Below are 72089 nucleotides of genomic sequence, written 5' to 3'. Positions count from 1 at the left end.
GGCTGCTGCAGAAGAGCTTTACCAGTCTCAGTATAAGGCCAATGTCTGGAGTAGTTTGGCTGCTACCTGTGCTTGTGAGATCCCACATACAGGAGTCCAGTGCCATCATAGGATCATAGGAGGTTATGAAGCTACTGACATAATTTCAAGCCTAGCCATTTCATCCCAATGTAATACCACAGATACACTAGTTAATACCCGGGATTGTATTTAGTAATGACTGCCCATGTCCAGGAAGGTTGTGGGCACTATGCCCAGTAAGAATTAATGTGCCCCATCCACTCAGCCAGGTTTCTTTTGAACAGTGACATAGAGGTCTTCTACTTCACATGAATTGGCAGCCTATTTCAAAGGCACAGCAGTCACTGAAAGACAAATCTGTTCCCCAGTATGTCCTATTCAAGTTGCAGGCCATATTTAGTTCCCTGGAATGGCTAGCTCTAGAACCGTTTGATTTATGGATGTGCAACAAATTCATTACCTTTGGGTCAGAAATCGCTCTTTAAGGCAGGCATAAGTCTCCCCTAAGAAGTCTATATGATACTGAATATAGTGACAGGGACTTTAGTCAGTCTGTGGAAGGCACATGCTGGAGTCCTTGATCTTCTTGCTTAGAAACCTCTAAGGCTTCTCCAATTGCTTGCAGGTGCTTTGTACGGTACATGCAGAAAGGGATGTTATACCCAATTATGGGCCTGTTTAATTAAAAGTATAGAGGGGTTATAACCTCCTTTGCTTTAGAGGGATTCCTTTGCTAAACAAGTGTGCAACATAGAAAGCCTTCCTTACTACAGTAGTCACATGGTGGTCATTAAGGTCGCAGTGTACTTGTGATCCCAGATCTCTTACTTTGTAGATACATAGGATGTTGTTGTTAATTTGATAGTGCGAAGGGACATTGTTTTTACTGAAGGGTATAATGATGCATTTCTTTGCATTCAGTTTGAGACTGTGACTAAAACACCAGCTGTAGGTCTGCATAAGACCGTCCTGAAATATACAGACATCATTTGGGGATTCAGTAATTGTACCCAGTTTGCAGTCATCCGCAGACTTGGTCAGCCACAGCTTCTTAGTTTTGGCCTGAACTTCTGAGAAATATATAACAATCAGTAGGGCTCCCAACACTGACCCTTGTGGCACCCTGCTGGTGACAGGTGTGCTGGTTGCTGTAGAGTCACCCACTTTATGTGTGACTGTTTTTTGAGTCAGTTGGCAACCCATCTTACAACAAAAGAGTTTACATTTAGTTTGTTAATGTTATAGGTAATGCCTGAGTGTAGGATTGCAGGAAAGGGCTTTGCCAAGTTCAGGTATGGTGTGCGCACAGATTTGCCCTCATCAGTGGCCCTGGTCACATTTCCAGAGAAATGCACCAGGATTAACAGGCAGGATCTGCACTTGACAAAGCTGAATTGGGTCGGATCCAGGGTATGGAGGTCACCTATCTCTTTATTTATGAGGTCCATGATGACATGTTCCATGGCCTTACAGATGAGGCTGGTCAGACTTATGGGTCTATAATTCCCTGGGTCTGCTGCTAAGGCACCTTTGTGGAGGGGAATAACTACTTTTATTCTCCATTCCATAGGAACAAAACCTGTGATTAGGCTGTGATTGAACAGGTACTTAATGGTGATGTTAGTTCATATTTTATTTTGTTTAGAAGACAGCCTGTGATGCTGACTGGTCTCATAGAGGCTGTGTTTTTTGCCTTAGACAGGGCTTTAATGACCTGCTCTTTGGATATGTAGAGTGGAGGGGATGTTGGGGGCAAAGTTTGTGATAAGTTTGTAGGGGATAAGGGAGTGAAATGTTCACCAAATCTGTCTGCTAGCAGGTTTGCTATCTCTGTGGGATCAGTGTGTGTGATACCGTTAGTCACTAGTTCAGCACATGCTTGTGTCATGCCTTTTGGCTATGTACATAGCTGTAAAAGGCCTTATGGTTATCCTTGGCTGTGATTGATAAGTTTCTTTCAAAGCTACCCTTAGAGGATTTGACATGCTGTCTTATTTGCCTATTCAGGCTAAGAAGGGTGCTTTTCCATTGTTGGGGCCTCACCTTAGTTTTCGTAGATAGCAGCTTTTTTGCTTTTGTTGTAAAGATTGTTGACGCTGGATGTCCACCAGAGTGGCTTATTTTTACTTGGGGCTCTGGCTTTGATTTTCTTTGTAACACCAGAGTTTATACCCTTATACAAGTGATTGTACAAGGCTTTAGTGTAAGCTTTGGTGTAGTTTCCACATCCAGCTGGGAGTGGGGCTTGGAATGCATTTATACCTTCCCATGGGAAGATATAGTGTGCTTTGGTGAAGTTTTTTACTCTGACTTCACACTTTGTGAATTCTGGATTTAATGCCAATTTAAAGGTGACTGATTTGTGGTCAGATTTAACTAATGAGGGTCTGACAGTTGTGGTGGTGCATCTGTTTGGCATGTTAGTGAGGACCAGATCTATTATGTTTGTTCCTCTTGTTGGGGGTTGAACAATTTCTTCCAGGGTATTTGCATTAATAAAGTCAAGGAACTTTGCACTAGTGAGTTAGGGCTAGAGTAGGTTTCCCAGTCGATGGTGGGATAATTGAAATCCCCCATGACCAGAGTGTTTGGCAATATTTGGATAGACTCCAGTTTAGTCAAGTAGGCTTAACACACATCATGATTCATGGAGGGGGATCTATATCTAGCTATGACTTGAATTGGGGTCTTACCCACAGTAATCTGAACTTGGAGTAACTCCATGGAGATGTTCAGACTAACTAGTCAGGAGGTGAATTTATCTCTACTATAGATTGATACACCACCTCCTTTGGTTCTCACACATTTGTTTTGCAGTCTGAAGGTGTGGAAGACATTGTAGCCTTGCAAGACTGGAGTATACTTTCTCAGGCATTCTCAGTGATAGATGTGCTTCCAGGATGTGCAGTTTTTGGTTTAAGCTTCTAGTGTTTATCAGCATAACCCTTATTTTGTTAAGGTTGGAAATTTTTACATTGGCAATTTTATTTTTGACACCTTGCATAAAAAAGGCACTATGGAGGAGGGAAGAGCCTTTGCCAGCAGCTGAAAGCCTTATGGTACCAGCTGCAAATCACCTCTGGCAAAGCAGTAAGGTTTGTCAACCATGTCATCCCAGGCTGACAGAAACTGGATCCCCTTTGAATGTCACTAGCCACTAAGCCAATTATTGAAACTGATCATTTTTTGTTTATATTGTGGCACCATTCTAGGTGAGGGTAATATGCTGCTCAAGGTTAGAGGCATACCTGCCTGGGACACATACGCAGAGAACTCAGTCATGTTTCTCTTCATAAAAGTCCAGGGAGGTATGTCTCAGGTCATTCACTTCAACATGAGCTATGACAGAGTCATAATAGTACTTGTTGCTGAAAGACCTGAGTGCATGCATGATGTGATGACTCCTGGCACCGGACAAGCAGCTGACCATGACTTTCTCCTTTCTCCTTATCTAACCTGGTGAATGGGACATCCACATGTCTCCAATGAAAAGAGAATTTGGGTTTTGAGTGTTATGCCTTAAGGGCTTAGTAGGTCACACACTGGTGTTGCTATGTGTCTTGGGTGCTGTGGGAACTGTGTTAGTTGTAGCAGTCTTGTGTTTTGGAAGTCTCTGTTTTTCTGGTAAGTTTTTTTTTTTTTGCGAGAACCTCCATGTATGTTGATTTATGTGTTGGATGTGTGCTGTGTGTATGAGTATCAGTACTATATGCATGAGTAGTGGTGGGTGGGTTGGCAATCTCTTCAGTGTTACTGTTTCAAGTGTGAGAGAGCATGGATTCAAAATTCTTGGTGAAGATAGATCTCTCACACTCTATACTATAGTGAGTTATTAGTAGAGGGTTGTCAGTGTTCATGAGGCAGTTGCTACACTGCCACATGAGATCCAAGTCAACAAGGCCGTCCAGCTATGGTGCGCAACTGAATGGCAGTGAGCAGTGCTACATGATGCTCAAACAAGCAGAAACTCTCTCAAGCGTGCACTTAAATACCAGAACCTAAAAATTTAAAACAACTATAAAAAAACTCAAAAGAACCAATGAGGGTGCTTACTCCAAGCCCTAGACTAATCACCCTTCATCAGACAGGTTCCAATCAGCATACTTCTCTCACAAGGGTGCAGAAGGGCCCCTTCCAATCAAAGATGGCTTGGAAAATGTGCTCAGAATACAACAGCCACTACAAACAGACACAGATGCAGCAAACCTGTATCTAAACCATGCTACAGCTACTAGCTACACTAATTTAGACAGGAAACATTACAAAAGGTTTTAAACAGCAGACAAACAGCAAGGAGACACTAAATAATGTTTTAAACAGTAAACAAATTAGTTATTTAAAAAAACTGCTTAGAGGGAAAACAAAACAAACAGAACAGATGCTTTGAAAACAGTGAAAAGTAGCAACAATTACTTTGCAAAGTGTGAGAGCAGCAAAAAAAAAAACTTTTTCAACAGTGAACTGCAACAAAATATGATTTTACAGGCACAGTAAGGTGCAATACAAACAGTGTAGTTTAGTTTGCAGTATTACAATGCAGTATTAAATAAGCAGAACACTAAAAGAATTTAAGTAAATAATATAATCAAGCAAAAAACAAGCAACTTATGGTTTATGGGAAGCTCAGAAGCCTCTAGTTGTCTGGTATCTCAGCAAAGAGCTCTGGCTGGTAGCCCAACTCAGTTTAGCTCAGTTCAAACAAGCAGAAACCCACTCAAACATGGAGCTTAAATACCGGAAGCTAAAAAGTAAAAAAAAAAACTTTAAAAAACTCAAAAGAACCAATGAGGGTGCTTAGTCCAAGCCCTAGACCAATCACCCTTCATCAGACACAGCACACTTCTCTCACAAGGATACAGAAGGGCCCCTTTCAATCAAAGATGGCTTGGAAAATGTCCTCAGCATTCCAAGCCACTACAAACAGACCCAGATGCAACAAACCTGTATGTCAACTGCTACATCTACTAGCTACACTAATTTAGGTGGAAAACACTAAAAAATGTTTTAAAACAGCAAAAGAATGGCAGTGAGACACTTAAATTGTTTCAAACAGCAGAAAAACAGCAATGAGACACTAAATATTGTTTTGAACAGCAAACAAATCAGTTATTTAAAATACTACTTGGGCAGAAACAGAGCAAACAAAACAGATGCTTTGCACCACTACAATGACTTCAGTTCATGCAAGCTTGACCTCCTTGGTGTATTGGAGGCTGAGGTTAGGTTGGAGTTACCACCTTCATACTGTAATTTATACCACCACTACATGCCACCATCCATTGTCTCTTTATGCCTAGTTTATGTCTGCAGCCACTGTAGAGGTTTAAAGGAACATGAAAATGCAGAGGAGCAGACCAGTAAGAGAGTGCCAGGGTTAAGGATGCACGCTGTCATGAAAAAGTATCTCTTTGTATAGTAACTCTTGTAGCCATTAACAATAATTCTGTATAACTTTATAGACAGTACCATATCTGTCAGTACTGGAATAGCTTAAGGATTATAACTTTGCAATGTTAGAAGTTCATTTCTGCATGTTTCTTCCTCTCTAGGCAGACATGTGGCTTATCATGTTGAGTGTATGTGCACTGAGATTGTTAAGATGGCTGTAAACTTAATTCCACCCCCCCGAAAAAAAAAAAAAAAAATATATATATATATATATATATATATATATATATATATATATATATATATATATATGGTTCCCCTTTATAATCTCAAAATACTGAAGTCTCGAATTTCAGTATCTCGAGACCATAAAGGCAATTGTTCAAAATCCCAAAACCCCAAAACTGCCAAATACAAAATATTGAACATAAACACACCATACACCACACAACACATGCACTATCCTACCCAGACTACAACAAATCAAACAGCAAAACATTCACAAAAACAATATCGCAAGCACACCTACACTACAAATAAGCAGGGGGGCAAGCCCCCCTGAACCCCCCATGTGGGGAACTGCACCCCACCCCCCCTACTTATATATACTAACTCTGAGATTGCACAAACAGGAAAAGACAGCAAACTCACACCCAGACATTCTACAGTCCCTCACACACACACACACACACACACACACACACACACACACACACACACACACACACACACACACACATCACACATATACAAACACCAACGCATCCAACAGTTACACACTCATACATTCACCTGCCTACCCTAACCCACACATACAGCTTACAAACACACTCACATACATTCAAATTCCCACCCAAAATCCTTACAAAACACTCACTTGTCCCTAGCAAGTTCACACCAAAATGTGATTACTTACCCAGCTACACTTGTCTAAACCCCTTAAGCCCCTCCTCACCCTTAGCTCATTTCCTCCCAATCATCCCTCCCTCCATTTAACCCTTTCACTCCCCCAACCCACTTAACTCCCACTATTATATCCGTCTAACCCCTCTTGAAAATGTCCCAGAACAACTTGGTTTGTTGCCAAACCTCATTTACCTTAAATTGCACATAAATCCACACACGACACCATACACCATCCACACAAACACCGCATGTAAAGAACCGTAAAGCCATAACTGCAAATTTGAGATATTCGAATTTGCGATTATGCACTTTCACTATTCTAAAAATTCACCTTTATGGTCTCGGGATACTGAAATTTGAGATTTCAATATTTCGAGATTATAAAGGGGAGCCATATCTAAAAGCATAGTAATTAATGCATCAAAATTGCATGTTGCTTCTAATAAATGTTAAGTATTGCACCATAAAAAAGCAAATGCCTCATTAAGACTCACATACAAACCTAATTCAATAAACATAACCAAGGTGCCTACCACAAATTAATATATCCATATTCCCATCAGGGGCTTCTATACTAATATCAACTCACTCCAAGCACAAATTGACAAGATGTGCAAAAATAAACAAATATAAAACCATATGGTGCTTTGAGTAGAAACACATTCCTCATGCTACCATTAAAATAAAGGGCACATTCCTTGCTTTTGCCAACCAACAAAAAGCATCACTATGGCAAATTAACAATTAGATCTACAATCTAAAAATACTGCAAAAATAAACAAATGTTAAGTCAAGCGGTGCACTGAATAGAAACATATTCCTTATCCTCCCATTAAAATAAAGGGCACATTTCTTGCATTTACCAATCAACAGAAGGCATAATTACAAAAAAAATCCAATCACATATCCATTGGTGAATATATTAAAGTTCATCCAATGGTCAACTGAAACTTTGTGACGCCTCCTTGTGAGCATAATAACACCTGAAAAACTGGATACAATGAAAAAGAGCAAAGGTTAACATAACAGTTCATCAAGTATATGAATCGCATACAACATATTCCACTAATCAAAAATGAGGTTAAAGTCAAAGGCTACAACAAAGTCTAAACTCATGGAGTTCACTCAGAAAATCAGAGGATATTTGATACTTCAGTATAAACTTGGCCATGTTGAAAAAGTCATAATGCCCCAATCAATAATACAATAAGGTTGAATGCACTGGCCTAAATTCCTTCTGTCAAATAAGGTAGGAACACATGTCCAAGAGGTAATTCAAAATTTCCAAAGTACTAAAGATTGTCTGCATTTCTTCAGGGCTGGCTTAAGTGGAAGACAGGCATTTAAACTTGGAAAAACTTCGGCTCATAAATCACCTAGCCAATGCATTTCAGCTAACTCAGTTTATGTCACAATTATCTCCACCTCAAGAATTTTCATATATTATCTGCATAACCAAGAACAAGAAACTGTGGGAGTGGGAGTCATTTTCTGAAAAGTGCTTTATTAAAGGGCTGTTTATATCTTTCAAGTGAATATCACAGATGTGTTTGGATATTCTCTCTTTTAATTGCCTGTTGATTTTACCAACATAAAAATTATGGCATTGCTGACACTGAGCAAGATAAACTACGTTCTTTGTATTACAGTCAGCATATAACATCAGAAAATGCCTTCTGTTAGTAAAAGGATGTATAAAACCTTGAGACTTGGAGCTATATCTGCAGGATGCACAATTCCTACAGGAAAAAGGTCCAATCCTATTTGAGTGGACATAATTGTGTGAAACTGACCCTTTGCATAACATTTTCTTTAAATTGTTATTATTCCTGAATGAAAAGGCTGGAACATCACCCACTACTGTTCTTATCTTTTCATCACTTAACATAATTTTCTAGTTGTCCCTATAGTGCTGCATACATATTGAATGTCATTAGAGTAGGTAATAATGACTCTAGTATGTGATATTCATTATTGTTTTCATGTTGGAAGGCATTATCATCCCTACAGGAAAAAATAGTTTTCCATGTTTCTTCCTTTTTTTTCTGATCTCATCCATCTGGCATAGAGCCTCTTTCTTTCTATACCCCTTGATATAAACTGCTGTCCAAGTAATAAATTCACCTCCTCAAATTCCTTCTCCCTGTAGTGTATTTTATTTAGTTATTTATTTTATTTATTTTACATTTGTTTACCAGTAATGCCTGACTGGACACAGGTCCATTTTCAGTGGAGGCCCGGGGAGAAAAGCTCCAGAAATAAGAATTACAGTCATTGTAAAAGTTACAATAATATATAGTTACAGTAGTTTGAGGTTACAATATTATGAGGAGATTGCAGAGACAGTTCACAGTCAGCAATAGTGGTCTTTAGAATTTACAAAATATAATATGATATACAAATCTACATACATTAAATAATAAGGAGAAGCAAGTAACAGCAGTAAAGGGAGCACAGTTTTGAGTAAAATAGTGCCCATGAATTAGATATGGAAACATATACTAGAGTTGAAGTTAGCCATGGGCATTGCATGAACAGAGCCAGGTATCTGCTAAATGAATAGCAAGAAGCTTTATAAATTGTCCTGTGGGACAGTTAGAGGCAAAGAAGTGGGTAGTTTATTCCATATTTTAGGAATGACATTTGAAAATAGGGACTCCCCAGCTGAGTTGTTAGTTCTGGTGGTTTCTAACAGGAGTTTATTACTAGAATGGAGGGCTCTAGAAGTAGTGTATAGTTTTATAAGATTTTGAAAAGAAGGGATTTTATCTGGTTGATGCAGGATTTTGGTTGCAAAGGTTAGTTGTTTATAGTGTAGCAGTTGGGGGAGTTCTAGCCATTTTAGTTGTTTCAGAGCTGCGCAGTGATGTGACCGATGTGTGGCATTAGTTGCAAATTTGGCAATTTTTTTGTACCAAGATTCTACTTTGGCATATTGTAACAAGATTCTAGTTTGGCAAGATCAGTTTTATGGATGTTGATGAAAATAAGGGAGGCATATAGGAGAGTTAACAGGAGGTGAGTACAGACAATGGTAGCTTTAGTGGTACTAGGTAAGAATTGTTTGTTTCTGTAAAGAAGACCTAGTTTCTTGTAGACCTTCTTAATGGTTTGAGCAATATGAATGTTGAAATTCAGGTTATTATCAATTTCAATGCCTAGTAGCTTAGTGTGTTTTGTTGGGATGATATTAGTTTTGTTTTTTGACTCTATATAGAATGTTAGTTGAGGAGATGGAGGTCTTGGGGAGAGAAGAGAAGGAGCTTCGTTTTATTGGGGTTAAGAATGAGTTGGGAGTTGGTGAGCCATGTTTCTACAGATAGAAAGGACTCTTGTGTTATGGTGTGGAGGTCATGTAGGGAGGAGGCTGTGCATATTACAGTTGAGTCATCTGCATATTATATAACAGATGCATGAGGAGTGGAGGTGTGTAGTTGATTGGTAAATAGGTAGAAGAGTAGGGGCCCAAGGATGGAGCCTTGTGGTACCCCTAGTGCAAGAAGGAGAAGAATGGAGAGATGGTGTTGCCACTGTACTGACAATCTGATAGGTAGCTTTGGAACCAGGTGATCAAGGAGCTGCTATGATTTAGGGAGGAAAGCACACTGATGAGTTTGTTGTGGTTTACCATATCAAAGGCTTTGGACAAGTCTAAAAATATGGTGGATACAAGCTGACCTTGATTTCTATAGTTGTTAACTTTGTCAGTGAAGGACATTAGAGCTGCAGTGGTGCTGCGATATGGGCAAAAACCATGTTGTGTGTTTGCTAGTAGTTTGTGTGTGTGAGGATAGCCCATGAGCTGAGTATGGATGACTCTCTCTAAGAATGTAGATAATGGTGATAAGATGGCAATTTGGATGGTGATTTGTAAGTTCAGAGGAGTTGCCTCCTTTGTGTAAAGGTATAATGTGGGTGATCTTCCGAACTGCAGGTACTATGCCCTCAGGTATTGATCTGTTAATGAGTATCGCTACCGGGGTATGCTATTCCTTCTGCTACTATGGAGTCTACAGACAACGGCTGTAAAGTAAACTGGTTGGGGGTATTTTGTATGGAGTTGCAGTGATGAGGCTCTGTAGGGGGACAGTTGTTAGAGAAGTTGTGAGTTGACAAGGTCTTGGATAGTTTCTCTAAAGTATTTATTAAATTGGGTGGCTATATTATCAGAATTACTGTTTAATGTTGGAGTAGGGGAAGTAGCTTTACCAGGTAGGAGTATATTATTAACTGCAGCCCACAACTTTAGAGGGTTATTTTGGTGTTTTTTCTGAACATTCTGGTAGTAGTTGATTTTGTCCTGTTTCACAATTTCTTTAGCTTTGTTTTGTAGTTCTAAGAATGTTTGTTTTGCAATTTAGGATTTATTTTTGTGATATTGTTCCCAGGCCTTGTCTCTAGCTTTGAGTAAGGATCTAAATTCTTTACTCAACCAGGGTGCATAGTTAGGTTTTACTCTAATGGTTCTCGGTGGTGCATGACAGTTTACTACTAAGTCTTGCTCATGATTGGAGCATGACAGCTTAATATATCTAAAAATGTGGTGTTAAAGGAGTTCATAGCATTCTAGTTATTGGTTTCATGGGTGCATTTTGATTTTGAGATATGGGTGGGGTTAGTGATGCATAAATGTAATTGATGTGGGGGTAGATGGAAATGGGGTAGGGTAGGGGAGTGGAGTGAGCCCAAGCAGAGCGAGAGTGAACAGAGTGGGTACCACCTAGATTCAGTTGACTTTAAGAAAGAAAACAAAAACAATCAGCAGCACAATTTGCAAAGGCACAGTAAGGTCAGGTACTGGAAATAAAGGATTAGAAAATAAACTAATATGATTTTAAAAAAGAAATGATGTAGCTAGAGAGCAAACTATGCCGGTTGCAGGAGAAAGGTACCAACTAATGTTAATGTTAAAGGGAAACAACTGAGAATAAAGGTGGAGGGGAATACCAGAGGCTTACCAATAATATGATGTTGCCAGGTATGGAAACAAACAATTGCAGTGAAATGTGGAGGTTAATTCAAGTAGAGGAATGTACATTAACTCAGAAAATGCTGCAAATTATGTGCCAATGTGATGCTCGGTAGATCTGGAGGTGTGGTTGAGCTGTCTTCCCAGGAGAAATGGCTGAAATGTGTTTCTTTCTTTCCTCAGGCAGGGGTTAGAGTTGAATTCAAAATCAATGCAGCTGTGCTATAGTAACTCAGAAAATGCTGCAGATTATGTGTCGAGTTGATGTTCGGTAGATCTGGAGGTGGAGATTGAGATATCTTCCCAAGCAAAATGACTATAATGTGTTTCTTTCTTTCCTCAAGCAGGGGTTAGAGTTGAATTCAAAATCAATGCAGCTCTGCTATATTAACTCAGAAAATGCTGCAAATTATGTGCTGAGGTGATGCTCGGTAGATCTGGAGGCAGGGATTGAGATGTCTTCCCAAGTGAATCGGCTGTAATGTGTTTCTTGTTTTCCTTAGGCAGGGGTTACAGCTGAAATCAAAATCAATGATGGTAGGTATAGTAGGATACGAACCTTAAAAAATTTGTAAGTATTCTGGCTTATTCTATTGCATCTCAAAAGCTCATGTAGAGCATCGTTTATATCTTTATCTGATTCACTTCCTGATGATCAGTGAGTTTATATGTTGTCTGATCACTGTGCATATTTAAAATATTGTTATTGTAAAAGGGTCTGTCTAAAACAACAGCAGCACCTCCTTTATCAGCAAGGCATATGGTTATATTTTTTTTCTTCTTCTTCTTCTTCTTCTTCTTCTTCTTCTTCTTCTTCTTCTTCTTCTTCTTCTTCTTCTTCTTCTTCTTCTTCTTCTTCTTCTTATTATTATTATTATTATTATTATTATTATTATTATTATTATGGTGTAAGTCCCTTAATGCTTTCTTTTCATCTCAGTTGAGATTGTGGAAATGATGCCTGTGTGCATTTAACTTTATAGTGGTGTCATTCTCACATACTTTTAAGAAAGTATTGACAACAGCATTATTCTGGGGTATAAATACACTTGGTTTTCTCAAACCTTTGCACATATAAATATCATTGTTCCCAAGGGTACTCTGTAGCATAACATTTCTACAAAACAACTTTAAATTAATCAGGACATCACTTAATTGTGGTGGAATTGCAGGTATAAATGAAAGACCTTTATTCAATACAGAGATCTGTGCTTCAGTAAGTTCTTCACAACTGAGATTTATAAGCAAGTCATGTTTCTCCTTTTCCTGCCTTGGCTTAATGATCAATCTCTCCTTGCTGTATGTATCCATAAAAGCCAGGGACAAACTTGCAAGAAGGGGATATCAAAAGGATGTTTTGGCTGCAGTGGAAAACAGAGTTAAAAAGAAGTTGGGGCTGACACATAATCCATTTATTGAAGAAGATAGGGCCAATAGAGGGATGATACATCTTAGGAAGAAGGAAAAAGCACAGGAATCTCTGTTTTTTATTAACAAATACTCCCCATTTTCAGACATTTTGAGAGGTTTGGTAAACAGGTATTGGCACATTGTTCTCAGTGATGAAAAATATGGGAGGATTTTTCCAGACAGGGTAACCTTTTCCTATAGCAGGTCAAAAAATTTGAAAGAATAGTTATCAATAGGCCAATTGCAAAACAAACATGGTAGGAAGAGGAGTTTTCCCTGTGGGAAATGTACCATATGTAGGAAAATTAAAACCTTGGATGGAGCCAATATCAATGGTAAAATTTACAGAGTCAGGGACATGTACAATTGTGAATAGGGGGGAGTTGTTTACATTATAGGATGTGATTGTACCACAGTCTAATGGTACATAGGTCAGACAAAAAGAGCTGTGAAGAAAAGAATTATGAGCACAAGGGAGACATTAGAAGAGGTAGGATGGAAAGTCCGGTGGCAGAACATTTTATTCAGTCCCATGGGGGCTGAGACAAATCCTTCTTCTTCAGTGTGTTGGCCAAACCAAAATTACAGAAAGGGGATGCGCTGGTTGGTAAATTAATCCAGTTGGAGACTAAATGTATTATTAACTTTAATAAGACTTTACATCCCAGGGGTTAAATATAGAATTGGATTTAAATGTCCACAATTATTGAAATTATGTATACATAGCTGTTCAGATATCTTTCACACATAATTGTTTAGACATAATCTGTAGAGTAGATAAGGGCATTTCATGTCACAGAATGCTTTTTTAGTAAAGCAGTACTAAGCATTACAGTTCACTTTGGGCCAGCCTATAGTGTATTGAAGTATTGTGTATATATATTTGTTTAAAGTTAGATATTTATAGGTCATACATTTATAGTTATTTACATGTAGAGTGTGAATTAATGAAATGTGTATATTATGATCATTTTTACATATCATATTTATTTTTATATACATGGGATTCATTCAGGGTATTTGTTAAAAATTAATTTATATCAATATGTTAAAAATGAATTTATATCAAATGTAAAGTATGAATTTTGTAGGAAAATGCATATGTATCAGGTAACATATTACGGGCACTTTAATGGAAATGATGAAGTGATTTTGTAATTGATTCTAAAGGTTGATTGAAATCAATGAATGAATTAATTAATGATGTCACAATATAAAAACATGGCTGCTTGAGGTAAACATTATTCCTTGAAGGCGTAAGCCGAGGTACCGGATACATCAGTAAAGCTATTATACTTTATCCTGGCGTGGTGTGTGTGCTTCAGTAAGTTCTTCACAACTGAGATTTATAATCAAGTCATGTTGAACATTCAATGAATGTACTAATGTCCCAGGGAGAGGTTTCTCCTTTTCCTGTCTTGGCTCTCTTCTTGCTGTATGTATCTTTAAAAGTAATGAGAGTGTTGGCAAATCCGACGACAGGATACATGTGTCTTTCCATCTTGTTCCTAGGATACTGTCCCACTCAGGGTCAAAATGTCTAGTTAATTTCTTATTCCTGGTCTGTACAGACATTTTGTTGTGGGATATACTTGCCTCAGTAATGGACAGATATTTACCAACTGTTGTCACTAGTTCCTTATTTAGTTTAGCATTATCAGCACTCTCTATGTAATTCACCCTATCCCTATTAAGAGGTCTGTTTTTCGACCATGAAAAAATCTTTCCATGTTTAATAGCAAGAAAATCTCTTTTTAACTTCATCTTGGTTAATTCTAGCCTTGCTTTAAATGCTGCAATATTAGAATAAAGATCATCCAGTTTGCTCATAAGCACATCAGTTACACATCTATTCTCTATTTCTTTCTGTTGCAGCTCCACTTCTGACAGCAAACTATTTTCTATTGTCTTGAAGTAATCTATTAATAGTCTGACATAATTCAAACATGCTTCAAGATTAATCAGTTGCCACTTCATTAATAAGTCTGGATGTGTATTCCCATAGGTAGGGATGACTGAAACTATGCCTTGGGATTACCTTATGGTAGAGGCAAACTTCCAGGTGAAGTCACTGCCACTGTAATTTTTTTCAATTTATAAAGGAAAATTTCCAAGCCTCTATATGCTGTAAGAAACATTTCATGATCATCCGTTTCCCTCTTTGTAGGCTCAGATGTATCAAACAGAGTCCAACGTAGTAAGGGATTCCTTAATACTCTAGTTACATTCTGCATCAAATGCTCTGTTCCAGAAGTGCGATTCACATTGGGATGGTAATCCAGTTCCACTTTGTTGTTAGCCATGCCCACTGCCAGGTGTGGTCAATCTCTGAAGATATATAAGACAAAAATAAAACAAAGATCCCAGGAGCTGGAATCTCTGTTTTATTTTTGTCTTTTCATATATATATATATATATATATATATATATATATATATATATATATATATACACACACACACACACACACACACACACACACACACACACACACACACACACACACGCGCATATGAGTTCTGTTGTCATGCAGAATATATTATCATCTGAGTAATTTCAACACAGCATTACAAGGTCCATATATGTAATATCAGGTCTATATTATGACATCGAAACGCCATAATAGCGAACACCTAAATATTGACAAGTATTCAGCAAAATTCACTTTTGCGATTCACTTAACACTTACAAGGCACAGATGTAGTTGGCCAACTACACAATTTTGCCCTTTTCTCTACTGTAGTGCGATCTTGGAGTTGGTATATTTAATTAGGGAGGATGTGGGGACTGCATCCCCGCCCCACATGGGTGGGTTTGTTTTAGGTAAATTTAATTCCGGGGCACGTATTTGTTTGCCCTTTAAGTATTCAGTGAATCGCGGAAATGCATTTCGCTGAATACTTGTCAATGTTTAGGTGTATGCTGTTATGGCGTTTCGACATCGTAATATAGACCCTTAATATCCATAAGTAGTAGTTGGTTAGGCAATTCACAATATATAATAGGAAATATCTATACATTATGTATCATCGGCTTCATGAATATTTATTGTGTGATCAGCATGTTTCTTATGTATATATACAATTTTGTTAATGTCCAAAGTGAAATAGCATCATTGGCTACAAATACCGATGTGCTGCCTTGATAAATAACTAATGTAGTTATTCCCTTATCTTAGACTGCATGTGAGGATAGCTTTTGGCTTAGCCCCCCCCCCATATGGTACAATAAGACAGTTGAGTCAATGACATACCTGTGTAGGTCTTACTATTAAAATGTTATTATGCATTATTACATTAGAATCACCATAGTTAAGAATGTAATAATCATTTTTTATTTCTCTTCTTCCTAGCTCTCTGTTGCTTTATTGTCACTTTCATGTATTTATTTCATTATTAATTTTGTCCATTTCTGTTACTGTTTCATGGCACAGTTCAGCAACCTGCACTTAACCCACCAGCACATCATGTTGTCCCCTATACAAGTGGCTTCAGTAGTGTCACTACCACTATCAGAGGCACCCAGAACATCTGGTTCCCAGTCTGCCACAGTTCATTCACACCTCCTGTCGTACCTGCACCTCCTGACTCATGTAGCTGTGCACTGGAGGATGGTGCCAGCATGTAGCAGTGCAAGTGGAAGTGACACATTTATCACTCATCAGGATTTGGCAGAAATTGAGTGATAGATAATAGACAGGAGGTTGAATGCTGCAATGGCCCAATGGAGACCATGCTCTGGGTGACTCACTCAGTTGTGTCCCTGCACAGCCCTGACTACACCTTCTGAGCTAGGTCTCAGTTTTGATAGTTCTGTTGGTGCTAACTAATCTTCCACTGGGTCAAAGCTGACAGAGATTGCATCTGTGAACACCCAGTCTTATTCCTCAATCAAGTTTTCTCCTCCCCTTTGTGCTTATACCCACGCCTGTATGTTGTTCATTGTCTTTCTTCTTTCTGTTGTCTTCACCACCACTGTGTTTCCATTCCCCATCTTGTTACTTCAAGGCCTGTCAATTATGTGTCTCTTACCCTGATACCTAACCTCCCCATTTTACCCACCTCTTACTTCACTGACTTCCTTCCCAAACTTTTCCTTCTTAAATAAATGAATAAATAAATACATAAATAAATAAAAGGGCGCCTGTCTGACAAAAAAAATTTCCACCCATACCTTTCAACTTCCCAGATATCTGACTAATGTACATGATTGGCTCCAATATTTTATCATAAAAGTGTATCTCTCTGGCAAATAATTGAAGATTTTAGTCATTAAATAATTACAACTATTGATGGAATTCACCAGGATTATCAAGTTAAGAAATTAAGAGGTGTGCTCCTATACCACTTACATCTTGCTCGTTCCTTATTTGTTCATCGTGTTCCACCCTCTGCTTGTTTCTCCTTATAACCTTTGTCCTATATCCCAATTTCCAACCTATAATCTCATTAAAAATAGATAAAAATAACAAATACAACAAATACCTTATAAAAAAGTCATCTTTCTGTGGTTATACATTGCATGATAGTTGTCAGAGAATGACATGAATGCCAAAATATAACCACAGAGAAAAGACATTTATCATCATATGGCAAAAATGTAGAAAATTGCTTGGCATACGCTCACAATATTGCCATTAGTCATGCAAATGAGCAGAGCATTGATGTGCATCACCAAGCAGTTATGAAATTTGGTAAATTTAATAGTTTCACCATTGTGGCTTCCCTAGGTCATCGTAGTCATGAAGAGATGTGTGTATATATACCCAGTGCATAGGGTGCAGGCCTCTAATTTCCAGAAGGTAGTGTGATTTTTTTTCAACATTTGGTTTTCAGTCTGCAACTCATTTCGTTTTTCCTGCAATTTGTTTTCTCTAACACCTTTTCACATGCATGCATCTGTGATATACCCAGGTAATGCACTGGTTCAGGGAATATGTGTTACAAAGGCAAGGGTTCAAAGGCATTCAGTTATATTTCTATTTTCTTGCTATCATGTGTTACATTATCCTAGAATAAAAATGAAACATTCCAATCATCAGTTTCTAAATTCTGCCATAGAGTTTGGCATTTTCTAATCAAATTTTTGCATAGGTTTGTTTAGCATTTTGATATAAGAAGCTGAAAGATATTCTCCTACCCAATCTACTCATTCCTTATTGCGTCACTTTGTATTCTACCCTCTGCATGCTACCCTTTTTCATCTCTGTCTTGTAGCAGTTTTAAATATACAATCTAGTCAAAAGTACATAAAAATAGCACATGCCCAAAAAGACCTTATAGTCTAAAATCATCTTTGTGTGGTCATACATTTCATGACAGCTGGTAGACAGCAATGTCAGTGTTAATATATCATCACAGAGAAATGATATTCCACATCCTATGGCAAAAATGAAGTGCAATCCTTATTATGCACTGCAGATTGTATGCAAATGATCTGTGTCACTCCGCATCATCATTCCTATCTGAAACTCCACTCGGGCATAACAGATAAACTCTCCCAGCTAGGCATCAACCCGTATGTTACCAGATTGGTAGCTAACTGGCTCACTGATAGTACCCACTTAGTCAAAGTAGGGGAAGCCACCTCTAGTAGTAGACCCGTAACGAGCGGTGTACCCCAAGGATCAGTCTTGGGGCCTCTACTGTTTGGGATATACTTTTCTGAGGTGCAAGCCAAAACCAATGGTCTGTGGCTGACCAAGTCTGCAGATGATTGCAAGCTGTACATTGTCTTAAATTCCCCAGTGATGTGAACATACTCCAAAAAGGCCTTACCCAAACTAATGACTGGTGCCAGAAGCATGGCCTCAAACTGAATGCCAAGAAATGCATCATTATTCCCTTTGGGGAAAATGTCATCACCACTAATTATCACATTAATAACAATGTACTAAGCATGCAATCAGTTGTGAGGGACTTGGGCCCCCAGGTTGATAGCAACCTGACTTTTCACCACCATGTTCCAGGCATTGTACAGAAGGCTTTCCACATGGCCCACCTCATAAATATGTGTATTTGATCCAGGAGCAAGGAGGTCTTAATATCCCTATACTCCTCCCTTGTTAGAGCCCTTATTGAGTACATTGCCATCTTGGGCATGTACCTTGCCAAGCACATGCAGCAGTTGGAGAGACCATGTTTGGTTTGCAGTCTGCAAATGTGCTACATTTCCCTGATGGGTGTGTGTGTTTCATGACACTTTTTAATCCGAGTGCTTCAGTGGTTCCCTTTGCTAATGCACTGGTATGGAAAATACATTACATTACACTAAGAAAGGCATGGGTTCAGCTCCCATGAAGCTTATTCTTTCATTTCTTGCTATCAGTATACACATGTACTACATTTCCCTGATGGGTGTGTGTGTTTCATGACACTTTTTAATCCGAGTGCTTCAGTGGTTCCCTTTGCTAATGCACTGGTATGGAAAATACATTACATTACACTAAGAAAGGCATGGGTTCAGCTCCCATGAAGCTTATTCTTTCATTTCTTGCTATCAGTATACACATGTACTACATTTCCCTGCTATGTTCATATTTTATGATTCCTTTAAGCCTGACTGCTTCAGCAGCTCTCCCTGCTAGAGAACTAAGGATATATTGGCTTGTGGATGGAACGGAAGGGTTGAGTAGGCTGAGAGTATTACATTTTCATTTTCAATGACATTTACATTACAGTACAGATCAATTGCTTGCACCCTGATGTTGTCAGGACTAGTGCAGGCTGGTACTATGTGTTACTTTACAGTATCCCACCTTTCCTGTCTATGTTTCACATTATTCATTATTCAGGCATTGTCTTATCATCTTCTTCATTGTGTTTTGCCGGCTGATTTGGTTAGAAAATCCCTTTGCCCCCTTCTCTTCATCTCTGTTTTCTCTGTTACAGTAGTAAAACCTCTACCCCACCCTTAACCATCCATAATATTTTCCCTTTCCTAAAACATTACTTTGCATCTCTCTCATTCTAAATACATATACATATCTCTATCTATCTATCTATCTATATATATATATATATATATATATATATATATATATATATATATATATATATATATATATATATATATATATATATATATATATATATATATATATATATATATATATATATATACCTTAAAACTCCTGTAACAGAGGGTCCATGGGATATATATGCAAATCACACCTTATGGACATCTAGTGTTTCAGGTGCATGGCTTCTGAATGCCCATGACTTTCTTACTTTTTAAGTTTTTATGGTCATACTCAAGCTAATAAAGCAATAAAGCCAAATCTCACTAACTGTGGACATCCATGTTTCACCCTTCTTGCTGATATCATCAGAGCAATATAAGTGGGATAGTTTGACTATACTTATGGGCATCAGCTTGATTTAAAAACCTTGCGTGTCTGAAGTGAGTAGCAGAATATGATGATGGATGCATAAATAGGTGAATTATATGCTAATGAAGCTACCACCATGCAACATTTGTATGCAATAGCACAAATCCCTGCTGTTCTAACAGCCATAGACTGCACACACATTGAAAGGAAATCACCGTCTAGTGAACAGGGAAGGAGGTACATCAGTAGGAAAGGTTGTCATTCTGTCAGCTGCCAGGTGATCTGCAATGTCATAGGGATCATCAAATATATGTGTGTAGGTAACCCTGCCAGTTTTCATGACTCACACACATATGGCACACCTAGAGCCGCTATATAAAGTTTTATAGTAGTGATTTTCAATGAGAACATATAGTGAAGGATGTAGGTTATGCCCTGGAACCTTGGCTCATGACATCAATTAGAAACCCATACAGTCCCATTGAGCAAGATGACAAGGATGCACATGCTCAAACTAGGAATATTACAGAGCAGGTTTCTGGCTTGATAAAATCATGGTTCTGATGTCTAGATACATGTGGTAGTGCCCTGTAGTATCAACCAGTCACCTCAGCCAAAGTATGCACAGTCTGTGCCATGGTACACACTATAATTGTTGGGAACAAGGACAACAAGTCAAACACTGTAATTTCCAGCATCACAGGCAGCCAGCAGGGCCAGGAGATATAGGTTCATAGGTTCATAGGTTCATACTAGGCTATCTGCCCGAGGGCATTTACAAGCCTAGCCCATAGTTTTGTGGCTTACGCCACCCCTTTAGTATGGGGAACTATACCCATTATTTTGCTGTGCCTCTGTTGAGCAGTGACACTGAGGTAATCCCTGGGGTATATCTGCGATCTCCCATCCATTGGTCAAGATTTCTCTTGAACAAGGCCAGCGAGGTGCTCTGCCTCACATATACCGGGATTTTATTCCACAGCATAGGGAGTCTTTGGGTGATGAATCTATCCCTCCAGCACGTCCTATTAATAGCCGTGTCGAGGTTTAAGTCTCCCGCCCTTGTGGCTCTGACGGACCTAGATTTTTTGAGGTGAAGCATATTCATCAAATCTGGGTTTGACATGGCCTTGTATGTTAGGCAAAGGTCACCTCTGAGCAAGCGTGCGACTGAATAGAGCTGGAGTTCTTTCAGTCGGGCAGCATAGGACAGATGTTTGAGACCCTTTATCCTTTTGGTGAGGAACTTTTGTGGCCTCTCCAGCTGCTGCAAGTGTCGGGTCAAGTTGCTAAGCTGGAAAACATTAATGTGTGATGCATAGTACCAGGCAGATTAGTATTTATGTTGCATGTATCACTCATGAGTTGCTGTTACATTCCTGTACAGTTAGCCATGTTTTATCCTACTAGTGTACAATAATTGCATATAAGGTACTAGAATGTGTTCTCTCTCCTTTACAGTTTCATCACTTATCTGCTGTTACAAGATGGGGTGGAATTTCTCTGATGTGCACAGAACACAATCATTGGCATTGATAAGTAAAGGTTGATCATTTTGTATGCGTCACAGTTGCCATTTGTTTGTACTGGCTTGGCTGTTAGAACAGCAGGGATTTGTGCTATTGCATACAAATGTTGCATGGTGGTAGCTTCATTAGCATACAATTCACCTATTTATGCATCCATCATCATATTCTGCTACTCACTTCAGACACGCAAGGAGTCTGAGGAAGAACAAGCAGCTGTGGATGATCCTGGCAGATGTAGGTGTGTACTATATGCTATGGCACAGGCTAACAGGCAGAGGACAGTGGATACACTCACTACCTATGTGAAAACTGAAGAAACTAAGTACAAACAAATGGCAACTGTGACGCATACAAAATGATCAACCTTTACTTATCAATGCCAATGATTGTGTTCTGTGCACATCAGAGAGATTCCACCCCCATCTTGTAACAACAGATAAGTGATGAAACTGTAAAGGAGAGAGAAAAAAATTCTAGTACCTTATATGCAAGTATTGTACACTAGTAGGATAAAACATGGCTAACTGTACAGGAATGTAACAGTAACTCATGAGTGATACATGCAACATAAATACTAATCTGCCTGGTACTATGCATCACACATTAATGTTTCCCAGTTTAGGCAACCAGCAATGACCAGGGCAATTTTAGCTTCATTTGCACAAGGTGCTGAACAAGCACTAATTCCTAACTAGTGGGACTGCATTGCTAAGGACACTACTACAAATAAAATGAGAATCACCAGCTACATAGCAATCATTTGAATTTGAGCAGAAAAAAAAAAAACAAGCATTATCTATTCACTCTGTGCATCAGACATAGGCATCACTAAAACTCAAAGGAATGTGCAAAGTGCAGGGCCCAGTCATTATCATTTGCACATGCTGTGGGTGGGGTGGTTTACACAAGGGCAAGCAGGACATCAAATGATTCTGTGTGTGTGTGTGTGTGTGTGTGTGTGTGTGTGTGTGTGTGTGTGTGTGTGTGTGTGTGTGTGTGCACGTATGTGCGCCCGAGAGTGTGCACGCACTTGTCTGCGTGGTGGTATAGCCAGTTTAGTTTGCCATGAGTGTGTCTGCAGCAACTCAATCAAAACACTTGTGTGAGCACTATGCCCTGGCATCCTGGATAGTTGTAAGCCATGCATGGTATAGTATTCAGTTCACCACTGTTGCCGCTGACCACAAGAACTACCTCTGCCAGGAGTCACACTGCTAGTTTCATGATCCTAGCTAGTAGTCAGGGTGCTATTTGAATGTTAATGATGTCTGCTGGATGACTTCTCATCATGACTTTGTCCATGAACATGTGGTCAGCCATGTAAGGATGTGGACACCTCAGTCACTGATGGAGTAGTGGAAGCAGTGTCACTATAGGAGTGGGATCTGGCATAGTCTCACAGGATAAAGTGTGATGATATGGCATCTAACCAGCCACATAGATGCTGTCCCCCCAGCAGACTTCTATTACAGATACTGCATGATACGGTGGGTCATTCATCCTGTCCAAGGAATCACCCACATGGTTCAGGCAGTTTGCATGTCAGAATGCACAACATGCGGTACTCTTACTATGTCTTCTGGGACCATGGCAGAATGTGCCTGTACATCCATCATGGCCCTATAAATATGTTGCATGGCACATACTGACACGTCAACCACAGGGGGATGGCAGAAAGCATGCCTCCTCTGAGCACATCTATTAACAGCCCTGTGTGGTATTTCACCCTCACAATGGCTACTGGGAGATTCGGCAACTGAAGTAGCCACAGTACCTTGATTAACTATGTATGCCACCATCAACCTGCCCTGTCACAGATGACTCACTGCCATGGCTATGCATAGGCATACTGACTGTGTCCAAACTCTAGGCAGGAGAAGTTGGAGTCACAACCTCAGAGTCAGACTGCCCCTTTTCAACCCAAGACTGTGCTACTTCATCGCCACTAACAATCATCATCAGAGGCAACTGATATGTTGACATCAGGTTGTAGGAGCTCCACAGTGTCAATGGCAGGTACACATATGATTAGAGTAATAAAACATAACAAAAAGAGAAGTCAAAGACAAATGATCAGACTTGTGTAATGTAAACCTGAGGTAAGCAATAATATATGCTAGTGCAATTAAAAAAGGAATTAAGATAGACTTCAGGATAAATTAATACAAGTTAAAAATTTATGTATGCATGTGACAAACATTATTAAAACATTGAATGTGTCAGGATAAAACACTGAATGTGTCAGGATAATGTCATAGGTACTGAGTTTAACACTAAAGATATCCATTTTTTTTTTGGTTTCTCTTTCTCTATGTTTTTAGCTTCTGCATTTGCTTGACACATGGCATTGCATGTTGTTAAGTGTCCGTGGTTACTATCATTGAGCAATAGTTCAGACCTGAAGGCTGAAACTCAAAAATTGAACTTGGGCTGCAGTCAGTAGAATAAATGAGACTGGCACAGGTGCACTTCTGTCAGCACTCTAGACAGTACTGAATGAAGACAATGTACCTGCCAGTTATATTTCTCTGTGGTTCAACATGTTAATGCAGTAAGTTTAGAGAAACATCAGAATTAATGCAATGTTCAAATCCAGTTTACAGATAATTTTACTGAGTGGGTCAGAACAAGTATTGTCACAGATGTTTTATTAGAAATTTAATATGAATTACAAATGGCAATTCTTCTTTTGGCTTTTCCCGGTAAGGGGTTGCCACAGCAGATCATCTGTCCACTCATGATTGGCAGTGGAGTTTTACGGTGCCAAGTTGCCAGCCTGACATCCAACCTTCCACAAAAGGCACACACATGCACAGGGCCAATTTAGAGTATCCAATCCACCTACCCCTAGTCTTTGGGAGGAAACTGGAGCAAACCCACATGACCATAGGGATGACATGCAGATTCCACTCAGAAGGCACCCCAGCTGAGACTCAAACCGGAAAACCTTTTTGCTGGTAGGTGGCAATGCTAACCACTGCTCCACCACGGTCACCCAAAGTATGAATGGCAATTACAAAAGTGAAAGTTACAACTCATCTCTATGTAATGATTCCTAAATACATCAGCTATAACCTGTGTCAAACATGCTAAAGCATAACAATGATCACAGTTAATTTAAACTACACTTGCATATGTATAATCTTAACAATAGTTTTTGGAAAAAAAGTATGACTGAATACAAATATCATTATATGTGCATAAGACATGTCATGTAAAGTATTTATGGCACCTACCTCAACATGTTTTACTCGGCTCATTTAAATCAATGCCTATGAAACTGAGTTACAGAAATAAATAATGGCTTTTACATACATGTATAAGTAACATAACAAGTGAAAGTGGAACATATAGAGGCTTATCATAATTAAATCTCCACTCATACTGAAATTGTTACAACTCAGCTTACAAGGGAAATATGTTAATTCTCCTGTGGTATTAACAGTTAGTAAACAACATATATCAGATTAGCTTTCTCTTTAGTCATGGGTTCAATGTTGAGGTGTTATTCGTCAAAATTTGCAGTTTGTATGTCCCACCAACCTCATTATGTCCCAGTTTGTATCATTTTATCTCTTAACAACACTGATTATTGCCAACATCATAGAGTCAGTATGTCAGAAGACTGTATGTATGATTACCAACCACCATTACAGGGATAATAGTTAGAGGTGGCAATATAGCCTTTGAAATATAATTCAGATATCATCATCAAAAAGCATATGAGAATTTCACAGTGGAACTTGTGAAAATACAGTGAGCATCACACGTGGCCAAGGCTCACATTTCACACCTGCAGTGGTATTTTGAAGGAACCATGTCCAATTTCTCTACCAGGCCATTTATGTGCTTTCAATTGCACAAATACAGGTGGCAACATTGTCTATCATGGTACACAGGCTGGTACACATATTTATGGGTAGCCTTCAGAAGACATGGCAGGGTGAAGGTGAGAGTGGTGGTCCATTTAGAGCCCAAAGGTGGTGTCAATAGAAATTTAGGGTCTGTGTCGTACTCCTTGTAAAGCACTAGAGCTGTAGGCTTCTGCAGGAGGACTATACCTGGTCTCAGTACAAGACTGAGGATAAAAATGACTTGCCCAAGGATGTCACCAGTGAAACTGACATTCTATGCACCAGTGAACTATGCTGTCACCATTATAGTGACACAAAGAGGTGCAAGCAGGATCTCCTATGCCAATGTGAGGCAGAATTCAAAACTGCAAACAGCCCTGAGTTGAGCAAGTATAGTGACCTATCATGTCTATATTATCTTATCGAAGTTTCAGAATATTGAATCTGATATAGATGAACATGGACTGAAACACAAAAGGAGGGGGTGTATCCATATTCATCAAGGATACCTACACCTCCAGGTTAGTGGCACAGCATGATACCTCTGAGATCATCCATGTGCAACTAACATCAGGCAAATCTGCAATGCAAATTGTGGCCTGCTACATATCACCCTCCATGTCCCAGGACCACTACTCCGCCTTTCTGGAGACATTGGAAACCATGAAGGTCCTAGCCAACACCCTGATATTGGGTGATTTAAATTACCCTACCATTAACTTGGAAAACTACTCAAGTACACACTCCCAGGTCCAGTGCTTCCTGGAATTTATCAACTCAAATGCCGTGGATCAGCTGGTAAACTCCCCTACCAGAGGTGAAAACATATTGGACCTGGTCATCACCAACATGGGCGACAGGTGTTCCACACCAGAGGTCAACCCGTCACTGGTTAGATCAGACCATAAACTAATCACTCTGGATGTCCACACCACAGCACCACCTCCAACTAAGGAAACCACAGTGAAAAACTTTTATATAGCAAACTTCACCTTACTTAAGACAGAGGTGGTAAGTTTCACAGCCCCCACGCTAAAGGATAACAGTGTCCAAGATGCAGGAACCTTTACAAATGCACTCTATGAGCACCTACAAGAATGCATGGATCGTGCCATCCCTATCAAACCAAGACTCACTCCCCTAAGAGAAGGAAACCAGTCTGGTGGACCCCTGCCATAAACAGGCTATACAACAGAATGAGGAAACTAGTTCAGAAAAAAAGCAAATCCCAAGAAGGAAAGACATCCCTGATCAGTATCAGTAAGAAACTAAAGTCCCTCATAAAATCCTCCAAGGTTAACTTCCAAAAATAGCCAAGGATTTGAAAGATAACCACAAAGCCTTCTTTAGCTATGTCAAGAATCTAAGTGGCAACTCACAGATATGCTCTGAGCTAGTGCAAAATAGCACAAAATATACTGAACCCACTGATATTGCCAACATCCTGGCAGATAGATTCAGTGCAAACTTCACCCCCTCTCACCCCAAAAGGGCCCACAATAATACTGGAAAAGTGTAGTGTCCCAGAATTCACAGATGCACAGGTGAAAACAGCCCTTTCAAAAGCCAAAAGCACAACACCAATGGGGCCAGATGGTGTCCCAGGCTGCGTCTTGCACGAACTACAGCATGAACTAACCTCCCACCTAAACACACTGTTCAACCTCAGCCTCTCCACAGGCTATGTGCCCATAGAATGGTGCACAGCAACGTTTTTTCTGCTCCACAAAGGAGGGGCCACAACTGACCCTGGTAGCTATCACCCCATAAACCTGACTAGCCTGGCCTGCAAGGGTATGGAGCACATCATCATGGAACACATTAACAAAGACATTGGGAACCTCCAAACACTTGACCTAATCCATTTCGGCTTTGTTAAGGGCAGATCATGCCTACTAAATCTGGTTGACTTCTTCGAGACAGTCATCAAGGGCATAGATGAGGGGAAGGTAGTTCACACAGCCTACCTTGACCTCGCCAAGGCTTTTGACACCATTCCCCACTCGGGAATTATAGAAAAACTCATCAGCCTAAACATAAACCCCTATGTCACAAGACAGGTTGCCAACTGGCTTACAGACAGAACTCACACGGTAAGAATAGCGGGCTCCAGGTCCGACTCTAAACCAGTCACAAGTGGTGCCCACAAGGCTTGGTCCTGGGACCCCTACTGTTCAGCATATACTTCTCAGAAGTACAGGCAAACACAGGAGGACTATGGCTAACCAAGTTCACCGATGACTGCAAACTGGGAGCCATAATTGACTCTCTGGCTGACAAGGACATTCTCCAAAAGGGCCTTACTGAGACGGACACCTGGTGTCAAAGTCATGGTCTCAAGCTAAATGCCAAAAAATGCATAGTCATCCCATTTGGGAAAAACAAAACACCCATGAATTACCACATAGGTGGCAGCCCCCTTAGTAAAGAAGAGGTAACAAGAGATCTGGGGACCCAGGTAGATAGTAATCTCTCCTTTGAAGATTATATTGCCAAAGTAGTTAGGAAATCCTTCTATGTAGCCCATCTAATTACTAAAAGGTTTGCATCCAGAAATAAAGAGGTTATAGTGCCCCTCTACTCGTCACTCATCAGACCCATCATAGAGTACAATGCCCCATTTGGGATGTATCTCACAAGACACTTCCAACAGCTGGAAAGACCACAAAAGTACCTCACCAAGAGGATTACTGGTCTCAAACATATGTCCTATGCAGCCCGACTGGAAAAACTCCAGCTGTACTCAGTGGCATATCGCTTACTCAGAGGTGATCTCTGTCTGACTTACAAAGCCATGTCCAACTCAGAATTGATGGACATGCTCCACCTAAAGAAATCCAAGTCACTGCGAGCCACTCGCTCTAATGAGCTAAACCTTGCCACAACAATAAATAGAACATGCTGCAGGGATATATTCCTGTCACAGAGACTCCCCATACTTTGGAACAAAATTCCTAACTACATTAGGCAGAGCCCCTCACTAAAACTCTTCAAGAGAAACATTGATGAGTGGATGGGTAACAGAAAATACATCCCTGGGATCACTTCATTGGCTCTTCTTGACAGAGGCTCAGTTAATTAATCAATGGGACGGCGAAAGCTGACACACTCTGGCTAGGCTTATTAATGCCCTCGGGCAGATAGCCTAGTACCTACCTATGAACCTGTATGGTCGATACCATATCATCGAATTCTGAAACATGGAAAGATAAAAAAAAAACCTAAAAACAAAAATAAATAAAAACCTACCTTTGCAAGCAGGGGGACAAGCTCCCCTGCACCCCCCATGTGGGGGGCTGCACCCCCACACCCCCTACTTAAATATACCAACTCCGAGACCACACTATATTGAACTAAATGGAAATCTCCCCTTACAGAGGTTTCCATTTAAACGTTTAATGTTTTTTGCTTTCGCTAATCTGGTGCCGACAATATCAGCTTTGATATTGTCGGCCTTCGACGATGTGAAGTAGACCCGACCTCTCACCAATCAATACAATACCATGGATTGGCCAGACAATGTACTTAATCATTATGCTACTTATTTTTCTGTTTTCTGTTCTCTACAGCTACTGAAGACAAAGCTAGAAACAGGGGCATACATCAGGAATGATTGGCATGCCTCAGAGAGACATGGGGTAAGATATGGCTCAGGTATGAATGCAAGCAAGATCACGGTACATCTGAAATTCAGTACATTTGACCAAATTTCAGAGCATCAGTCCATACGTGCTTGAGATACACATAATTGAGTAGGCACACCTTAGCTATAATTCAAGCATACATGCCTGCTCTAGTAACTCTTGGTCATTGTATTAGGTAATGTGCACATCGACTTAGCTATGTGTAGGTTCACGTTCCAGCAGCAATTAGCTTTTAGTATAGAATAGTATATAGAATTTATTTTCTGCAATATTAAATAACATGAAATTTCCATTTTTGAATATTGATGTCTTTACTTGGAATGCACGTATCAGATACTCCATAGTCATCTAACTGCTTGCATAATGTATAAAATAGCAATGAGATTAATGTATTTTTTGACACATTTATAACTTCACATCATATCCAGATTTGGTAAAGTTTACCACAGATATATATATATATATATATATATATATATATATATATATATATATATATATATAGATAGATGTATATGCATCAAGTTTTTGAAATATTAAAATGCCATTGAATTAATGTTATATATGTTTTCTCTCCCCAGCCTTATATCTCTATTTTTTCTGTGATGAAAAATTAGTGCTGCAACACCAATGACCAGTAGCACAGGGAACTTGAACCACTGCGAACTGGAGTGCCATACCTCCATAGTTGGCTGCACCACCACCACAGGCATCACAGACACCCAGCACATCTAAGTCCCAACCTGTCAGCACTGCCTCCATAGCTCCTGCCCTACCTGCTCAAACTATAGCAGGTAGCTCTGGCCTGGCAGCTGGTGCAGTGGTACCCTCCAGTAGTGGAGGTGATGCTTTTGTCACACATCAGGGGCTATCAGGGATGGAGGAGGGCAGTATGGAGAGGACCTCAGTGCCAGAATTGGCAGAGTAGAAAAAGTCCTTCATAAGTTCATAAGTGTTTACTAGGCTAGCAACCACAAAAGCCTAGCCATGCACCCAAATCTCGGACAAGTTCTGATACCCTTGATAAGTGTAAGCATGGGCCTAGGAGATGAACCATTTACAAGCTAGGGCCTGGAAGATGAACTATTTACAGGTTGCCTGTGTCCATTAGAGACATAGGTGCCCAACCAGGGATGAATTTCCTGTTCACCATCCAATTGTCCAGGTTGCAATTCAGTTGGGTTAGGGAGGAACTCTGCTTTACATGGATGGGGAGCCTGTTCCAGAGGTAGTCTCTGTGATACATACCTATCTCTCCAGCAGGTCCTGTTTATATCACAGGCAAGGTTTAATTCTTTAGAACAGGTAATTCTGGTGCTGTCAGTTTTGCGGATATGAAGGAGGTCCATCAGAGTGGTGTATGACAATAGCCTATATGTCAGGCATAGATATCTCCTCAGAAGCCTGTAGGAGACAGAATACAGGGATAGAGCCTTGAGGCTGTCTGCATAGGACATTTTATTAAGCCCTATATTCTTTTAGTAAGGAACCTCTGTTGACATTCCAATTGTTGGATATGTCTAGTTAGGTACATACCAAAGGTGGCATTGTACTCAGTGATAGGTCTGATGAATGCCGAATACAGTGGAACAATGACTTCTTGGACTTAGATGGCATACCTTTGTTTATGACTTGCGCAACATAGAACAATTTCCTCACTACTGTTGATATGTGATAGTCAAAGGCCAGATTGCTATATATGTGAGTCCCTAAGTCCCTGACTACTGGGTCAGCTCTTATGGGTGTGTTATCAATATGATATTAACCAGTGGTGGATGACTTCCCGAAGGATAATATATGCATTTCTTGGCCTTTACTTTTAGTCCATGGTTCTGACACCAGTTGTTTGTCTGAGTCAGCCCCTCCTAGAGAATATTTGTGTCAGTGAAGGATTCAATGACAGCTACTAATTTGCAATCTGCTGCAAATTTAGTCAGCCAGAGACCACTGACATTGGCCTTGACTTCAGAGAAGTGAATGCCAAAAAGGAGCAGTCCAAGAACTGATCCCTCAGAGACTTCACTTGGGAGTGGCCTCTTTGTAGAGGTGGACTCCCCAATTCTAACTTTCTGGGTCCTGTCTGTGAGCTAATTGGCTATCCGCTGGGTAATATATGAGTTTGTACCTAACCTCTTGAGTCTGCCGACAATGCCCGAGAGGAATATTGTGTCAAATGCCTTGGCCAGGTCATGGTAGGTGATGTGAACCATTTTGCCCTCATTCATTGCTTTGGTGACCTTCTCAAAGAAGTCCATGAAGTTGAGTAGGCTTGATCTGCTCTTGACAAAACCAAGCTGGGTTAGGTCCAGTGTCTGGAGGTTTACTATATCACAGTTGATCATTTTCATGATAATTCTTTCCATAGCTTTACATATAAGACTAGTGTGACTTATGTGTCTGTAGTTTCCAGGGTCTGTAGATGGCTCACCTTTGTACAGAGGGATGACTGTTGCTGTTCTCCATTCACAAGGCATGAAGCTTGTTTGAAGGCTATAGTTAGAGTTATATTTGATGGTATTTCCTGAGGGAAAGTTGAGGGGGAGAGAGAGGTAAAGCTGAAACTGAATTCATTTGCCAGTAGATTTGCTATATCTTCTGTTTCAGTATAGGTGGCTCCATTTACAATGAGCTCTGCCCACAATTATGTATAGCCTTTGAGGTTGTGAACATAGCTAAATAATGCCTTGTGGTTTTCCTTCTCCTGGGAGGCCAAGTTCACCTCATATTTGGCTTTGGTAGACTTTATTTGAACTCTGAGATGTATGCACCTCAAAGCTGATGTCCCATACAGCACTTATGCAGGGACATGTGTGATGGGAGACAGTGATGTCAAGATGTGTGACAGGAGACAGTGATGACGGGACATGTGAGTCAGGAGACAGTGGTGACAGTTCTGAGTGTGAGGGCTAGATTCACACTATGAACATGCTGGATGCAGATGTACTTCTGATGTTCCATACCTAACTCCAGCCAAAGTGTCTCCTAACCTTTTTTGTCCATCATCACCTTCACCTGTCTTGTATGTCCTTATGTCTGCACCTGCTACTTAATGTACCCTACTTACTCGATCCTCTTATTTCTAAACACCTTCTCCGACAGCCCTCTCTCTGCAAAAAATAAAGTAATGGGTACCACACAAAAAAAATATGTCCCATACATAGCTCTTCACTTCACCTATGTGTTTATTTAATACATTTAATTTGGTCCAAATGGCCATACAACATTATTCAGTTGCTATCACCCAGCCCCGATATGGTGACTAACCACATTGATCAAATTCTTGTTGCAAATATATAGATAAAAAGCACAAATAGAAATATTTATGGAAGAATTAAACATGCCAAGTTTAGAGGTAGATGAAGCTCAACAACTAACAGTTAATATATAAGAAGGTGAGATAAAAATGGTGATGTATAACCAATCTACAGGAAAGTCTTCAGGAATAGATGGTATTCCAGTGGAAGTTTGGAAACTAGAAAGGAAGGAAGTATAAAATATATGGAAGGTTTTGTTTAACAGTAGTTTAAAAAGAAAGAGGGCACCAACATCTTGAAAAAAAAACTGTGGTAGCTGTAATAAATAAAGATGGTAAAGACCCATCTTATCCAGCTTCATATAGGCCAATTTCCATTTTAAAACATGCTTATGAAGTGTTTATGTCTATAATGGCTAAAATAATGGCAAAGGTGTTGTCAGAACTGATAGATATGGATCAACATGTTTTTGCGGAAGAGAGGCAAATATTTGACAGCATTAACCGAACAATGATTATCCAGAAGGAAGCAGAATGTAATAAAATACCACTGTTGTTGGTGGGTCTTGATGCAGAGAAAGCATTCAACAGAGTAAGCTGAGATTTATATGAGTAGGGCAATGGAAGCATTTGCATTTCCTGATAGAATAATAAGGGTAATTAGAAGGATATATGAAGGATCAGAGGCAAGAATTAAAGTAGGAGGGTTTCTCTCCGATAAGTTGTGTCTCAGCAGAGGATCCGGGCAGAGGTGTCCTCCTTCCTTGTTTGTTATTTTCTTTGTATTGGGAACCATTGGCAAAGAAAATAAGGCACTCAGAAATTCAAGGAAGGAAATGATATGCTGTTCAAGAAAAGTTGTCTTGATTTGCAGATGATATTATTTTGTACTTGATGGAACCAGAAAAGAACATATAGTGTTGTGGAATATTTTGAGATGGTTCGTTTTTTTTTTTCAGGATATAAAATTAATGAAGATAAAACAAAAGGCTATAGCCTTGAACTATGTACCTACACATGAATTAGGTCAGCAATACACATGTTTATGGGTACATGATAAAATGTAACATTTAAGAGTATGGATTAAAAATGATTGAGTTATAGCAGCTAAGGAAATGTGGGAAGAGACTAAACAACAGATAATACAAACACTGAGAAAATGCAAGCTCTTACCTATGGCTATGGTTAGCAACATACAAGCAGTAAAAGATGTTTTTAGTCCCTTTACTTTTATAAGCAGGTCAAGTATATTTTATCAACCAGAGGAGAAGGTGTCGATAGTTATTAATAAAAAGATGAAGGATTTTATTTGGGAGGGGAAAAGGGTAAGAATCAAGTGGGCTAAGTTGTTCCTCTGAATAGAACAAGTAGGTTTAGAATTATCTGATTTGAAGGCATATTTTAGAACTATACATTTAAGGCTCTTATACATAACACAAGCTGAAAGCTATAATTCGGAGTGGAAAGAGATGATGATGAAGCAGGGGTTAATTAAAGAAATAAGGAAAAAGTGGGATTTTCAAGACAGACCTCTAAGGAGAATAACAACAATCATGCAGGATATTATATTCATAAAGTAGCAGAAATTATGCTAAGAACTAAGCTAACAAAAGAATGGAGAAAGGAAATTCTGCTGATAGGGATGACTGCAATTAGGGGTACAGAGACAACAGGGGCTGGAATTTACTGGACGAAGATGGAAAAGGAACCAAGGTATTGGAACAAATAATTAGAGAAGGAAATAGAATGAAAAGAGTCCAAGAAGGCACTGGATTGCAGGCCAGTGATTACCTTCCATATCAGGAATTAATATCAGTGTATAGACAAAGAGAAAGGGATTGAGGAATCCTAAATAAAAGACTTGCACTAGTTGAATTTTTAAATGAATTTATAACAGAAGCTGCTGTTAAAAAAGGGATAATTAGTGGGACATATAAATATTGCATGATAACTATAGGAATCAGTCAGAAGATGTTAGTAAATTGTGATGAGAGATTAGATATGCAAATCACAAAGAAACAATGGGAGGACGTATACATGGCTCCAAAATATGCAACAAAATCTAGAAGATTTAGGATTTTTTGCCTGGAAGTATCTGCATAGACACTTTAATACACCAAGCAAACTGCAAAGAATTTTTCTTCAGATAGAGGACAAATGTTGGCGGTGTGACAAGGAAGAAAGGGGTACCTTACAGAGTACTTTGGAAATTGTGGAAACAATGCATATAGAAAAATGTTTAGGGGAGGAATAAGGTTTAAGAGAAGGCAGGAACTGAATAAATAAGGTATTTTTTCTTAAATCATATAATCTATAACAATAGAAGTGAATTATAATGCCTGTAAATGTGAATTTGTTAACATGGGTTGACTACTTTTATAAACATGTAAGTTTGCCTGGTCATAGGTCCAGTACAACGTTATTTTACCTGTGATTCCACATTTGTGGTATATTTGGGCAAATGTTTCTTACGCCAAGCATTTTATATATGAGAAATGAATAGGCAGTTTAGGAAGATGATGTATGACCATGTTTATGCCATTAAGGTTAAAAATTTGGACAATGCATTGGCCAAGTATATACAAGCATGTGTTAACTTTACGAATTTTTATTTTACAGTGATTGATTATGTATACAGTGAGTTTAATGGTGATAAGAAAGGGGAAGTGAATTTTAAAGAATTCAAATGACAATTAGAGTTTAATGTTTACAACACACCACATCTTAACAGCAGTGCAAATTACAAGGTGGTTCTCCAGACAAGATTATATTATGACAAGTATAAACAAAATATTGTTTTAACAATGTGTGTTTGTTTTTTAAAATGTTTAAAGTATATATTACATTTTAATATTAAGTATTTTCATATATTTTTGGTGGGAGTTAGCACCCTTTAAAGATTTATTCACTTTAATTACTTAATTAGCAGAGCATTTTTATTGGTTTAGTAATTTATGGTTCACCTATTTAAGTATGGATGCTTGAATATTGTTTATTCTGAAGAAGACCTATCTCTATGGTCAGAAGTGCTCAATCGTATTAAAAGTGTTTTTATTTTTTATTGCGTGTCCGGTTTATACTTTCCATTCAATGTTTTTTTTTTTTTTAAATTAGGTAATATTTTTAAAACCAATGTTAAATTTAAAAAAGGGAATTGTGGATAGGAATTATTTACTTAGCTATTTGTACTAAATGTTCACGTTTATATGTGGGGGAAACTGACAGAACCCTTTGGAAGAGAATATATATATATATATATATATATATATATATGTGTGTGTGTGTGTGTGTGTGTGTGTGTGTGTGTGTGTGTGTGTGTGTGTGTGTGTGTGTGTGTGTGTGTGTGTGCGTGTGTGTGTGTGTGTGTGTGAAGGCTGCTGGCCTAGCTAAAAAATTCTATGTCCTTGTAAATATTAATATGATCTACAGGCTTGTGTAATAAATGTAAAGAAATTTGTGTAACCTGCTGAAAGAAAGCTGACAAGTAAAGCATTTTATGACTGTTTGATCTCAAGCTTGGAGACAGGCTGTCTGGACTAGGAAATTCTTTCTATTTTTCTATGACATATATACTTACTAGGTTTCACATGTAAAAGAGTATTTTATTGCTGTGGTTTCCTAACAGTTGCAGCTTACAAAGAAATGTAAATTTTGAGTTTCTGTTTGACAGGGAACTAAAAAAGAAGTGATAACAAGGATGTAATCTAAGATGAGTCAGCAGTACTGTGTATTATCAATTTAAGACTTTCTGAGAGAGAAAGATTGAGCATTTTGTATCTTGTCTTGGATCTAGTGAGAACATCCACTCACCAACACTTGCTTTCTCTGTATGTAAGTAGTATTTAGAACGGTGATTTATATTGGAGATAGATTGGAATATAAAAAAAGCAAAATCAGAGGTGTGCACCATAAGCTGTAGGGACAGGATTCTGTCCAAATATCCAAACAAACAAGTGAGCAAAATCACAGTCCAAAAAGATGAAGATAGATTAAAATCCAAGGTTTAATGACAAAACCATACAAACAGAAAAACTGCAGTGGTAAGCACTTTCACGTTGTACCCAACGCTTCATCACTGTGATTTTGCTCACTTGTTTGTTTGGATATTTGGACAGAATCCTGTCCCTACAGCTTATGGTGCACACCTCTGATTTTGCTGTTTTCGTGTTCTCCTTCTGTAGAGGGTGCTTTACCTGGCAAAACATTGTTTTTTTTATTTGCATAGATTGGAATATAGCCATATTAGTCTAGCTGTTTTCTATATTTATGTCAGACTGTCCTACAATATTGTTTTAAACTGTTTCCTGTGATTTCTGAACTCTGTAATGTCATTGTGTTGAAGTAATAACTATTGTCTTGTGCTTTTATTATTTATTATTAAATACTTTTAAACCTTTCAACTGTGGCTGTTTTGTGTAGAGATTATTTAAGCTTTAGAGTACTTGCATGTACTTGGTGATACTGTACAAAGCCACTCCAACAGCCTTGCTGTTAGTCACACTTACTAATTGGATAATAATAATATTGCACAGTAAAATTGGACACCCTTTGGTAAGGGCCTTTATAGTAGCTGATAGTAGTGGTTGGTGGCAGTCGGTACTACCTTATAGTCTGGGCAGAAAGGGGGCATAGCCAGAGAACCTGTGCCAGCCTTTCCCAGGAATGTCTGTGTGTTTGTATATAATTCATATTTCAAAGTGTGTGTGTGTGTGTGTGTGTGTGTGTGTGTGTGTGTGTGTGTGTGTGTGTGTGTGTGTGTGTGTCAGCTGCTTGGGCAGGGACATGCAGCACTGGTTAGACAGAAAGGGTGCTGAAGGTTTTGGCTTGACCACTCAGCTGAGATCTGTACCCTATAGCAGTGCCAGTGGAGACTTTTGTTGGTTGTCTGGAGAGAAACAGAGAAATCAGCCCCAGACTGACTGTGATCTCTGTGTGCTCTTAAGGGAAATTGTACTTTACTGTGTGTGTCCTTGTTATCCTCACAATGTGGACACTCCTCACAGGTGTTAGTGGTGAGGATTAAGTCTCCTTGATTACTGGGCTAGTGCATGGGCATCACACACACACACACACACACACACTATATATATATATATATATATATATATATATATATATATATATATATATATATATATAAAGAGAGAAAGAGAGAGAGAGAGAGAGATGCTTTGTTAAAACACATTTTGCTTAATCAATCTCACAGTGAATTTAAGTTTGATATTTTGAAACAAGTTGTGAGAGTTGACGAGTATAAAGAACTGCAACAACAGTTTAAATTAAATGCTGGTTTGAATGATCACATATCAATGAAACCAGTTTTAAAACTCCATACAGCTAAATTATAAATAAAAAAGTCTATTTTTTTAAGTGAGTAGCATGCCATTAAACAGTTGAGACTGAATGTGTTTTTTAAATTTCCCATTATTTATTACTGTTTCATATTTGTATGCATTTGTTTCTAGTGTATTTTTATGTGAAGTTGGGTTATATCCCTTTAAGATGTTTATAGGCAGACTAACTGATTAATTAGTTAAGACTGCATATCATTTTTTTAAATATTATTTCATTCTGATAAAGTCCTAGAATTGGAGGGATGAAGGTGTTTAATGAATTAAATAAAAGTTTTTTTAATTAAAACTATTCTTATTTTTTGGAAAACAAGGCTCCAGCATCACGTTGTCTGATCAATGTTAAGGCACACATATGCCTTGCACCACTATGATGATGTTGTGCCTTCAAATATCACTTTGGCACAGTTGTTACAAGATTTCTCCTGTGCTGTGTGCAGTTGATAAAATGTAGTGTACCTTGTGCAATTAGATATTTGTTCAAAACCATCAATGGCTGAGTATTACATATATATATATATATATATATATATATATATATATATATATATATATATATTTGTCTTAATTGACTGGGCAAAACACATTTTCAATGGAGGCCCGGGGAGAAAAGTTCCTCATTTAATTTACACATAATGAACATTTATAATTGCTGGGTAAAAACATCTGTACATGAGCATATTTACATAATTCTTAAATATCTTAAATTATTTCTTACATGAGCATAGCATTTTAGCCATAAAACAAAAGACACATTAATATAAATTGGCTAATTATTGAGTAGAGAAATAACATACAGTAACAGTATTATGAGTGTGTGTGACTCTAGGGTTATGGATGAAGGACATCCATCCTAGTTCTAATTTATACAATTATAGTGGAAGATGACATCGCCATTACTTTTAGTCTCTTTTTGCCAAAACAACTGATTTGATAAACAATGATGATGTCATCACTTCAAATATGTCCTGTCCAGGGGCAACCCCCCCCCAGCTGTAAAAATGAAAAATAAACAGAAATAAAACAAAAAATAAATGAAAATAACAAAATAAAAAAATAAAATTAAAAGAGTCCTGGACCATTGTGTATGGGCACTCCCGGCATTTCCCACTATCCGGACTGCTGGTGAACCAGTCTGGATCATGCTCACAGAATCCAGACTGTCTCACCAGCAGTCCAGATTAGGATGACAACACTGAATTTGCAAATTTCCCAGAAGTCTATGCAGTTACAACTGCATAGACAGGAAGGGGATTGGACAGCAACGTCCACAGAAAGGAGCATCACAGAAGGGGAAGGACTTGTTTGCTGTACAGCTCGTTGCCGCGGGCTTTTTGCTGGACTTCCTATATGGATGGATCATCGCAGACTTTTAGCTGCTGCAAGGGACTTTCTATATGGATGAGCTCGACTGCAATGGATTAACAGGTGTGTGTGATTTTCTCTAAGGAGGAGCTTGACTGCAATGGATGATTTCTGTCTGCTGCGGATGGATTAACAGGTGTGTGTGTGTGTGTGTGTGTGTGTGTGTGTGTGTGTGTGTGTGTGCGTGTGTGTGTGTGTGTGTGTGTGTGTGTGTGTGTGTGTGTGTGTGTGTGTGTGTGTGTGCGTGAGTGTGTGTGTGTTTGAATTGCCCCAGTTGCTACATGGTGGTGAGTAGAGAATAAGGCCTGAATCCTGTACCTTGGGCCAAAGTGGCAAGAGCCTGAATTCCCTACCCACCACTATTTGTAAAATATTTTCAGATTTTTGCCTCATATGTGTTCTGTTTCTCATAAAATCTATGGTTTCTGCATTTTTGTTTCTTAACACAGTCAGTGGTGCACTGGTAGCAGTGTTGCCTGACAGCTGCAGGTTTTCTCATTTGATTCATGGCTGGGGTGCCTTCTGTGTGGAGTCTGCATGTCCTGTGTTGGTTTGCTCTGGTGTCCTCCCATCTTACAAAGACATGTGTCTGGAGTGTTTCTCCCTGGGCCTCTGATGAAAATTGGCTTTTGTTCCAAGTCAGACTTTCCTGGTTAACAAATGTTAAATAAAAATGACAAGCATTTGAATTTCATATTCTTCAGAAAGTACATGGTAACATGAAAACTTTTATTCTAGTAATTTTCAAAGTTTATAAGATGGATATTTGACATGTGTCCCTATTTTTGGGACTGTATTCCCCCATTATTGGCTTCATCCAGGATTTTTGTGCTAAGATTGAGAGCTATGGTGAGAACTGAATTCACTGAATATGTTTGGGGTCTGTATTCCCCCATTACTGGCTTTGTCTTGTTTACATGTTTTTTTGCTAACAGGTTGAGAGCTATGGTGAGAACTGAATTCACTGAATATCTTTGGGGGCTGTATTCTCCCATTATTGGCTTTGTTCAGGTGTTTTGTGCTAAGAAGTTGACAGCTATGTTGAGAACTGAATTCACTAAATGGTAGCCAGTTAAGTTTCAGTCTTCCTCTATTTCATAAAACAGATGATTTGGTATAGTGGTATGTTACTCGGACTGTTTTGCATAGGGTCCTGGGTTCAATACTTAGCAATGAAATGTATGGTGGTAGCACAGCATTTTATTCTAGCAACTTTTCAACATTTTACAAGCAATGTTAAAAATTTGTCCCTGGTTTTTGGCCTTTTGCCCCCCCCCCCAATGAATTTTGGCTTTTTCCAGATTCCTTGTGCTGCAAAGTTCAGAGATATGGCTGAGTGTCGAGTAGATTTTAAAAGAAGCTGAGAGCTGCAGGGGAACAAAAGTTTAGTGCTGCTTATGCTACACCAGCTTGCATTGTTAATAACACAACAGGTAGTGTACTTGATTTTGATGCAGAAGGCTCTGGGTTCTACTCCCACAGTAAGTAGATGTATTGCTGATACTGTACAGCGTTGTAAAGGGGTTGGATGCTACACTCCTTTTTGGTGAAGATACCCAGTAACTATGAACCTGTTATCAGTTTGCCAGCCATTCCCTATTGCAATATTACTAGCTTATCATTTTTTTAATGCAACATAGGCAATTTATTCCTCAAGGGCAACAGGCACTCTTTTTGTAGATGAAACAATGAAATATAAAGTTGTTTGCTAGCAGCAACCTCTTCATTAGTTACATATTTCTTTAATGTGGAATTATTTACATGACTTTCACTTCTTCAGAGATTGTGCATATTTACTGATAATGGTGGACTGTAGAAGTTTGAGTAGACTTTTATGATGGAAATGTTCTGAACTGAGCAGTTTTGTCATTATTGGTGCATGCATTTTGTTTCATTGTTTACTGGAAAAATGTTCAAAACAATAAATTTAAAATGCCGTCTAACAACTGTACTGTATTGTACAAGGAATATAATTTAGTACAATCAGGAAGGTGTATCAAAGAGCACATGTATGTTTTATGTGCAAGGGGCCTATGATTTGAAAACAGCCCAAAGTTAATCTTTATCTGCCACTGGCAAAATATATTTTCTTTGAATGTGGGTTTCAATGCTGTTTCAATGACTGTGAGTTTCAAGGGCAGAGAAGTTTTAATGCTGTCTGTTTTCATTGTGAGACTGTGTTGCTTTGTTTAGCAGATGTCTTAGTGTTTGTGCTGTAAAATGCAAAATAAAACTTTCAAATGAAGTCCAAATCATCATAGAAGTAAAGCAGTATGCACATTAGTGTTTATGGTAAATGGGGTGAAATAGCCAAGTAATGGTTCATCGGAATGGCTGCAGGGGAGAGGCTCCATTCGACCATGATTTTGTCAGGGGGAAGGACAACAAACTCAAAGACAGCCCTGGCTGAACCATACCTCCCAACTGTCCAGATTTTCACAGAATGAATAGATTTTTACTTCTTATTTTTGGTTTGTTCCTCATAAAATTTGTGGTTTTCTGGCAAATCATTTAGGAATTAAATCACTAAATAATGACAGACACTGAGTTTCAGACTTCATAACCTTCAGAAAAATGCATGGTAAAGTAAGACCTGTTATTCTATCAACTGTCTCAGTTTATACAAGAGCAATTTTTAGTACTGTTTATATGTTCCCCCAATATATTTGGCCTTGTCCAGATTTATTGCATTAACAGGTTGAGAGGTACATGCAAATAAATTGCTTTATAGAATTAGGCATAGCCAAACTTCTCAACTGTCCCAGATTTTGGCTCAAAATGTTGCTCTTCCCCTAATAATCCCTCCACAAAATAGTAATAATCAGAGTTATAGATTACTTTTAGTCTGGTTTCTGTCATATTTCTATACTGTTGCTTTATGCTTATTATTACTCAGAAAGTGCCTGTTGCTCTGTGTTTAAGTAGCAGTGTTTTAATGACCATCAGGTAAGCTTGTCTGAGATCATAAAATGCAAGTAAGCTTTAATAAGCATACTGTTAAAGAATTGCCAACATTGAAAGCCTTTCTGTTGTTGCCATGCAGAAAATACTTGTATAACTAGATAATGTATAAGCCTTGGGTAGTGAAATGTATATGACAGTATTTGTAATAAAGGACAGGATTACATTATTTTAAGAAGCACATTACACTTGTTGGAGACTTCCAGTCATCTCTGCAGGCTTTACCCATAAACTAAACAGAATGCCAATCTATCATGTGTGGTCCATAACCTGTACAATGATCCTTTAAGTAATGTATATTGAGCTTGTTTCCTTTTTATTTTTACTTTGATCATGTTTTCCCCATGAAACAAGTAGATAGTTGTCAGGCAGCAGGTCTTTTTTGAATAAGAAACATTTTTACAAGTGGGGGTATCACAGATATTGCTACTTTCAGCATGCTACTTGGTACTTTAATAAAGCTGCATATAAATTATAATTAAAACTGCAGTGCAAGGAGAAGTGGTTTGAGTTGAGTGCTGCTTGTTTTTTTTATACTTGATTTTGACTGGCATTCCAGTAATGTATTTAAAGACTAATTTATTTTTTCATGCCTCACAAACTTTTTGTTTCCATCTAGATATAAGTAAAGTGCCATGCAGCCAATGCATTGAAATATTTTTTTTCTACACTTCATTTTGTCTTGATTGGACTCTCATAATGACGGTTTGGCACCCAGGGTAGCATATTTAATTAAAGCTAGTTTTTGTGGTTTTTAGCATAGCTCCTCCCCTTTCTAGATGGTCACACCCCTTCCCATTGACCCCCACCCATTCAGCTGTCTCCTGCAGCCCCCCACTTTGATTTGAAGTCACCAGCCACCACTGGTCCTGTCTTACATCTGTGGGAAGACTTCTCCTGTGGTGTCTGCAGTTAATACACAATTATGGAGAATGCAGGCTTACATAGGTAGCTGTTCAATTTCAGCAAAAGGCAGCATAATGCAAGTATAGTGAAGTAACAAATGCAACATTGCATCAATGTATTTCTATGCCTTTTAGTTTTAACAAAGGCCCTTTAAAAACATTAAGGATTTATGATAGGCAAATAGGTATTTGTAGGTTTATGGCAAAAGTTCTCCTTTGCTGCATGCATTTAATACTGACTTCTATAGCATGTATACCCAGATAGGCAATGGTTCATATCTGATAATGTGCATGTGCAAAGAAATACAGACAGACAAGGGTGACTTACCTAATCAACAGTGATATGGCAAATCAGCAATGAGTCCATGTAGTCTAGGGTTATAGTAGTCTACGAACAAAAAGATTCCAAAAAACATACTTCATGACAAAACAAAGTTTATTCACAGTAGCAAAAAGAAGTTTAATGATTTCCTCCACCAAACCTGGACTTCTTCAGAGCATTTAATATTATTAGTTCCACCCAATATATACCATCATTGTTAATTAGTTAATAGGTTAATTACAAATTAAAATGAGTGTATTCCAAATCTTAAAGAAATACATACCACTAAAAACATCAATAACATTCCACACCCTAAAAGCATGTTAAAATATAAGTACATCCGTGTGAGGATATAGATACTGTTATCTGTGCTAGTATGACTGACTGAAGTTTTGTAAATAATTGTAAATAATTGTAAATTACCCTGTTTTACATATGCTAGCATGACTAGCACTAATTTTGTAAATAAGTTTATGCCTTTTGATTATCACTCTGATTTATGCAAGATGTTTGAATGACATACAGTGTTCTTGTTGACCCAAATGTACATGCTCTTTGTAAAGAGAATTCTGAATTCATGTTATGCCACAGTAGGCTGACCTAAATGTGATGTCATTATGTGCCAAAGCTGGGAGAATAGCATCTTCATTGCAGCTGTTTGCTTACTTTTAAAAGTCTGATATGAGAGTAGAATTCTCATGGCAGCTTCCTGTTACTTTTGAAAAAGATCTGCTATAAAAAGTAGGTTCTGAGTCAGTTGTTCAGTTGTTTTCATTTTGTTGTTTTCCATAGCTGTTGAGCAGTAGTAGCCCAGTTGTTTCCAGGAGAGTAGTTGTTCCAGTTGTTGAGGATAGTCCAGTTGTTTCCAGGAGAGTAGTTGTTCCAGTTGTTGAGGACAGACAACAGCCTGTAGTGTGGACATAATTTGTCATCTTACCTTGCAGAAATAAGAGTATAATCTTGCCTTGCTAAAGTATTTAGATTACATAGTTGCAGTTAATCTTCAGATAGTCAGGTAACTACAGCTAGATAGCTAGAGGTTTTCCAAAATAAATGTGGGATCTATCCTACAATATTGTTTTCATATTTCCTGTGTGTGAAACTATGATGTTTATTGGATTGGAATCAGTTACTCAGTATTTACATGTTTTAAATCCTTTTATTTACTATTAAGTGTTTTTTTATTCCTCGTGGCTGGTTATTTTAGTTAATATTTTTAATAACTTAAGAATGTTTATGCACCAAAAAGCCTTATTGCTTGGGATACTTGCTACCATTTGTTTCAATATCTATATTACCCAGTATAATTGAACATCCCTTTTGAAGGGCATTGTGGTATTTGACTGGTGGCAGCCATTACCTTGTAATTTGGGCAAAGAAACACAGCAATTTATCACAAGAGTGTGTTTATTCGTGAATATCAGACATTTAAGAGTGAGTATGTCAGATACCTAGAACTGGGACACGGTGTTCTGCAGTGATTAGTGTGGAGACTCATTTCGGGACATGGAGTGAAGCATATAGTCCAGTCTCAGATTTTGGAACCTGTTCTCAGTGCACTCTTAGGGGAAATTGTATATTTTTATCCATGCTTTTAGTGACAATCCCTTAAATGAGACAGTGGTGAAGATTGAGACTCCTTAATTACTGCCCCAGGGTAAAGAGGGCTCTTCACAATCCTGTTTATAAAAACTTCATAGATAAAACAGTTCATAGAATGATTTAAGTATGGAAAATATACTGGTATTTAGAAACTTAGTCAGTGTTTCACTGTCCTCATCCTGATCACAGGTTATAGATACATGATTGTTTAAACCTAGCTTCACTGTTGCATCAAACTTCACCTGCCAGGGATTCCAAGATGATGGTCGTCTAGCAAACGCCCTCTCCAGAAAGCTCCAATTCAACTAATTGAAAAATAGTCTTAAAGCCAGCAAATGTTGGAAAAAGGACTATATTTAAAGGGAAGAACTAGCACTCATTCAGCTGCTAACCTGCCTGAATATCAGAATTGGGATTTCAAAGTATAAACTGCCTTTTTTCTCTCTGATCATTTTTTTTTACACGATCCACCATGTGTAAATAAGAGGCCTGACACCTTTGACAGAGGATAGCAACTACGTGGGACAAGTAAAGTAACTGCGATAAATTGTCTAAGGAGCTGGAAGGCATGGAAACTCAAACATCAGAAACCAAATTATCTGCTATTGGTTTTTCTGAAAAGGAGGTTATATTCAAAAGGCAGAAAATATCTGAACTTCAACAGGAACAATCCAAAGACAATCCTAAACAAAAGTCAGAAAACACCATTCACATGGACGAGCTTAAAACTGCCCTCTTATCACTTCAAACTCCAAACAACTTTCAAAATTTGGAAGTACAATTAATCAAATTGCAAAATGTTTAGACCAGACCTAGTGGAAGAAACAACAAAGGCAAACAAGCTCCAACTTGAGTTATTAAGAGAAGAAGTGAGTGCCAAAGACATGACAATAGCTGACATAAAACAGTCCTAGACTTGGAAGCGAGAAGTAGGTGAAATAATATTATTGTCAGGGGGCTCCCAGGAAAGTATAAGTACAATCAACTTGTCCCAATACTCAAAACAAATATTTAATGCTATTTTACACTCTAATGATTGTGCTAGTGAGATTAGAATTGAAAGGGCCCATCGTGCACTCTACAAAAAACAAAGAGCCCTAAATCCACAAATAATTTATGCCAAACTCCTCAACTATCAAGATATGCACAATATTCTACCTGCATTCAGAAGTCAGAAACATTTTAAATAGAATGGCTATGTGATTTCTCTTTCACAGAATCTCCCACTGTAAATCAAAAAAAGGCACCGTAAACTTTCCCCGTTCTGTGCAGATCTCATCAAGCGCAAAATTAAGTTTCAGATGAGATTTCCTAGCACATTATCCTTTCTCCACAATGAGGGAAAATACACCATAGACTCACCTAGAGATGCTAAATCTGTCTTTATAAAATGTTTTGGTAAAGCGCCCAAATTAGAGTCTTGCAGTGACAAACTTCATTCTCAGTGTAAGCTGGTAAATTCAATATTCTTCCTTCCAACTGCTGTTTTTAGCCCTCACATGCCATAATAAACTTTTATTTTAAATCCAAAAATAGTACAGTTGTGCGCATTGGTACTAGGAACAAAAGCTTCAGTGCAACTTAGCCACCAGGAGCTTTTTAACATTAGTAACTTCCGAGTCCAAAGGATGTCACCTTAAGAGGAACTCCCTTCTGTACCAGATTCAGCAGCAATAGAGGCATTCCAGCTTTGTTGTCAGGGACTTAAACCCATTATTAGCATGGTAATATTTCATGGCTGTATTTAAGGTGAATATTTAACTGTTTATCCTACTCATGTCAGTTCATATGATTTCGCAAGCAAACCATCTAGATCTGCAACTTTGGCGTTAGCCTAGCTGATATAGCAAGCATGCCTCTATATTTCATTTACCTTTAGCTTTCGCATGTGCAGTTTTGATTCAGAAGAAAGACAACATGTACCAGATTCTATTTTTGTATCAATTGTTAATTTAAGTTAAAATTGTTTAATTTTGCTAATTCAAAGGTCTGCTTGTTCATCTCCCTTATTCCCATATCGGATCATGGTTGAAATAATACTTATCAGCCAGCTAAGGGGGAGCAGATGACTGATGTTCCTTATACAGCTGTATTATATTGCTAGTAACTCATTCTCTATAATTAGAGCTTGGAATGTTATGATTATTGACAAGTTTATTTTCTTGCTATTTATATTAGTGCACTTCATTATGTGAAGATCCGAACTATGGTGTACTGAATTTGCTAACTTTAAATAATTTAATTTCTGTTATACATGAGATCTGAATACAGTGTAGTGACTATAGGAAAAGTATTTATTCATATTAACATGTTGGCTTTGAAGCACTTCAACTTTATAAAATGTAGTTCTTATGTTCCTAGTTAGAAACAATGGATTTAGAAGGACAGATTTTACTCTAACTTCTTTGTGATGAAGCAATCAGTTTGTGTAATAAGACCTGCACCATCTAATTTTATCCAGCAAGGATAATCACAGCCTGTTCCATATTTCTGTATTCCCAGTTATAGTTAGAAATAATTCTATCTTACTTCAGCAGTTATTGTCTCTTTGGGCCAGTGTATGAAACTTTTATAAATCCTGACATGCTACATGAGGCAATGCTTAAATTACACTTTTACTTGTGGACTGTGCGTGTTTTGCAGTTGTTTTAGGTCATTAGGGATATTTTATATTTCTCTAAAATATGTTGCTTCAAAATTTAAGTCAAGTGATATTTCATGATGCTAAAAATTCTTAACTGGCAGAGCGTTCATTTAGGGGCAATGTGGATGTCCTAAGTAGGGTAGTAGATGGAGACATTTGGGATTAAGACATTGATGTACATAGAGTGTAGATATAGTTGTCTAACAAAATAGATAGTTTTATTGCTAAACAGAAGTTGTGATTTTACTGTTGATAATTATTCAATAATTTCAAAGATATGTGTAGCTTTTAACTTTCTTTCTCTTTCAAATAAATTGGATAAGTGGGTAGGCACAATGGTAGGTTTGAGAGAGTTTTTGCTGCACTTTTGCCAAATGGCACATTTTTACATATCATAAAAATTTCCTCGGGACATCCAATATTTTTTTTTTATTCTAGCCATCCCAATTCCATCCCAACTCCTAGATTAATGCTTCAATTGATAGTATGTGTAGTCTGTGGAAGTTAATCACCTGGAACGTAAGAGGGCTACATGACAAAAATAAAAGAAAATTGCTGATGCATTTACTTTTGAAGTCAGAAGCAAACATCTATTTTATTCATGAAACACATATGTTTAAGGAGGACTGGGCAAGTGAGAAAAATAGGAAATGGATAAAAGACATCATTATTTCAGGGGACAGCTCCAATGCTATAGGAGTAGCAACTATAATTAAAAACTCACTACAGGTCTCAATTACAGACCTTGGAATGGATTCTGGGGGTAGATGGTGCTACTTTACAGCTATGAATCCTTTGCTTGATAAACCAACCCTATTTATGAATGTTTATGGTCCATGTGCTAGACAGCAGGACTTTATCCTAAAAATGTATAATATATTAGCTAACTTTCCTAATCATTACTATATTCTGGGGGGATTGGAATGCTATAATAGATCCAGGATCAGACCGTTCCAGTAAATTCAAATCATACAACACACAAGCCTCGTTGGCTTTGGGTGATCTCATGTCATCTCATCTCATCTCAGGTGATCTCAGGTGATCTCATGTCAGTTTATGGTCTTGTTGATCCCATCTCTTTTGGTGATGATGTTCAAAAAAATAACAGCTATACATATTTTTCTAAATGCCACAATTCTTGGTCATGTCTGGACTTTTTTATAATTTCAGAAGGGTTAATAAAATGAAAAATAAATTATTTAGCTGAACCTAGGTTTTTTTCTGACCATTCAAAGATTACCTTAACAATAAACTTTGCACAAAATTCACCCAATATAACTAGAGGTTGCAATTGGTCTTTAAATAATAACTTGTATAACCCTGAAGTGACTAAAGAAATTCTTAAAACCCTAATAGAATTCAATGTGGGCCTAGATAACACAGGTATTCCATATGATATACAGTGGGCTTCATGTAAAGCGGTGATCAGAGGAATACTTATCCAGAAAGCCACTTATCTTAAGAAAGTGAGGAAAGGGAAGGAAAGTCAACTATTGCCCGAAATTGGGAAATTAGATAAGATTTATCAAGAGAATCAAACTCCAGCTTTGGAATGTCTAATTGTAGACAAACAAAGAGAACTATTTGTCTAAACCAATTCAATTACTCCCTGCAGGAATTTAAATTTATAGCTAAGTACTCTGAATGGGCACAAACCCCTTCTAAAGCTTTAGGTAGACTAATTGAAAATAAGCAGGAGGCCTCTTGGATAACTCTTATCTACAATCAAGATAAAACATACAAAACAGACTTACAAATTGTACAGTTATTTCATCAGGCCTACTCTGACATCTATGCTAAGAATGATCAACAAACCTCAATTTTAGAGACAGAAGATCATCTTGGCAATCTTGTATTCCCGAAATTAAATGAAGCTGAAAAAGCTATTCTATCTGCCCCACTGAATCAGCAGGTAATATTACATGTCATTGATAATCTTAAATTAGGAACAGCTCCAGGCCCAGATGGTTATACACTGGAGTTTTACAAAACTTTCAACCATAATCTAGCTCCCATCCTGCTTAAGCTGTATAATCATATTTCCCTAAATGGTGGTTTGGACATTTACATAAACAACTCAAAGACCATACTTATCCCTAAAAACAACATGGATAAATCGAATCTGAATAACTATAGACCAGTTTCACTGATGAATGTTGACATTAAAATCTTATCATCTCTTTTGGAGGAAAGACTCAAAAAAGTTATGCCCTCCCTAATTTCCCAGGAGCAATCTGGCTTTATGTGCAATAGACATACCTGGGATAACACTTTGACCCTAGAAACTATGATTAACATTGTCAAAAATGACAAAAATCCAAGATATGCTTTGATATTAGATGCATGTAAGGCATTTGATAGGGTCAACTGGAGCTTTCTGTTTGCAGAATTATCCCATTTTGGTATCCCCACAGATTTCATTGATATAATTAAGAAGTTATATAATAGTTCATACATGTGCTTATTTATTAATAAAAAATATTCAAACCCAATAAAAATTTCTAATGGAACAAGGCAAGGTTGTCCACTCTCTCCCCTTCTTTTCAACCTATATTTAGAGCCCCTTTTTGTATATTACTCAAAAGACATATCATTTAATACCTAAAGTTTTACATACTAAAATAAGTCTGGCCACCTTTGCAGATTATCTCAATATTTATTTTGAGTATCCCAATGCAGATCTCAAGAAACTGGTCACAGCTTTGAATACCTTTTCAGTCACTTCTGACTATAAAATTAACCAAATAATAAATCTTATATTTTCCCTATTAACCTTTCAAGACACAAGGAAAACTAATTCCCCAAACTGCCCTTTAGACATGGTCTATTCCTTTAAATATTTAGGGATTTGCTATGATCACTCTTATCCTTCATTATGCACTGTAATGTGCTGAAATTAGGGATCTCACAGGATATGTCTAGATGGCAACAGATGAAACTACTCATGTTGTCAAAAACAGCTATCATTAAAATTAATATCCTGCCGAAGCTTTTATATTATTTCAATGCATCATTTTCTATCATTCCAACTAACTTTTTCACTAAGATACACAAAGCATTTGCAAAATTCATCTGGTACCCAAAAGCAGTTAGAGTGTCATATCAAAATCTTATATTCCCGAAAGATAGAGGGGATTTAGGTTTGCCAGATTTACAACTTTATTATAAGATCTTATGTGTTAATAGAGTCATTTCAATTGCAAATTACTATTCAGGCAGTGAGTCATGGATTCCCTTTTGAGTTAAAATATGGAATAATAATGTATCTAGTAACAAATTTAACCTTAAAGTGCTTCCCTTCTTGGAGACAATTCCTAGAAAAATAAATATTAACTATGTACTGAAGGTGAAAGTTAAAACTTTTCAAGAGATCTTTAAATCACTTAAGCTTGATAAAGCCCTTCTTCTATTCCAACCTATCCATCTAAATCTTAATTTAAAAATGAACAATAACATGATCAATCTTGCTGGCTACCCTCTAATAAGACACTGCACACTTTTGGGACATTTATAAAGTCAGGGACAGTTCGCTTTTGGAACTGCAGGAATTATTAAACCTAAGTAAAATGTATACTATAATACTACATCAGATAAGAGAAATAATCACATTTCTATTCAAGGGTAATAAGATTGATGAAACTGAAATTAAACAGGTATCAGAGCTATAGAAAGCTATTTCTAGTAAGAAATGCATGTTAGCCTTGCCCTATAAATTCATATATCTAATCAAATACCAGAAGAGACTAGATCAATAAGGATCTGATTTCTTGGAAAACCAAAAACTAACAGCTATTAAATCCACCCTTAAAATGTCCCCTTTTAAAAAACATGTATACACACAATTTATGATTAATAATAATTCATACTTTACTCCTTCTATCTTAAATAAAATTAATTCTAAAGTTTCCCCTGCATGTCCCTGCTGTTCCTAACCCCCCGGCAGATATTCTCCATGTTATGTGGTTCTGCAGATACTCACACAGCATCTGGTACTCTCTCGAAGTGCAATTAGACAAAATGGGCTGACACAAATCAACCCTTTCTTGGGAAATGGCGATACTTCACATCACTGACCTTAAACTCTCAAACTTGAGATTGCATGTCTTAAACACACTTTATTAGTTAAACTTTACATAACCAAAAATTGGCTTGATCACACTAAGCTGTCTTAGAAATGTTTCAGAACCATGGCGATTAAATATATAACTTCTCAAAAGCTTATGATAAGTTTTAATTAATGTGTTTACTTCCAGAACTTCTAGAATACCGTTTTCAATCATATTTTCAATGATTAGGTAATTGATGATATGGAATATTACATTATTTGTGGTTTGCCTCTCTTTTCTTTTCTTTCTCTATCTTTTTGGCCCAAGGATCTATTTGCATATCTTTTCTTGGTTATTCCCTTTTATAAAAGCAGTATGAAGTTTATTATGTTATGAACCTTTTCTCATACATGCTCAGTTATTTTATCCCTTTCTTTATCAATGGCTTCAAGCAGCACTATTGTATATTTTGTATATAGTTAGTAGTTTTAAGTTTTATCTCTAATTTTGGTTTTGATGTTCTCTTTCTTATTATTGTTCCTTTCAAAACTGCAAATGTATGTGGTTTGTATAGACTGCAGAAAATAATAACATTTGTATTGGAAAAAAAACACTTCACCTGCCAGAGGAGTTCCTTGTACTCCAATCTGTTTTCCCAAGATCCTCCTCTATAATTAGGCTGAACAATTTCTAAACTACTAAATTCAAATTTCCTGAAGCTTTCACAGTCTATACAATCTCTGTGTTGGACATAATTCAAGTTGGCCTTTCTCATATCATACAGATGTTTATATATTCTTTTGTCCAGTTTTGTCTCAGTTTCCCTTCATAAAAAGAATAACATTGATTACAAAGTGCTAAGTACGCTAAGCCTGTTGAATTGCAGTTTCCTTTTCTAAAAATAATTTCAGGTTGACAACAGTTATTTAAAACTAACTCGTTTTTGTGTATAATATATTGATAATATCCATATCTGTTGCATTTCATAGTCCCTTCATGTAAGACTTCTTTGCTCTTTTCCAATATCTATCTAATATTGTTATGTACTTTGTATACAAACACTGGGGTTTCAGCCACATGTTGAAAAATCTCATCATCTGTTTTCAGTATTGCCCAGTTGTTAGTTTACTCATACATTTTTATCTATAAAATTGCATTTTTGTAGTTACAAGTGTCAACAAATGACAATAACAATTCCCCATTTTGAAGTACAGATGGCAACAGTTTGAGAGATGAGTACAATTGGTTATTGATGGGTAGGTGGCAGGTGGACATTATAATGTTTGTTACAACATATAACTTTCTGGGTGCAGAACTGATGTGCACTACCTGCAGTATATGCTGTATCACCTAATGGATCTGCTTTTCTTGCCAAATGTTATTTTACCTCTCCAGTTAACATTATTTTACATGTATCACATTTACTTCTTCTATTACAACATAGCTAGTACCTCTCATACCCTTTTGTCAGCATTTCCTTTTTACTATGTAGATGTCTCCCTTAATGGATAGGATTATTTCTGAAGTTATTAAAAATGTTTAGTTAATGGTGTTTGTACATTAATCTACTTATATATAACTATATGTAACTCATTAACTCCCCGTCTCTTAATTATATATTTCAGGTTGCCATTTCCTTGCATTGTGCTGCCTGAGCACGCTCCATTACTGGGACTGAGTTTATTTACAAGTGGATTGTATGCTAGAGCCTGTCTGCACCTCAGTGCAACTGCTAGCAGGTGTCTGGCCATGGAATGGTGCTGCTTAACATGCAGGGTTGCTTAGTAGATTGCATGTTTGATGAGCACTGCTGACATGAATGAACTATGTAGGCTTAGCACAACACATACACGTATGCTACTGAATCCATGGGATTATCTTTCATAGCACTGATTTTTTTTTTTTGTTTTTTTTTTGTTTATTTTTCATCTAGTTAAGCTCGGGTTTTCTAACCACCCTTAGTGAGGTTTAAGTAAAATTGCAAGTCCTTACAACTGCTATTGCACTTACTTTTGCTACATGAGTTTTTTTTTTTTTTAATTTACCTCTCTAAATGCAAAGCCACAATCACTGAGTATAAAACATGGTGGCCTTTTTCATTTTTTTCTTGTTTTTTTTTTTTTTAACTAGGTTTTACCTATATATTGACACTCTTTGGAGAAGTTTATTCTCCTACCAAGGTGAGTGTGTGTTTTGCCAGTTTTTAAAGTTAGATGTAAAAGAGTCATAGAGTGGGGGATGGAGCACTGTACTAAACCTTGGCATTAATTTGGTTTTAAGAAGTAACAGGTATACGCTGGGTTTAATTTGCTTGGTTAGGCTAAGAGTCTGTAGGTACTACTACCAGTGCAATGCTGCGTATTGTTATTTCATCCCTTTAGTCCATATATGTGAGGTCTGAGTAGGTGGGTGTAGATAGAAAATCAGACCAAAATATAATCTAGATTGGATCCAAGAGTGCTGCATGGTTCAGGCATTATCTATCTGCCATTCTTTAGAGCACCATATTCAGTACCACCAAGCTACAGCAGAATTCCTAATGCCTGGATTTTGAAGCCATTTACCTACTTTTTCTTCATCACCACCCAGGACCCGAATTTACCTGGTGGGTAAAATCTTGTTATGTGTCACTTGCTTGTGGGTCCAAGAGATCTCTGCTAGGACCCATATGGCATGAGAGGTGGCCCTGGCTTGAATGTATATGGCAATATTTACTACAATAGCATATGTTTTTTGGGTTATGAATCACATCCCTCCAAATAAGTTAAATAGTATTCTTTTATTCCTATATATGATTGAGGGTTTCTCAAGCCAAAGAACATTCAGCCATTGGACTTGTAGTTTATCTATGCATTTATTTCCTGACAGCTTAGGATGATGCTTAACAATGTGCAGGTATTTTGTAAGAAAATCATTGTATTGCAGTAATTCTAGTCAAAAAGGGGGGAATGTCAGATGTTTCATTTTTTAAAGCTGAAGCACTTTCTGACACTAATTGGGCTAGGTTTAATTCAGTCGTAGTAAGAATATTGGCAAATAGGGTTATGCCTAAGTTTGTCAGTTTCTAAGTTAGTTGGAAGCCATATAGGTTTGTTAATCTCTTAAGAGAATCATAGTTACTTTTAAGAGGATATGAAAGGCTCAAGGATTGATCTTCATGCTTGAGACTGCATCAAAAGTTCTGTTGGGTGTGTAATATATTTGACATAAGCTGCTCTGGATTACAAATCCATAAAATACTGTCATCTCCAAACTAAGAGTGTTGTCATCTTTTAATCAGAGATTGGAAAGATGCCCTAATTTTGTCCTTATTTATGTATTTATTTATTTATTTATTTACATTTTGTTTACCAGAAAAGTCCACTAGTCTATAGACAACCCATTTTCAGTGGAGGTCCAGTGATAAAGGGTCCACAGTACATGAATTTAACAGTTTGAATTACAAAATTTTTAATTAGAAAGAATAGGTATGTACAAAAGATATAGTATGAACTATAAGAGAAATGCAGAGTAGTATAATCAGAGCTATCAGTCAAAAGTAAAGATCTGCACTGTGTAATTTCTCTATAATCTCTTTCGACATTAGTATTTTCTCATCACATAAAATAAGGTTGATAAGAAATAGCATGGCATACATATTCTAGGGGGGTTTGGTGCAGCTACACTTCCAGCTTGAGGACAGGTGGTTGTGAAGGGAAGTCTTGAAAGAGGCAGGATTTTGAGTTGTTCTAATTGATAGAGGCAAAGCATTCCAGTTTTTGGCTGTTGAGCAATAATAATGAAGCTTTATGGCCTCAACTGCAGTAATGAGAAGAAGTTGGAACAATAGGCCTCCCTTGGTAAGCCTGTCTAGTGTGAAGGGAAGTGAACACTGGCTGTTAGCAATTACATGAGTTAACAGTAGCGTATATAGGAGCTTACACCTATCCTGAAATGTTCCCTTTGTCCAACCCTTGTAGAATTGACCAAAAATACTGCCATGTAACAATGAAAATAACCGTGTTAAAATCTATGAAAAAAGTTGCAACAATTAGACCTTGTATGTTTTGAAAAAAATACCCTAAATCTGAATTGTGTTATATTTTTTTGTGAAGTCCTACTGAAAGGAACACATGGTGGTACTGATACATTTGTTTAGTCTTTTAGCCTTTTAGTTAGAACTTTAGCTATTTTTTAGTTTCAGCTGGTAGTATGGACGTTAGGCTATAGTTACTGGCCTTCATATAACCTTTCCCTTCTTTTGGGAAATTCCCATTTGAAGCTACCCTAGCTAATGAAGTTGCCATCCAGTAAACTAATTATTATAAAATTACTGGTAGTTTGTTTGTGTCGGTCCTAATTCGACCACTTTATAATACTTAATTGGAAGCCTGTGAGGGCCTGGGGCCCTTCCTGATTTGCATCTTTTGATTGCTGTATGGATTTCCTCTGCTCTTATAATAGAAAACCTGCCTCCTTGAAAGTATAGCACAGTCTTGTTATTTATCTCCTTCTGTGCTGCATAGAATTTTTAATAAGTAGTCATGTCTGCATTTACTACCGCTGACACATACCGTAGAGTAAGTGTTTCATCTCTTAGCCATATAATTGTAGGGCGCACTTTCTTTCTTTTAATCCATAGGCTAGCAACCTAGATGAGCATATGTTAAATGTCCAGCAGAATTGTTTCTTATATTCCCACATTTCTTTGGTGAAAGCATCGTGAATGAACCTACATTTTTTTACATGACTATGCTGTTCTAACACCCTCTTATCTTCATACCAACTAACATTGCATTTTCATATATTGTCTTGAAGCATTTGGACTTTTTTTTTTGCATTTGACTGCTTTTCCTTAACATAAAGGCTTGCTATTTTTTAATGTTTTAAATGTGTCCCATCTTGCTGACATCACAAGGACAATATCTATCTTGTTACAGCAATAGTCAGGTATCTACTCCATGATAATACTAACCTCTCTATCTCTCCCCATCTGAAATGGGTACTGCTTTCACCTGCAGCTAGTTGGACATAAGATTGCGTCCCCTGATACTAGACAGACCATTCTATGGTCTGACTTGACCATGACATGCTAATAAATATCCTGCACTGACCTATGAGAGTTGTACTAAGGAGAAAAACAGTGAATCCAACTAACTACCACTAAAGCGAGTTAAAAAAAATGTGTGTTCCTGCAGATGAGGACCCTTTATGCATCTACTAAATACAATTTTTGGACCATTTCTTATGTCTGTTCCTATGTATGGTCAGTTGAATACCTCCTCCCAAACCACATTCAAGCCCCCCCCCCCCCATATTATTGGAAGGTCTCAACCCCTAAAGAATCCAGCACATCTCTAAAATGATCAAAAATAGGTGCTCTTTTTTCATCTTTACCACAGATAAGCCATTCAGAGTCTTTGCTTTCACTAAACACTACTTTCCTAATGTATCTTTCTTTTTCACCAGTCTTCCCTGTACTGTAAGTTTGTTACTAAAAGTAGTACCCCTCTCTTAGCAGTAAGATCACCAAAGGAACTACCCCACCCCAGCCAGTACTTTAATAGCATCTGTGTTGTCAGTTCTGTCAATTTAGTTAATTGTTATCATATTATAAAATTACAATATTGTATTCCATTCGTTTAAATTGCACTCAAGCATTGTACTGTTTAACTTAACCATTTATCCCTCTATCATTACATGAAAGAAATTTCATTCTGCAGTGCTATAACACCTCTATGTTGCTTGAGTTAATAGACATGCAGATAAGCTAACAAAACAATTACAGGTATAGGTAACACAATTCCCCCGGATTTACTAATCCTCCATGCAAGACTAGTCTAGGCCTGCATGGAAGCGGCCGCTTAGGAGCAGGATGGCAGCGCACAATGCATAGTAATGAAGACGCACTGCCCGAGCCCCCAAGCTTACACGGAGTGTGTAAGAGTGCAGGGGGCATGTCTGAGAGCAGAGCCTTCAGAATAAACATGCCCCTGCAATGTTGAACAGCAGAAAGTGGAAATAAATGAGCGATACCACTCATAGGTGTCCACATATCCCCACCAACAGTCCCCCATGTGTACAACTAAAATCAAAAAAGAAGAAAAACCCTGTATTGGTGACTAAAGCTCCGAGTACAGCTAACTGTAGGTGCGCGGGTGTGCCCATTGCTTAACCATGGTGAAAGCAGCCTAAAAGGCTGAAGAGGATAACAAGGACAATATATGCAAATGAAACATGTCAGTAATAGTGCAGTGGGCAGAGTATTCACTTAACGAGCAGGCATTTCCAGTTCGATTCCCAGCACAGCACAATCTATTTTACATGGCAAAGCATGGTATAAGCAATATTTGTAATGCAAAACCCACTAAATAACACACATTTTTCTGAACACGAGTATTGCAGGAAATGCATATGTGAAGAGTCAGTATCTTAATGAATAAGGCAGCAGTAAGCAGGTGTAAGCTAAAATAAGCAGCAGTAAGCATATGTAAGCACCAGTAAGCATGTGCAAGTGTGTTTCCATGGGGTTAAGCACTGCCAACACAAATTAAGCAAATGAGAAGCTAACTGACAGGAATTTAGCAGTGCTTACCTCCATGCAAACCTGCTTACAACAGCTTTAAAGTGCCTTAAGCAATCTGTATCCAACAGCTGGTGTTCTGCTCAACAACAAAACAAACAGGTTCTGCAAGGTCAGAACCCAGAACCATGCACACCATACACAAAATTATTTACCACTAAGCCATGCCAGATATGCATAAATCGTATGTTGTCAGAAACATAACCCCAGCCCAGTCATGCAACAGTGCAGAGAATGTATACCTACAGCTAGATGGATGTGTGTGTGCAAATATATTACTGTCTAAACGGATACAACATATCTATAGATGTAGCCACAATATATATATATATATATATATATATATATATATATATATATATATATATATACATATATATATATATATATATATATATATATATATATATATGTATATATGAATATCCAGAGATATAAACATATATATACAAATATATGAACAGATATACATGCAAATGCCGACAACTACACATATATATGTCAACATCTATATGTCCAAATATACAAAGCAAGTTACATATATGTACACAGATATATGTCTCTGTAGGTATATATGGACATAGTTAGAAATATGTAAGCAAATATATATACCCACAGGGGTATATATTGTCAGACATCTGTAGATTGCAACGGTAGATGAACAGAAACATATATGCCCACATGCACCGTTAATGTGCATGAGAGGCCCTAAACAATATACGTCACGTATGAATTGGCATACCCCCCCCCATGCAGCCAAACACGTATGCCCTGCAATACACTATCAAGCTCATTGTATTGTATGTGTGTTATTGAAATAGGGATTTAAATCAGCCCTCTGTTATGTGTCACATGTTGACATCACATACCCCTCTCCCCCACCTACTAGGGGGCCCAAGCAGTACAGGCCCATCCAACCCAGCAGGCCATCCCCAACCCTTACATTCATTACTCACAGTTCCGCTTCTCCCCATCCGCTGCACACATGCAGCCACCAACCCTACCCAGGTTACCAGCCTATAGCTACCACACCACCACACATTACTCTTCTCCACTCCCCCCCCCCTCGGGACCCATCCCATATGTTGTCCTGACCCAAGTATCTAAGGTCTGGCACACGCTGTAGTCCATGCACATAGCCATGGGCACGTATGTAACTTTGGGTGCAGATGAAAGTTGAATACCCAATGTTCAGGCTGTTCCACATGGGACGAATGTATTCCTGGTGCTAACAACAGATTACACGTGTGACTCCGTGTACACTAACAGATTTAGTTGTAGGTATCGCAAGGCATACATGGCACACAAGGTTGGCCAGTATGCACACGAAACACAGTATCCGGCAATACCAGTCAACATTACAGGATATATAGCTAAATATGTAGCAGTATGTGTGTGTGTGTGTGTGTGTGTGTGTGTGTGTGTGTGTGTGTGTGTGTGTGTGTGTGTGTGTGTGTGTGTGTGTGTATATATACATATATATATATATATATATATATATATATATATATATATATATACCCATAACTAAATAGTTATATACCTCTCCCTCTCTGTAGTACAAATGCACACATACATAGACAGACATATATATATATATATATATATATATATATATATATATATATATATATATATATATATAAATACCAACATATAGATATGTACATATGCAGACACCCATACATCCACATGTCATTAGATATATATACAGCAATATAGATATATATATGTAGATACATATATATATATATATGTGTGTGTGTTTGTATATATATATATATATATATATATATATATATATATATATATATATATATATATAGCTATGATATGATACAGCACTTAAGAATTACATATGTTCACAGGCCGTGCCAATGGGGGTGAGGGGCCCAATCAACAAATGTGTAACACGTAACATGAACCCACCCCCCAGCCAGACAGGGAAAACATACAAACAAACACACAAACAATGTAAACAATCCACTGCTCCCCAAACCACAGGTAGGATACAACTAGAGGGGGGGAACACAGTGGACCTGCTAAATCTAATCTTGGAGCAGAGACAGGAGTGTCCCTTGCGGGACACCCCAAAAATTGTCTTGTAATAAGAGGTAGCCCGTGCAATGACTTATCAAGGTGGGGCATGTATGTAACCAGACTACAAGGGTGGGAAAGCCTGATGACCCATGGGTCGAAACATTGTACGAGATGGGTCCCATGAAGTTAAGAGTAGGCAGTGTGTAGTGGTGTGTTTAGACCCAACCTGTACCCAGAGTATGGATGAGTGCTGTAGAGGAGGTGTGGCGGGGGACTATGGGTATGCAATTATGGGCCTAGGAGTGCAGGTGTTGGCTGGAGTGGCTCTATTCAGACCGCCCCAGGGATGTAAGCAATAGTGTGCATTCGGTAGAGCTGCTGCCTAATGAGCAGCCACTCCTGGTATGAGTCTCACTGCAGCCCAGTCTATTTTACATGGCAAAGTACGGTATAACCAGATGTGTTGTTGCAAATCCCACTAAATAATGCATGGTCACAACACCCCACTGTAGGAAAGTAAGCCAAGCTACTTGGCATCACAAGGTATTATTGTTGTCAACACCCCCACCCAGGAGTGTGAGTGTCCAGACCTACCCCCAAATGCAGTGTATATAGACAACTGTTGCTGTAGAAGAAATGGCCAGCTGTGGACCTTCCCATCTGCCTTCCTGCACATCCTTGGACATTTCCCCTACTATCTGCCTCTCTGTGAGCCCCATTAACACCACTTACCTATCAACCCCTGTTTCATTACTATTAATGTTCACAGTCACAAGTAGGTGACACCCTCTTCTCTAACTATATTGGCAGAATCTGGAACCCCCTACCCATGTGTATTACCTCAGCTGTCCCACACGACACATGTAAATAACACATAAAGGAACACCTCAAGCACACTTGGATCATCACATGCTCACCACCTGGTGAAGTCACCCCCCCCCAACTAACAGTCTGTACCCCTACACCAACTAGTGAAACTGACACCTCCTGCCCTGCCTTGCATACAAATCCCAACTTCCTGCAAACCTTCCCTATTGCTCCCCCACCAATCATTCCAATGTCCTACTATTCAGTTACAATGCCCCCCCCTCTACCTATCTACCTACCCCTTCACTATTCTCTTCTACTCTACCACATGGGTATGGTATAATCAAACCTAACCCGAATACCTGAGTGTAACCTATCCAGAACTGTTAAACTGGAATCCCACTTCACCTTAAACTGACCTTTGTCAACAGTCATACCCGACATGTAAGCTTGACCTAACATGTATAATACCAACATGTTAATGTAAACTAAGCATGAAGAATATGTTACTTAGCTATGTCAAGTCTGTTACTCTCTATGAATGTGTAAACCTCAGTAGTATGTGTAATGTGTAGCTGGGGTTTACTGTGGAGCTCCACTCCCTGGGTCACCGTTGACAATGGGGAAGCATCCAGTCGGATTGTCCCGGACAAGAAATGTGAACTAAATACATGAAGTAGCGTGGGGGTATGCAGCAGCAAGTGGGGTTATGGCTGTTTTGGCAGCAGTAAGCAATGCCCACACCGGTTAAGCAATGTGGAGGCCAACTCAGTGTAAGATGCCATTAACGGAGGTCAGCAAGGCTGAGCCTTGGGCACACCAGCGCATACCCGCCTACACTTCCTCCACAGTGCCTTAGGCATTCTGTAGCCAACAGCTATCTTTGTGTCCATTAACAAAATAATCAGCACTCCCAGGTTCCAACCCACCCACCTTGCACACTAGTCTAGGTGAGATACCACAAAGGCATGGCAGATACACATTCAGCTGCTGTTATCACAAACATATCATCCAGCAGTCATTCAACAGTATAGGACATGTATGTAAGTATGTAGATCAATACCAGCAAACATGTGCACATTGCTCAATAACAGTATTCCGAGCAGTCTGTGTGCATCAATGAACAGTGCCTGTCCACACATACAGTGAGAACAGTAGTCTTGCACAATACTGAAGAGGGGAATTAAAACGGTGCACTCAGTGAGGGGCGTGTGGGCGTGCTTCATGCACAGAATGTCACACCTGGGCAGTTGGATCCGTGGAACTGGGAGATGAGGCAGGCCTGGTGTGTGAGCAAATCACTGCTTCTCAAACCCCTGGCAGGATGCTACCAGTGGGAGAAACACTGTAGACCAGCAAAGTCTACTCATGACACAACAACAGGTCCGTCCCTGGCGGGACGACCCTAACCTTGTGGGTCACATAGAGGTTCCCACAAGTATTGGAAGAGGATCAAGGGAAGGCTCAAATGTACATGGACTAAACGGATGAAGAGCCTGCAGAAGCTTGGGTCAAGACAGTATAATGGAGGAGTACCGACACGTGCAGGGAGGGAAATGTGTGGAGGTGTGGTATGGCTAAGCTAGCAACTGGAGACTGGATGGATTGCTGTGTACGGTGAACTCAAGGGCTGGGGGAAGAAAACATGGGTAGTACAATATGTTAAAAATATGCAAATGAAACAGGGCAACAGTAGTGTAGTGGATAGAGCATCTGACCAATGAGCAGGCGTTCCCGGTAAGGGTCCCACTGTAGCACAGTGTATTTTACATGGCACGTTATAACCAAATTTTTTGTTGCAAAGCCCACTAAATAGCTGATATATATGAACTGGAGTACTGCAAAAAATGCACATGTGACATATCTGTGTCAGGCGGAATAAGGCACTAGCAAGCAGGTGTAAGCACAAATAGGCAATAGTAGGCATATGTATGCACTAGTAAGCAGGCGTATGGCCATATGACAGCTTTAGAGTGCCTTAATCACTTTGTATCCAATGGGCCTTTGTCAGCTTGGCAACAAAATAAACAGCCATGCAGGTCACAAACCCAGGACCCCATACAACATAGCCCTAGTAGCTATCCACCAAGCCATGACAGATGTACAGAAGAATGAGGTAGTAGTAAACATGTCCCCACCATAGTACAACCAAACTGAACCTGTGAAAGGCATCCGTATGCAGTCATATGTGCCATAACTGACTACAGAAAATACATATGTGAACTGGAGTACAGCAGTAAGTCCAGATGTGAGGTGTTAATGTAATAAAGTGTAAAAGTTCTCAGGACCACAAACAGTGTCCATACATGTGTCAAGGATACATGACACATATATAACAAGTGGCGAAGGGGAAATTGATGCCAAAAGGTGATTATCATGCAAATCTAATAGTACGCACCACTAAGCGTAGCACAGCACTGGTTCCCAGACTACTGGCAGTGGGAGACACAGTGTCACCCTGCTAACTCTACTCTTAAACAAACACATGTCCATCCCTGGCAGAACGACCACAAAGATCTGTAAAAAAGAGACCTCGGGTAACATACCATGCCTAAAAGGAAAGCACAGACAGTGACGTATGTATGCGGACTACATGTGTGGGAAGCCTGAAGATCCATGGGTTCAGAAAACATATGCAAAGGGTCCTGAGAAGTGGAGAGTGGGCAATGTGTAGTGGTGTGATTAGATTAGGCCGGAACCTGTAGGAAGGATGATTGATGTGTAGGGGGAAGGGGGGGAATGATGGGTACTACATTATGGATCAAGGCGTGCCATGTTTGGACAAAATTGTTTTAATGGGACCAGCCCGTGGATGTCAACGAGAAAGGACGGCGGACACAGGGAAGGTACTGGGACATACCATTTCCCATAGCAAACCATATTATGGGTAATATGTATGTTGCATAACCCATGGAATAACATATATACACATGAACTGGAGCACTGCGGCCACAAAATAACACATATATATATATATATATATATATATATATATATATATATATATATATATATATATATATATATATATATATATAGTTTATACACAAATATATATATATATATATATATATATATATATATATATATATATATATATTTATATAAAAACAGGATTACTGCAAGAAATGCACATGTTAGGTGTCAGTATCATAATGCATACAGCAGTAGGTAGGTTAAGCAGAAATAAGCTGTTATAAGCATATGTCAACACTAGCATGTGTGTTAACATTTCCGGGCTCAGCAAATCTGATGCAAACTACCTGTAGGCATATGTAACCAGAGGTCTGTGTTCGTGTGACAGTGAGCACTGTGTACACAAAGTAAGCAATGTCAGGGCTAACCTGGTGTAACTGGCTGTTACCTGCAGTTGGTGATGCATACCGTCACGCAAATATGCTCAAGACTGCTTACAAGTGCCTTAATCACCCTGCATTCCACCACCCTTATTCAACCCTGCAACATAATTGGCAACCACTGCACAGCCCAAACCCAGGACCCTGCATACCACAATCAAAGTAAATTGACACTACACCATGTCGGATATACAGACATCCCATATATACCCAGATATATCATGCAGCACAGTCAATCTGCATAAGGAGAATTATACTAATAAGATGATCAATTTCAACAATTGGCTTAAGTATTGGTGTCAATCAAAGGGGATCCAATGCCTGTCTGCCTGGGATGACATGCTCGACAAGCCACGATGCTACACTAGGGACGGCTTACACCTGTCACCCCTGGGCTTTCAGATATTGGCAAACACTCTTGCCACCCCCATAGTGCCTTTTTTAGGCAAGGCTCAAAAGACAAACCCACCTCCATAGGTATCACAAGGGATAAGAAACTAAGAGTAATGCTACTCAATGCCAGAAGTCTAAACCTCAAGATGCACGCACTCTAAACTCTCCTTAGCATGGAGAACATCGATATCTGTGCAGTAACAGAAACCTGGTTCAAGGCTCCCGAGAGCACCCCAGCACTACCAGGTTATACCTCATACCATGTTTTTCGGCCCCAAAACTTGGACCAAACCACAAAAGGAGGGGGAGTATCAATATTCGTCAAAGATAGTCAAAGACACCCACATCTCCAGGTTAGTGGCACAGCACGAAGCATCAGAGACTATCCATGTGCAACTTACAGTGGGTAAAACTGCCTTCCAGTTTATAGCCTGCTACAGACCACTCTCCCAGACCCAGGAACCCCACTCGGCCTTCCTGAGAACACTGGAAAATATGAAGGTCTCTCCAAACACCATTATATTGGGCGACTTCAACTACTCTAACATAGACTGGGAGCATTACTCTAGCTCCAACACCCTAGCCCAAAGGTTCCTAGAATTTATAAACTCAAATGCTATGGAACAAATTGTTGCCACTCCCACAAGAGGGGAAAACATTCTGGACCTGATCATCACCAACATGGGGAGTCTATGCTCCAGACCAGAAGTGTATCCCTCACTGGTAAGATCAGACCATAAACTAATCTCACTAGATATTCACATCCCGACCCCAGCCCCTGCCCAGAAAACCACAGTGAAAAACTTCTCTAAAGTAAATTTCACACTCCTCAAAACTGAGGTGGAATCCTTCAAAGCCCCCGGGGCTGTGGAAAATACAGCCCAGACCGCAGAATCCTTTATAAACGCATTCTATGAATACCTTCAGGAATGCATGGATCATGCAATCCCAAATAAAACCAAGACCCAATCCTCCAAAGTTAGGTGTCCTGTCTGGTGGACCCCAGCCATAAACAAACTATGCAATAGAAGGAGGAAGCTACTACATGATAGAGCAAAATCCAAAAAAGGGAAGGCATCTCTGATCAGTATTAGCAAAAAACTACGGGCACTCATAAAATCGTCTAAGGCCAGCTTCAAGAGAAAAATTGCACAGGACACAAAGGATAATCACAAGGCTTTCTTTAGTTATGTTAGGGACCTGGGTGGGAATTCCCAGATATGCTCAGAATTGGTCCAAAATGACAAAAAATACACCAAACCCACAGACATTGCCAACATCCTAGCTGACAGGTTCAGCACAAACCCCCCCCCCTTCCCCACCAAAAGGGCAAATATCTATCCCAGCAGAGTGCTGTCCCACTGACATCTCAGATGCTCAGGTAAGAGCCGTCCTCTCCAAAGCAAAAAACACAGCATCAATGGGACCAGACGGTGTCCCCGGCTGTGTCCTACATGAACTCCAAGAAGAACTAAACCCAAACATAAAACTACTGCTCAATCTCAGCCTTACTACAGGATATACACCCAAAGAGTGGCGTACAGCAACTGTGGTCCCTCTCCACAAAGTTGGGGCCTCAACGAATCCTGGAAACTATTTTCCCATAAGCTTGACTAGCTTGGTCTGCAAAGCTATGGAAAGGATCATCATGGACCTCATAAATAAAGATATTGGGGACCTACAGATACTGGATCCTACCCAGTTTGGCTTTGTTAAGGTCAGATCCTGCCTCTTAAACCTGGTCAATTTCTTTGAAACAGTCACCAAGGCCATTGACGAGGGGAAGGTGGTCCACACAGCCTACCTGTACCTTGCAAAAGCCTTCGATACAATACCCCACTCAGGCATTATAGATAAGCACACCAGCTTAAATATAAACCCCTATGTCACTAGATGGGTTTCAAACTGGCTCAAGGACAGAACCCACATGGTTAGAATTGCTGGGGCTATGTCAGACTCCAAACCAGTTACAAGTGGCATCCCACAAGGCTCAGTCCTGGGACCTCTCTTGTTCGGTATATATTTGTCGCAGGTACAGGCTAACACGGAAGGACTGTGGCTGACCAGGTTCACAGATGACTGCAAACTGAGCGCCATAATCGACTCTCTAGCTGACACAAGCATCCTACAAAAGGGCCTCATAGAAACAGACAACTGGTGCCAGAGCCATGGCCTCAAGCTAAACGCTAAAACGTGTATAATCATCCCCTTTGGCCAAAACAAAGTGCTCACAAATTACCACATAGGTGGTAATCCATTAAGTATGGAAGAAGTAATTAGGGACCTGGGGACCCAAGTTGATAGCAATCTCTCATTTGACAACCACGTGGCCAAAGTGGTTAGAAAAACATTTTATATAGCCCACCTAATCATGAAGGGATTCACATCTAGATCAGGGGAGGTCATCATGCCTCTTTACTCATCCCTCATCAGGCCCATAATTGAGTACAATGCCCCTTTTGGGATATACCTTACCAGACACCTGCAGCAACTGGAAAGACCCCAAAAGTACCTCACCAAGAGGATCAAAGGGCTCAAACAGATGCCATATGCTGTCCGGTTAAAGAAACTCCAGCTCTACTCAGTGGCATACCACCTGAACTGAGGCGATCTGGGACTGACGTATAAAGTCATGTCCAACCCGGAATTAATGTACATGCTGCACCTCAGAAAATCCAAATCCCATCGAGCTACACACTCGAGAGACTTGAACCTCAACACTGAAATAAATAGGACATGCTGGAGGGACAGATTCATAACCCAGAGGCTCCCTTCACTCTGGAATAAAATCCCAGTCCAGGTTAGGCAGAGTCCCTCATTGACTCTTTTCAAGAGGAATCTTGATGAGTGGATGGGAGATAGTAGGTTTACCCCGGGTATCACTTCTGTGTCACTGTTAGACAGAGGCACAGTATACTAACCTTGAAAAAGGGCATAGCAAAATTCATTTAAAATGGGTGGCGAAAGCTAAAAAAACTCTGGCTAGGCTTATAAATGCCCTAGGGTAGATAGCCTAGTATGAACCTATGAACCTATGAACCTATAATAGCACAACACTGAACCTCTTATTGCAAACATTATGGACACAGTGTGTCAAAAGTGGGGTGCATATCTGGACATATGTGAAATATTGTTCATATACATGTAAAATGTTGCTAGTTAAACAGTAATCTATTGTAATACACATAATCTAAACAACATTATGTCTGCAACTGTAATGTATTGGCATTCCTGACTGACCACATGCCTGAAATCATCCACGTCAATTGGCCAGATGAATGTGAGGAAGGCCAATATTGTGAGCCACTCATGCATGGACATATGGACAGTCACAGATCTGTATATGTAGAAAGATACACAGGTACATATAAATGTCTGATTCACATACATCATGCTACATCAATGGTATGTAGGTGGTTGGATACATATGTCCACATATATTTAAATATTAATATAGATATACATATAGATATACGGATAGATATGTGAATTGCAGCACCAGATAGGAATAACAACCTGAACCCCCACCACAAAATAACTGACCTTATGCACGCTTGATGGGGGTGGGGGCTCAAAGGAGGGGAACCTGGTGATGACTGCTATGTTCCCCCCAGCACAGCCGTAACAGATATGCTGTGCAGTGTAATATCCAGCACATGCAGTTCTTGACCCCAGGACCCTCCGCAACACAGCTATAACAGTCTAACAGTAGACCACTACAGCCGCAGAAAGTCAGGGCAATAACCAAAACATATCAACCAGTACAGTCATGTAACTGTACAGAGAATGTATACCATCATCAAGATGTATCTGTGCGCAAATATATTACTATCTACACTGCTACAGCATATCTGTATATATATATATATATATATATATATATATATATATATATATATATATATATATATATATATATATGCATATGTGTATATAGCTTTCTAATACTATTTACATATATATCACTATATTTGGACATATATACATGCTGATGGCTACATAGACACATATAAGTGTCTGCACCTATATGTCTACATATACACAGCACATTACATATGTGTATGCAGATATACAGCTATGTAGCTATATATGGACATAGTTACATATATGTCAGCATATATATATATATATATATATATATATATATATATATATATATATATATATATATATATATATATATTGGTACATATGGCCATACATCTGTAAAGCGCAATGGCAGATTAACAAATACACATATGTCCACATGCACCGTTACTGGGATTGAGAGGCCCCACACACTATATGTCATGTACAAGTAGGCATCCCCCCCATGGCCAAACACATCCATTCTGCAATACACTACCAAGTGTTGCAGATCCCGTAACCAGGGCCTGACATGACATGGGCACAGGAAGTTAAGAGTACAACATCCCACCTGTATGATGTCAGGCTGGTATTGTTCACATATCATGCAGTACAGTCTACCTCCCATAGGTAATGTAAACTGTGGTAGCCAGTAACATCCCCAGGATACAGATACACAGACACAGATATGCAGATACATACATACATATGTACATATGTACACACACACACACACACACACACACACACACACACATATATATATATATATATATATATATATATATATATATATACATACATATATATAGATATGCATATGACTATACATACACATGCGGATATATGTACAGTAGGATACATTTGTAGTCGGTGCACACAATATGGAACAACCACTATGCCTACAGCTAACCTCTGAACAACCGGACACTGTATGGGCCACCCATACAAATGACGACCGTTGCCTGCAACATATACCCACAGAAAGGTCATTGGGAAAACTCCACACACAGGCTTGCAGAAATGTAATACCTTTCATTGTGTACCATGGCAGTTCTACATACCATGTCATATAGCTGTTCAGACAGTGACATCCATATAAACAGAGGAATGCAACTGTGAAACAGTTATACTAGTGCAGTAGTCAGGTAAGGTTCACAACCGTCACTATCCAGGCCAAGTCCTTAGATTTGTACAATAGTGAGGACTGACTGGGCCACAGGATACCAAATGATCAACAGTGTGTAATGCAGGTGTATAATTCAGCAGCTGCTATCTACACTCGCGGTGAGAGGTAGGGACATCATGTGACCACATGGGTTGTAACTGTGACATAAGAAGGCATAACTGACAGCATCGCAGGCACACTGACAAACAGAACAGTCTGTATGGTGGGTGGCAGTAGGCTTGCAGTAACTGAAAATATGTATGTGATGTACATATAGGTGAAGTATATGGCAGTTTACATCTAGATTCCTTATGGCAGCTCACCCCTGATACCACCACATATTTAACAGCCAAGGTAATTTACGGTGCCCCCGCAGACTCAATAATGCAGGCCGATATACCACTGTTATATACACTGGCCTCTGAAGTGCATAAGAGCACGCACGTATTGTGTAGGTAACGCCCACACATATATGGCCCCAGCCCCACCATATGAGTGGGGGATACAACAGATGTGGACTGATGGCAGCAATGGCAGTGTGATATACTCACAGCCCACTACAGAACGCCCCTCCCCCCACAGCATGTCATATGTGCAAAGCTTGATATATAGGTCATGTACTGATAGCACTCCACAGACACACACACACACACACACACACACACACACACACACACACACACACACACACACACACACACACACACACACACTGCCAGTGGGATATCAGACACAGGACCTGTGTGGTGGACAGACAACACATGTTAGGCATGCCTCTGGCCACCAAGAGGATAGGCCCACAGTTGAGGGCTATGCAGACAGACTGAATTCCAAGGTAAAGTAGTATTTACACACACACACACACACACACACACACACACACACACACACACACACACACACACACACACACACACACACACGCACACACGCACACACGCACACACACACACACCCTGTAACACCAGTACTATATAAAGCATAACACGGCTCTACTCACACTCTGTCTGTAGTTCCTGAACCTCCTACACATATGTAGCTGCCCTGAGTGTGCTGGGTCTCCTGTAGAAGTTATTGCTACTTGCTGTCTGTAACACTGATGCCCACACACACACGTAGAACTGTACAAACATCCACAGAATGTCCAGGTTATGTCATCAAATATAACCCCTACTTTACATAATATGTGGGGCGGTCCGATATTTCACTGACATGTTAGCGGATATGATGACACTAATTATGGTGTGCAGCAAATACTCACTATGTCATGTATGACATATGTACACAGATTGGCAGAGTTGTGGCTGGCAGCACATACACGGAGCCACTAATTACATGTTTCTCTGATAACCTCATACATTTACTGTTGTATCAGGGTTTGTGGCAATATATGTCCTATGAGGGCTAAGACGTCAGTAACTGTCACAGCTTTCCCCATCTACAGACTGCAATCCTCACATTACTGTCTACAGTCCACAGATAGATTCTCCGTAGGTAACACATGGAACCAATGGCACAACACACTGCCTTGTCTGCAGATGACCCTTCAGATGGGGATTCCACATAAACATGGAACTGACATGGCAGGTATGGAGACATGTAGGAAATACATATCCAGACACACACTGTTAAACCAACAGCATGCCACATGCAGTAGAGCAGCACTTACAGTCTGTAGGTGGGTCAGGCACATGCCCCTCCTGTGTGTTCCCCTGTTTCCACAGTGTATTTTGCTGAAGGTAAATCCCCACTCCATCGCAGATGTTGGTTGCCAACCAATGGATCTAGTTCCTGCTCACAGTGAATGAGAAGGGCCATCATCTACATGATGTTCCAAGATATCAGAGTGTCTTTCCATGCAATGGGCTATGGGACTGTTACCACAGTTGTTCCACATGCAATCAGCTAGGGGAGGGCTGTGATTTGCGCAGAGGCCATCAGCTGATCATGAGCATCACTTAAAATACACATGCTGCTGCCTAAGCTGCTGCCTAAGCAAAGCTGGTGTAGGTCTCCACATCCACCAGAGAGGGAGTGGGAGAGGCAGACAGAGGCAAAGACATGTCAGGGAGGGGTGGTGGAGTAAAACTGCAGCTTGTTTGTGTCACACACCTACCAGCACAGGGTATCAAATCCCTGACAACTATGTACGGCATTCACAGTTCGATGCAGTTATTGGAAGCGCTACATAGGTTACCTGTCGTGGAGCCCTCAGAACATATCTGTGATGGCGAGTGACATCTGCAACAGGGATACAGTAGCTATATGGTAGGTGACATACAAGTGCCTGTCAGCATGAACAGGTACCAGCGTCAACACACTCTCACAGGGACACGCACACATCAACACACTTGGCAGTGCCAGGGGTACAGCACATCAGTAGTGGGATTGCCACAACACATCACTGTGCAGGTACC

Source organism: Protopterus annectens, chromosome 10.part0, assembly GCF_019279795.1.
Source record: "Protopterus annectens isolate FY-2018-M chromosome 10.part0, PAN1.0, whole genome shotgun sequence".
Classification (NCBI taxonomy): Eukaryota; Metazoa; Chordata; order Ceratodontiformes; family Protopteridae; genus Protopterus; species Protopterus annectens.
This window is presented reverse-complemented; position numbering follows the sequence as displayed.